The sequence below is a fragment of the Panulirus ornatus genome, chromosome 24 (genome assembly GCF_036320965.1).
Source record: "Panulirus ornatus isolate Po-2019 chromosome 24, ASM3632096v1, whole genome shotgun sequence".
Classification (NCBI taxonomy): domain Eukaryota; kingdom Metazoa; phylum Arthropoda; class Malacostraca; order Decapoda; family Palinuridae; genus Panulirus; species Panulirus ornatus.
In genome coordinates, this window is record NC_092247.1 from 8,952,159 (window position 1) to 9,024,247 (window position 72,089).

A 72,089-nucleotide genomic window follows, 5' to 3' on the forward strand; every position below is an offset into this window, starting at 1 on the left:
GTATGTGTGTGTGTATGTGTGTGTGTGTGTGTGTGTATGTGTAATTGTGTGTGCGGTAGGAAAACAAAGGAATTATGTGACAAAGAAAAGAATATTTAGCAACAACGAGTAACCCTTACTCTTACAGTTATTACTCATGAGAAATATTAAGGGAGACAGATACAAGGAAAACACTAGCGTTCTACTCATGATAAAGAAATTTAATACGAGAATAGTTTGGATTACACGGACGTGAAAACTGAAGATATAAGGAGAAAAAAAATCATAAAACTGAAGAGAGAGAGAGAGAGAGAGAGAGAGAGAGAGAGAGAGAGAGAGAGAGAGAGAGAGAGAGAGAGCCCTCGAGGTCTGAGACATTGTGGGAGTGATTGACTGTTCAGATGATCCCCACCTGTGACTTACTCTCCCTCACTTGTTACACACCACAAGCTGCCCGCACTTACATCACGGCCGCCACGCCAGCATCGACGCAACGAAGCGCTGACGGAGTTGTGGAGTTGTGGACTGAGGGGAAGGTGGCGCAGGAAAAGAGAACTAAGCTGGCTTTATATGCAAGCCAAGGTGGTTTGCGGCCAATGATCAGAATGAGGTAGGAGTAGGATATGAGACAAAGAGATGAAATATACAACGGAAGTAAGATTTAGTTGAAGAAAGATAACGAGAAGATTGATAACTAGACAAATGATGATTTTGACGACTGAAGGAAAAGGAAATAAAGATCTAGAGCAGAGACACGCTTCGATCAGAGGAGGAACGTATGCTGGATGTTTTAAGGCAAGGAAGGAGACCTTCATAATACAGCAAAGATTCAGTAAGGAGGAGACTAGAATGAGCCGAGAGACATTAATGAGGAGTGAGTGGGAGCTTGTATGTAAAAGTATGCTTATAAATCTAACAGTTCACACGTATATAAGTCCGTCTCCATACGTCTGTATGTTGTGTCTCGCAGATCTTAACCACCAGTGTCTCCCGTAAATGACCAAAATTTCGTACTGCCTCGTCTCAGTATTATCCACGATCATTTGCTTTTGGGTAATCTCACACGAGCATTAATGAGGTAATTAGTTTCATTAATCCCAGAAAGTGATTATGCTGGGACGTAGTGCCACTGGTGGGAGAGGAGGGTGGTGGGTCTGGCGTCCCCAGGATTGTTTACATTCTGGGATGTATCATTGCCAGTAAACACAAACAAACTCTGACCTTTTTTTTTTTTATCATATTTCTTATGCAAAAGACCATAGATACCAAGGAAACTATGTTTGGTTACTTTGATATTTTGTTGCAATTTTACGTCAGAGAAGAGAGTCGTGTAGAACTTAGAGATAAGAAAGAAAAATAATCAAGTTATGCAGTTGGATGAGCGTAGTGAAGAGTTATGTAGAACAATGGATATGGGGACTGTACCAAAGACAAAGAAAGAAGGAAGAGTGAGATGAAGTGCATAGTGAGATGGTGGAGAGACTGCGAAATAGGAAGGAGCAAGGATAAAGAAGGACCTGATGTTTGGCCATAGGATATAGTATCAGCCTACATGATATGGAAAGTTATAGCGTCAGGATATTGAAAGATGTAATGCCAGATAGATATCACTATATGGAGGACGGAGAGGAATACATGGAGGAATATATATCATTAAAGGAATATATCAGAAACGGATGAGGATGCGGTAAAGAGAAATGGTAAGACAGAAAGGAGAAATATAGTGGAGAAAGTATCATAAGATGAGGAATACATGAAGCAGCTCTATGACTGAAAGAAAGAAAAGCGGAGGAGGATAGATATGGAAGGTAGATGGGTATGAAGAAAAAGGAGAGATAAGGAAGAAGGAAGCTTGAGTAGGAAGCGTACGAAGGACATAGGAGTAATGAGCAATGTTTCACAGTGGAAGAAGGGGGGCCAAGAGAGACTGGGGCGAGCAGGTGGGTGGCGTACAAAGCCGCTGTAAATGTCACGTCTAACGCGTTTAACATTTCATGTTTTGAAGCAAATTATATGATGGTTTTTGTCATGATGGTTCTGCGATTTCCGCCTCTCCTTCCCCTCGGCCTTGTGGGCGGTGGCTTCCAGTGTGTAGGTCTGATGTGTCTGGTGTAAAGGCGGTGTGGCCTCTGGTGTGGTGGCAGTGGTTTCTAGGGTGGATGGTCCCTGGTAAGGGTGTGGTAGTAGATGGATGTTCACTGGTGTGGATGAGTTAGTAGATGATCCTTATTATAGTTGTGTGGATGAATCTGTCTTTACCTTCGTTTTTTTGAAGAATAATCAATTAACAAATCAACTGTGACTAACAGATGCACCGATCGTCCAATGAGAGAGGAAAAGACGATTAGGCGTGAGGAGAAAATTGTAAGTAGTGACTGCCCGTCCTGCTCTTTGGTTTATGACCTACTTGAGAGATGGTCCAGGAACCTGTGGGAGCCAGGCAGAGGCAGACCTTCGCGTTAATGATCATTCAGGAAGAGGAGGTCCGTAAACGCCACGAAGAAGGATTAACAAGACCTGTGAGAAGTCGTGCATCATCTCACACACGTCCACACAATCACCTGCTACAGACTGACAACAAAAACTCATACATATTCATAAACAAGTGAGAAATGCAGCTTAGATATGCAAGAGCAGGCACTGCTAAAATTGTAAAAAGATATTGAAATCGTTGGTAAATGCATAATGTATAACACTTGGACGAGTGTGCAAGTCCTAGGAGGCAATAACTATATTTTCTGATGATATATATAGTATGTTAAGCAAGTATAAGTATGTCGTACGTTCCTGATTGATAGAATACCCACTGGTGCAGGTACTAAGAGAGTGTCTGAAATGAGAGAGAGAAAGTTGACTCATATGTAGGATTATTTGGTAGGAGTTTGCGATTGCCAGACATCATGTTGCAAAAATCTGAAGTAGCATATTGCCTTAATGCAACTTTCTGAGACACGTTTGCAAACTTAAAGTTTGCAGTTATAGTGCCACCGCGAAGAGAAGATGGTTTGTATAATCTAGGTAATCTTACGATAGTTAGAACAAATTGCAAATGTATGTATATTTACAGCCTTCAACACATCTAACTACATCGTCCTGAGAGGGAAACGTGTAACATAGTGGTTCAGTAGAATGAATAGGGATGGTGAAATAACAGGTTTGACTAACCGTAAGTTCCAACTTGGAAGAGATTTGAGCAAAACCTGAAGTGGGATTGACCACATCAGTACTGATAAGACAAAGTTCAGAATGACGATATGAATCATAGTTACAGAATACTCAAATAGACATAGTACCTAAGGTGAAGTGTTCCTGCAACATGGCTGGTTGTCCATCTTGGACGGGCTTTGGCCATAGAGATGTTCTCTGTCAAAAAAATACGTACGAATCTGAATTCTGTTGAAGTTCGCGAGCTCCTCCGTCCATGTGTTGTGACTGAACAAGTCGCGTCCTGACGAAGTCGTTGATGGATAGGTCTTGGCGGAGAGGAGAGGCGCCGGTCACCGGGACAAATGTTAGATTCATAGACCAGCGAACATCGTTGAAGACCGTGTTTCAGGGGGTGCTGTACTGTTAGACGAGATGAGGCGATGCATGAAATTCAATATTTCAGAATTTGCTCGTTCTAGAAGACCATCATTAGCTGTACTGCACGTATGAATGAACTTAGGGAGAGAATGACTTCTGGAACTGTGTATAGACAAACTCTTTGATGCTTGAGAACAAGAGTAGAAATCTCTGATGACTTATCAAGTATAGAAGCGAACTCAAAGTAACGAAAGAATGAATGAGCTTGGTCTCTGCTGTATCCTGCCTCTTCATCGACTGTACCTCCACTATATCCTGCACCAATCATGTACTGTTCCACTGATATATCCTACCCTTATCAGCAATTATACCTCCACTATATCCTGTACTAATCATCAATTGTGCCGTCGTTTAACTTTGAACCAGTCATCCATTGTGCAACCGCTGTATCCTGCCACCCATCATCGTCTATGTCGTCCCCTACCATCCCCCTCACCATATCCTATTAACACCGTCGGCCTCGCTCACTTACACATATCACCATTATACTTGCACCTCCTCGCTCACTATCACCAGCTGTGTCGCTTCTTATCCCCACTCCCTCTGTCCTATCACTATCATCTCTCCTTCACTTTTCCTTCCTCTCCTTCCTACCGTCATCACATTCCCCTCATCTACAACTAACGAGCATTGATCATCGTTATCTTCGTTCATACTAACGCACGCTCCATCAGCCCTACCAGGCGGACGATGATTGCACGAATCCTTCGTGTTATTTACTATGATGTATAGAGCCTAGATTCCGGCTCTAATTATCGAGATAATTACGGGAGTGTGAATACATTGTTATTATAAATACTGTTCGGCTAATGGAGCACTAAGCAGATGAGTCGAAGGTCCCTGAATCAACGTGACGTATTGGACCTGCCCACTGGGAGGACCAATTAGAGTCATCCCAGTTGAAAGGCTAATCCTGTAACATCCAGGACCGACTCACTGGTGCCACGGTTAGTACACTCGTCAAAAATAGTCTGCCCTTCAGGGAACGAACGTATGTTATGATATCTGGCTACCTGGATATATATATATATATATATATATATATATATATATATATATATATATATATATATATATATATACCATCTCACCATAAACTGGTGTAATTAGGGCCAACGACAATGAGTGCATTAGAGCTAATGAGAAGATTTCATGTTAGGAAATGGCATGATGTGTTATCCTGATGATTAAAAGTTATCGGAAAATTAGTTATCTGTTGTAATCATAATAGAGGTGATTACAACAATTCGGAATAGGGTCATAAACATTACAAGCCGACTACAAAGATGCACAGTTATCCTGTCATGAACACACTTCAAGAGTATACGTATGATAGATATAAGAGCACAAGACACTTCAAGATAACTCGTAATAGCTATATATTCATAGGTTTACATGACACACCTCAAGAGAATACATGCAGTGGATAGACGTAAAAAATGACACAAGACAATCTAAGCGAGCAAAAGTAATTGATACACTTAAGCAATGACACAAGACTCTGAAAGAGAGGACGTGTGATGGATACACCTTTAATGACAACTCAGAACACTTAATTATTACGTAGATGATTAATGAAAGGGAATGAAGAAGAACAGACAACTTTTTCTGTACCCTGGAGGTCTTCCAACACGGTCTTCAGGACTCACGTCGTCGATCCAGTACGTGCCTACACGTCAATGAACCTTAAGTACACAGTCAGTACTTCCATCAAGGTTCTATAGATGGTGTCGTTCTCTAGGGCGACGTAGATGATGAAGCTTGATATTCCATAGAACACAGAAGCTCTATCTGGGTAATCTTCAGATTTCATACTTATTTTCTTGAAACGAGAGCAAATATATCTCTCATTTTCATACACAGAGGATCTCTAACCTGGTTAATTCTAAGACTGAAGCAAAAACATCTTCCTCGGCCTCTCTTTTGTCCACAGTAATGTACGAAAATATTATTTGCCTCAATAGGATGTGTGTATAGGTAGACTCCAACTATGGCAGTGCATTGAAGTGCTACATACATCCATGACATGACAGGAATCTTCAACGTATACAGCTGCTGCTGCGCGCGACCAAGCTTAATCAATACAGACAAAAAAGTTATCAAGTATTATCGTAATACAAAGTTTTTTTTTTTTCTCCCCGCTTTTAGAGTTCGTCTTTAAATTCATTTCATAATTACTCACAGTCAAAAAAGTAACATAGTGTTGGTCGGTCCCGGTATAACAGCATAACAGTTGAATATCCGCCAGATGTAAGAATATTTACTGCGACAGTTCCTCTATGATATGAAAATTACACTTTTAATGTATCGCCTACTGACTGTATCAGGATACGTTCGCGGAAAGTTTTCCGCATACATTTGTAAACTATTCATCATTTTGACATTTCAGCTTTACTTTCACACAAGTAATTACCTGAATATATATATATATATATATATATATATATATATATATATATATATATATATATATATATATATATATATATATATATACACCTAGAGCTTCATTGCCTCTTTCGTCCCTTCCAGCATTTTTCCTCTTATGATTAATTTTTATTAATCTAATCAAACTTTTCCTTCATGTCTAAGTTTTGACTTAGGTTCGTTATAAACTTCTGCTTAAAATGTTTACGTTAGTCTCTACTTTATTCGTTCTTTATCATTGCATGTTTCTTTATCATTCTTCTTCTTTGTGTTCTTGCTATATTGGGGCTCCCAGTCTTGTGTGTGTCTATTGCCATCAATCACTTCTGTTTCCTTACAGCTACTGGGCGGCCACTGGAATGCGTAGCTATTGAAGTCAATAACAGGTAACAATTATTGAATAAAGAGAAGCACTAGGTGAGTCGAACTTTAAAAACAACATAGGTAAATGAAAACAGAATGAATGAGATAAATTACCTTCAGTGACTTTGATGTCTGATTCACCATCGACATTACTATACGATCCTTACTTTTGCATGTTTAGATATAACATACAATAATCCTATCTCAGCAACAGCAAACATTGAGCGAGAACCAATTTGTCCTTTACTGGAAGCCAAAGGTTTTGATTTAACTACTCTTGTATCCTCGACGATTATCATTTATCAAAAGCATCTAATTATCAACACTGGATGTGATATGATGCTAGAATAGACAATTACGAATCTTGGTAATAAGTTAACAGTAAAAACTCACAAATGAAAAGTTGATTAAAAAAATAATTCTTGCAGTGATGGATGTGTGACATACCAGACGTCTCGTGGCTATCGACTCGCCCCTCCAGTATTGTCAGGCAGCAGCGAAGTTCTGTGAGGTTCCCTTACCTGTAGAGAAGATGACGTAAGTAGTGGCTCTGGTGTTTCGGACTTAGGAATGAACCTCTCTGATCTGTGAGTGAAGCACGACTCAAAGCACAAAAAGTACCTTATTGATGAGTGCAGTTTCAAAGATTTCTCTTTGAAAATTTCTTACGCCTGTAAGTTTTGTGCAAGAATACTTTTACTAATCATCATATTGGCGAAATATTGCAGGAATTTAGGCTCATGATACGTAGGGGTTTAAAAGATGGTATAATGATTATTCAAGAGCACGTGGGATGAGCCACTGCTTCCTTTTTCGATACGTAGCTATGATTCAATTTAAACATTTATTAGAAAAGGTCTGTTTTGGTGAACAGGAACAGGTGAGTTGAAGGTTCTATTTCGCGTAAAAGCCGAAGCATCACAGATATGAAGCTTCAAGATTTCACATCTGTATCTAATGACAACTTCTCTTCTTTTATTTGAAATGACGGATATTCCACACATTCGGAGTGTCACTGCCTACTTTACGGATTACAATAGTGTTAGCAGCGGATATAATCCTAGAGAGTTTTTTCCTTATCAAAGTTTGGTTTGCTTTCCTCATCTCAACCCATAGGGTGTGAGGGAGACCCAGTTAGAGCTAACAGCAAAAGCTGAAGCAACTAATTAGTGAGGAAAGAAGACGAGGAGGCAGCAGGTAACCTGTGGGTACATCCCAGAACCAAATGCCACCTCCCTTGGAAATCTTTTTCCTTACGACACAATAAAGTGATCAAAAACACCAATTCCCTGGGAAACCTCTGTATTAAGACACAATAGAATGATCAGAAGCTACATCTGTATGGGAAACCTCTGCCGACACGCATTAAGACGATGGTCTTAGGGATCCAGTAGACATAGGGTCCAGAGAGCAACGGCCAACCTTGAGTTTAGATTTATCCACTGAGGTGATGCATTAAGAATGAGCTTCGAGCAAAGTTGCTAATTAATGCCATAAAGCATCGAGATTGTTTGAGGCTGGAACCTCTTAATATTCAGTCCAATCAGTAGTGATATTAACATGGACACTTTTTCCCATCCATATTTGTGTACGTAGATATATGTGTACATATATATCTACATGTATGAATGTATGTACATATACTTATCTGTAGATATATATGTACATATCATATGTCTAGTTTGGTAAAAATAAATATGTAAATTATGTGTGCAAAGTATATATCAAATAATAAACAGATCATTTACTTCTTGTAAGCGTTCGAGAGTTTACTAGTGAACAGTTTCAGAGATCATTTCCAGCTGATAGAGGTGGTGTTCAATTATTATAGGCAAGAGGTACCAGTTAATTAGATTTAAAGGAGACAAAAAGAGAAAGGTGGTACTTCACCGTGTGTTTAATAGATATTTTCAGATCTGAGTCACTTTATTGGGTTTTGTATTATTCACAAGAAAGGTAGAGACCAGTTGTTTGTGTACTGGGAGTCTATTTCTTATTGGTAGGGAATTCATGGAACTTTCATTGACTTGTTAAAAGTATGAATGAATCTGGAAAGCTAGAGAGAATAAGTTTGTCCTACAGGGCTGTGATAACCGACCACCTTGCTATATATGAATAGATTTACTTCAAGATGAACACAGGAAATATATGATATCTGGATTTGGCACGTCTGGTGAGAAGAGTCTCGTTTTGTTGAAGTAATACAAAGGTTAATTCCTTGAATGTATTTGACTCTCTCTCTCTCTCTCTCTCTCTCTCTCTCTCTCTCTCTCTCTCTCTACTTTGCTTAAAGGATTCATGACACAATCCCACTGAAATCTAGTTTCCATTATCACTCAATGAGAAAGAGTTGTTCATTCATCATATATCTTAACCTTAATCCACACATAAATATCTAGGGGGAAATGATATACATATATTTCCCCCTGCAAATACATTGCAAGTAGACGATAACTATTTGAAGCAGCTCTTCCTTTTTCCACTTACACTGCTGTCTTCCCTCGGCCACTTTAGATTCTCGACCCAGGCCAACCTCTCGCCCTCACACGCCCTCTTCTTCCTCCTTCAATATGGCATCATCACTGTAAGTAAAAAAAAAAAAAGATCTAAAGTCACCCATCTCTCACTGGGCTTCAATACGTCCCTTTGCCTTTTCACTTGTAATAATGGCACCTAAAGCCTTCATTGTGGAGGTGTCAGCGCCTCTAGACGGTGGGTGAGGCACAGAGAGATGGGTGGGAGATAACAACGACCCCACGAAGCCATGAGGACATCAAGGGTATAGAGAGAGAGAGAGAGAGAGAGAGAGAGAGAGAGAGAGAGAGAGAGAGAGAGCCTGGGGGTCATAAACAAAAGACAAATCACGAGATAATATCAAAGAAACAGAGAGACAAACCTTAACCATATAGTGAGGTGTAAATACAACTCAACAACCTGAGAGAAAGAAGGTAGAAAAAAGAAAGAGAGAGAGACAGAGGGTAAGTAAAGCCCAGGATCGAGTCTACATGCATTAGCCCAGCACTAGTCACCTGACCTCCACCTTCGTGATTAATTAATGCAACGATTAAAATATAATGAGTCCCCCACCCCCACCCCCCAACGTACAGAGAAGACCTAACCACTGTCTTTGTTTATCAATGGGTTACCGTAAAATTCCATCCCCACATACGTATCAAACACTAGTATAACAAGAATGACAAGGGAGGTATGAGGGAGGGAGTTGATGGCAGGAACCACATACATCAGGACAAGGCATACAGCCGGCCGGTATATTTACCAAATCGCTAAGATAAACTTATTTGGCGACCCCGTCAATGGCCGAGAGAGAATCAAGAGAAGCGAAACGGCGTGAAACTCAGTGGAAGTTGGTGGTGTTCCGTGTTTAGTTCATGTCCTTTGTTGTTTGACCGCAGGGAACAGGCTGCCCTGTAGTTACCCCGGCCGCCGCCAGGGCGCTCTGCCTCCCCGCCCCCACAGCCCAACAACTTTTCTCTTTTTTGTTTTAGTTCCCTGTTATCTTATACATCAATACCAAGTAAATGAATTTATACTGCACGCAAAACAAGAATTATCTTAAATCGGCGAAATACATCTATCTAGGAAAGAACTTGGACGAAATGTGGTATAGCAAGTAGTAACTAACATGAGTAAGTTGACGTTAGTAGGCAAGTGGGCACATAGCCAAGGCTAGCTCCATACTGGCCTGCGGGACCCAGGTATGTACAGTTCGTCTACTGCCTGGCCTTCAAAAAACTCACGCCCTTGGTAGATGTCGACTCTGTTATGCGGAGGCGTTGCCACCTCTATTCCAGCTCTAGCAGCAGCGATTCTTCGGACAGTTACTCTTATATTCTATTGCTGTTGCTTCTCTGTGTATCATTTCCTCACTTTTCTCTTTTCCCCTTTTGCTCTGCGTCTTCGTATGTACTGCTTTATTCTCTTGAGCAATCCTGTCTCTTTCTTCATGCGGTGATTATTACGCGCTTGCCCTTCTAGTGGGAAAATATCTTGTGCAGGTGTAAACACATCTCTCTCTCTTCTCTGTCTAAAATTTCATTTACTTTCTCGTCTACCATATATGATATTTACGGGCTCATTGTCTCATTTCAGGTGCAGCCAAAAGTCTGATCAATATACCCATTACAAATGCCATGCCCTTTATAAAGTTCTTCCAAAAAAAAAAAAAAGAAATAGTCTTGCAAGTGTAGGGGATGAGAGAGTGTGAAGATCACAGCTTAGTCATCTCTACAGACATTCACTGACCATCATCCTCCAAGCTTTCCTGTAATTTTCAGCATGTTTTGTGTAGTTGTTTTATTATTTTGTTTGATATATCTGCAACATATTACCATGACTCGTCCTTTGCACGTTACCTCAGCGTCCAGCTCATTCGAGACCTCACTACAATGCTCCCTTCACCCGCATCAAGCTCACTCAGCGCCATCCTCCCAAGCGCTACCCTAAACCTCTCTGACCCATCGCCAGCACCGAGCTCACACAACACCCTTCTCCCTCCATCAGCATCCACCTCACCCACCATTACCCTCCTTGCTCCTTCCACTATCATCCAGTTCACCCAGAACCACCCTAACATTCTCTCCTCCTTCCTTCAGCATCCAGTTCATCCAGCACTATCCTCCCTACTCTCTGTGTCAGTTTCTACCTCACCCAGTTCCCCTCCTCGCCCAGAATCACCCACCTCTGACCGTCGCACCACCAGTTACAACTGGCTATATATTTCTAGCACAATTTTTATCACGTCCTTCTCCAAATAGATTTCCCAGCAACGTCGAATTTCTTTCCCTTGTCTTTCCATACCCTCAGAGTTTCTATTTCAATGGACTCTTAACATTTTCCTTCCTTTTGATTTAGAATTCTGTCTTTTAACTTCAGTTTGTATCCTATACATTTTGCCTTGTTTTCATATTTTAGTTCTTTATATCCCCGCCATATCATATTTTCTATATTCGTCCTTCATTATAGACATCTTTTTATCTCTAATATTCTTGAACAACTTACGTTGCCGCTGGTATGAGACAGATATCAATCCAGAACAAATAAAGGTGATGTTGAAGCTTTTAGTTCGTGATATCTATTTGGTCATGTTCCGGAGAAAATGCAATATCTGAAAGTACTTTAGGCTACAAAATAGATAAATATTTCGCTAAAAACCTACGTATGAATGAATATACATCATAGATTGATTAATTAGTCGAAAGGGGCATATGTGTCGCAGATGGAAACCAGTCGTGTGTGTCGATCTATGAATAGATATGACGCAGTTGATAAATAAGAGCAGATAATAATTCTGATTTTGACTAAAAATTCATAAGTAATCTATATTGTATAATATTAATCCATGAGACAGTTATAGTAATACGAAGAATGCCTTACTGACCTAATACAGAATAAATCAGAGAGCAACAGACGATTGTATCCTTTACGTGTTCAGATGCGACAGCCCTCACCATCACAACAGAGGATCCGGGACTGGGGCAACAGCCAGTTGTTGTGTTATAGCTCACCTCTATTTCCCCCATTGCAACTGGCCCAGAGGTTCTCCCCTCCTGGTTCTTGATTATCCTGTGGTGTCGCCCTATGGCTGTAAGAGAGACTAATTTCAATCCAATTTGATTCCCCCATCTACTGCTAAATTGGTTGCAAAACTTCCGCCCGCTCAATATCAACCCATTTTTCACCCTTGCAGAGGAAAAGGTTAAACCCCGAAACTTGTGCTGCTGACTCGAGTGCAGTGCGGTGTGTGGCTGAAATCTTTCAGTCTTGTTGAAGAGGACAGCAGCAGGACGCTCTCCCAGCTGGTGGTCAACCAGTCGCATTGGGGTGTTGTAGAGCGATGTGCATGAGAGTGTAGATTGGTGTTCTTGGTCTTTGGTCTCAGTGTGGCTGAAGGAATGGACAATTATCCGACGCTCACAGCCGCATGCAGCAAGAATTGTTTCACCAGATTGGAGTCTCTGTCGACGCGGAATAACCCATCAAAGAATCAGCAGCTGCAGCTCCTATAAAGCATCTCCAGCTCTTGGGAAGCAGATCTGTATTATTCATCGAGCGGGATTTCTAAAAAGGAGTTGATAAGTTTATGCTCAACATTCTTAAGCTAAACTCTGATGCTCTTAATTTTGATGGAAGGAAACTTAGAAGATTTAGAAAGTGAACAGAATCAGAAACTGCTCCTCTTTTTTACAGTGTTGATCTGGACACATTCCTGCCTTTCCATTGGGAGAAGCATTACAGGTACATCCCATCAACGAACGTTCCCTTGTTTACTCTCTTTTCCTCCGGCATTACTTACCTACTTAGGTATTCTCTCCCATTTCCTGCTTCTCTAACTAGCTACCTGCTCACCTAAAGTAACTACTTTTCAACAACTCCAGGCCAAGTACCGGGTTCACCTTCAACTTTTGGCAATGTTAGAGGTTAATGGTAGACAAGCGACGCCATTATATATTCTGGTGAGTAGTTGGGGAGCTGGGAGGGGACCCGCAGCCTCAGCCAACACCTGGTCCACATGGCTGATGGCTCTCCCTCTGCTGATGGCTCTGCCTCCGATGGTGGCTCGTGGGTCAACCTCCGCCGATGGAGGAAACTTAACAATGAGTAATGTATGAAAATGTACAATGATAGTTATACATCAGTAACGGTAGCTCGTACATTTCTTACAGTGTATTTCTCCCTTGATTTTGAATGTGAATTATTTACATCCAGGGTTGGAAACCCTCCACACGTCAGACAGGGCTAACGATTCATTGATTTTAGTCTGTTAATGTTCCTAATCTATTAATAGTTCTTGCATTTCTGTCTCCACCAATCACATTTATTCCTGCATTGACCATGTTTTTGATGATTTTAGTTAGATACGTGGATGACTGATCATTACAATCTCACTGACAAGAAGCAAATTCAGAGTTCTAAAAGACTATGAGGTATAGTTAACTCATGACTCAACAGTTGACACACTAAAGGCAGAGAACAAGTACAATATGAAATTATTTGACCTTTCAGGAGTAATGCGTGTCATTAGAAGCGATAATTGTAGGACGGTCGGGCTTGTGAGTCATTCTACTTGTCTATCACACGTCGAGCGGGAGAGGCAAGTACCTTCCTCGGTCATCAGGGTCAACCTACCTCGACATTAAGTGTCTCTCGATGACCTGAACGCTCAGCTTGGTTGAGCCAGTAAGCAGACATACTTTGGAAAGAATGAAAGAAAGTGTTCTAGGACTTTGGGAGCGGTTTATTTGAGTTCGGATTTCGAAGCAGTTTCTTTGAGTCCTGAAGTGGAGTTTCGTATCATACAAGAGGGGTTCAGAGAACTTAAAGAAGTCTGTTTATTCGCGCTGAACGGTCGTGGTGAATCCTGGTTTTATGGCCAAATGTATAGAACTGACTCTGATATCGGGTTGGGGAACCAGGTTTGTAGAATGGACCCTAATTTATCCTTTAAGGACCGAGTATGCACTGCTGACTCCAGTGTTGGTGATAAAGTCCACCGCTAAATTGGTTTGGAGTCTGGTCTAATCTAACTCTAAACAGCTGGTAATATGCGAGATCTTGATGCTATCTTTCTCCATCAACTCTCTTCTTACCCGATATTTTGACCAGGTAGAAGCGCTTGGTTCTTCCGTCTTTATTACTTGGGCTCTATAGACAATAGCGAGCGCGAATACTTCTGGGAACAGTGGCTTCCCTACGCCCACTGAGGTAGATTCTTCCTTCCTGTGTTGGTTACGATTTTGCCCCTAGTCCTATTCGCCATAAAGATCAATAAACTTCAATAGATCATTTACCTTTACTGAGCAGGAAGCAAATAATGTTCATTGAACGATAAAGAATTTCAGAAAAAAGAAATATTCTCTCGCTCTCGATTGCTTCTGAAATGACTCCTTAGGATTAAGTTGTCGCCAGAACAGATTTAGCCACGAAAATGCTAGACTGAGGGCGTTGGCACTAATGGTAGGAGCGGCGCTCTCCTCTTTACTTCTTAAATCCTGCCTGTGAAAGTTTTATTGGTCATGATATATTTCTTGACTTGTATAATACTTTCATAGAGAGGAACCCGGGGATCGCTCACTGGCCGTCATGCGCCATTTTCAGATGAAAGGTTGTCCTAGTCTCAAGCCAGAATTGAAAATGGTCGAGGATGTGAGAAGACGTCACTCATGGCGACCGCAACCATCGCTGCCCTCGTCTTCAGGTGTTCGGCTGACCTTTCTCCCCTAATTCCTTGTTTATCACGACCATTATCTGGAGTGGTCTCTTGAATTACTTATCGCTTTTCGTCTGGCTGTCATGTTTAGAACACGACTGTCGTCCAAGTGTTGGGTTAACGTGCCAAGTCCACAGTTTTCTCAAGTGATGGCTCGAAGACATGCTTCTCTCATTGGGTCGTTACCTTTATGAAATTGCCCTTAAAGGTAGTTTGCTTAAAAGCCTTTACGCTAGAAGGAGGTTATCCTTCTGAAATTTCCTCAAGATTAGAATGTATATACAGCATAAAAAATACATGATAGATACCAGATATCGTTAAGACTAATGCATATACATCGTAAGAGATACATGGCAAATACTGGAATATCTAGTCTTAAATCTACATTAAAAGATAAGTCTCTTGCAAGATTAGCAGACTGGAATGAACAATGAATTGATGAAATCAAATCTACCATTTGGTCGAAACGACTCGTTAGCACTGCTCCTATTACCATGGAAGCACGCATTAGTTATTTCACAATTGACCTGAACCTGATGAACAAAATGCCTGGTAAACCACAGTCCTCACCAGGGGACCTGGGCTGGAGACTGACCCACAGGGTTAACAGAAAACTCATGAAGCCAACCAATGTAAACTATAAACAAGGAAACTTTTACTTTTTATCAGTTTACCTCAGTTTACCTCAGTGTGATTAAAGATTACCTTATGCAGGATATGTTGGCTGAACAACCATTACGAGGCAATTCACTACTCGTTACCCTTTTTTTGAGTCAAGCTGACTGTATTACTGCCAATGAGCTAGTTAAAGATATGATTGGATGCTTTCTTCACAATTACATATATATGTACATATATATATATATATATATATATATATATATATATATATATATATATATATATATATATATATATATATATATATATATATATTATCACTCTCATATATCATTATACATGATGTTCCTTACTTATTCTAGAATTTAATTCAAACCCTCAAGTCCACCTTTCATTTGTCGTCGTTTCCTCGTCCTACCGTCCAATCATCTCTTGCAGCAACTCCCTCCTCTTATATACCATTTCTTTCCACTTGTATTACGACCTCTCTCGCTTGTAGCCAGTCTTCCTACCATTCTCCATGCTACATCCATCATGGTACACTCTTCACTTCCTCCCGTGGTTTGAGCCAAAGACCTCCCTCAATTGCCCCCTTCGTCCCTCTCTCACCTGTGCACCCCATCCATCGCACGCCGCCGCCTTCATATCAAACCCTGCCGACGGACGCCATCACCTGCCCGTAGGTGGAGGAAGGAGGAAGTGCAGCTCTGTCACCAGTCCCTCACACGGCTGCCTTTCGGCGCCTCCTGCTCGTGTCCGGTGACCATCCACAGCTGCAAGATTGCACATAATTGATTAACTGACCAGACCGATGCACACTCAACAACCTTCTTGCTAAAGGAAAAAAAAGCCCCCATTTTTTTTTTAATTTGAATGATTCTCTCGATAATTACAAAGCGGCGAAGCAGGAGCGCGTCCGGTGTATTGTTCACCATCATGGAGCGGCGTAGAGGGAGAGAGAGAGACCACGACCAATAGGGGGTGATAAGGGACGAATGGATGGCTTGGGCGGTGATGTGGGATGATTGGGTAGATCTGAGAGGGTGGGGATGTGGGATGTGAGGTGTGGCTTAGAGGGGGGCTCATGGGGGGACAAATGGGTGGCTCCATCAGTAAGGCAGGAGGAGTGAGGATGGCAATAAGAGGATGTGGAACGAGGTGCATTTCCTGGGAGTGAGGTGAGAGAGGAATGGCTGACTCCGCCATCAGTAGTGTTATACAGTGAAGTGGTTCGAGCGGGGTAACGCCTTTGGTAATGTTCACCCTCCACTTGACGCCTGCGGCTACCTCCTGTTACTTAGCCTTACATCCACAGTCCCATAGTAAAGCCTTGCCTACAGCTGTTGTCGGGGTGATATGAGGGTGACTGGTGGAAAGCGAGCAGGAGAGTCTAGGGCTGACGTGTGGGCGAGTAGGGAAGCTCTCCATGGGTAATGAGAGATAACAGGTGAGTAGCTATATGTGACGCAGGGCGAGTGGAAGCTCTCAATGAGAAATGTGAGTTGAATAAGAGACTGCGAGAAGGACCGCTGTTCATAGAAGTTCTGCGCATCAGTAGCCTATAGTTATTGGTTGGCTGAGTTAAATGGCGGCCTTGTATATGACTCAAGACAAGTAGCAGCTCTTGTGGGGTGTTGGTGGTGAGAGTTTGTGATCACGAAGATACATTTTTGCAGCGGGGGTGGCGGGAAAGGGGAGGGAGGGCTGAGTCACCAGATTCACGGGAGAACGGTGAGGTAGGTTTGCTAGGAAAATGCTCAGTCTTTAAAACCCATTTGTGTGGTAGAGACGAAAGCAAAGATATACAGAAGCCAGGAAGGGATAGAGTGTGGATGCAGTTCAGTTATTTTAATCTTGAAAAAAAGATATGAAATTACTTGGATGAAAAATCATCCATGACAGAAAACTGACGAATCTGGCGATAAAAACATTATAGAACCTGGAAAAAATGAGCTTTACAAAATTCGTTAAACAACTCTATCAAATGTATATTTTTTCATTCTTTCCGTCTGCATGATTTTAGTACATTATTTATTTTTTTAGCATTCAAATATCCATCACGAGAAAATGAAAATGTTAATAGATAAACAATATACAGTATTGAAAAATATATGTAAGTGTCATCCAGTTCGAGTAAACTTTCCTCTTTTCATCGACTTCAGAAATTTCTCAAAACTTTCAAAATTCTGTGGTCTAAGAAGGACCTGGTTTAATCTGGTCATGCATACCTGGGATAGTCTAATCTTATAGTTTTAAGAAAGTTTTTCAGTGATAACTCAGAGGGTTTAGGAATTTCTGATCTGATACACAAACGGGTGAGTATATATATATATATATATATATATATATATATATATATATATATATATATATATATATATATATATATAATGCTGACAGAAGAATGAAACGAAAAATCTTGGTGTTTTCTATTCCTTGTGGCTTTCAGTATATTCGTGACTCCTGTGTTCTTTTGTGATTTATCTGTATATGTCGTTATCTTTTTCTCTCCATAATCGTCCTGGTGTTTTGTATTCACTACCTACAGAATCATTTCGTAAGGAAGACCTATTGATTGTAGGAAGGCTGGTAAAACGCGACTCAGGATCCTAGGTGTCTGTTGTTTTGTTCAACATAGCAGTGAGTCTTTGGGGTTCTGTATCATCATCGCATCTAACACTCTTATTTTCTCTTTTTTCTAACTGCTTATTTTACATCTAAAGTCTCTCTCACACAGTTGTTTACAATCGTTTAAAAGCCTTGTTTAAAAATGAATGAATCTTCTTTCCTGCACTTGCTCTATGTGTATATATAAATTTCCCCTTTTCCCCCTGCTTCCTCCCCTCACACTGAATAATGAATGTACATTGTTAGATCCATCAGTTTTATCGAACTAGTGTCAGAGTTTGAGGCTGTACCCTTCTTTTCCCTCTAGTGTACCGAGGGAGGAGTGGGAGGGAGCGCAGTAATGATGTTGTCTTCTGTATGGAGAGAGAGAGAGAGAGAGAGAGAGAGAGAGAGAGAGAGAGAGAGAGAGAGAGAGAGAGAGAGAGAGAGTTGGGTCAGTAAGAAAATGCAGGAATCGCTCCTGAAAGGGGCATTACTTAAGAATAAAAAGTTCTGATTCCAAAAAGATTCTTCGATATGAAAAAAAGGGGAGCAGGAGAGAGTAGATTCCCTATGATGAAATGGAAAGGGCGTTTTGAAAGAGGCGATCAATGTGATACAGGAGATAAATCTGACGAATTAAAACGATGTGATTTAAAGATAAAGGGTTCATTGTGATTTGAAAACGGTGATCGATTTGGAGTCGATTTGAAAAAAAAAATCGGGTAAGGGGATCGGGGTCGGTCTGTGGACAGGAGGAGGGGGTCTGTCTGTGGACAGGAGGAGGGGGTCGGTCTGTGGACAGGAGGAGGGGGTCGGTCTGTGGACAGGAGGAGGGGGCCGGTGTGTGGACAGGAGGAGGGGGTCGGTCTGTGGACAGGAGGAGGGGGTCGGTCTGTGGACAGGAGGAGGGGGTCGGTCTGTGGACAGGAGGAGGGGGCCGGTGTGTGGACAGGAGGAGGGGGTCGGTCTGTGGACAGGAGGAGGGGGTCGGTCTGTGGACAGGAGGAGGGGGTCGGTCTGTGGACAGGAGGAGGGGGTCGGTCTGTGGACAGGAGGAGGGGGTCGGTCTGTGGACAGGAGGAAGGGGTCGGTCTGTGGACAGGAGGAGGGGGTCGGTCTGTGGACAGGAGGAGGGGAGCTGTGACCCAAGGATGACCTTCATTCCTACTGTCTGCTCGCCCACCTCCCCCCTCCTCCTCCTCCACAACTTCCTTCCTCCTCCCCATGACTTCCGCTTCTCTCTATCTCTCCTTTATCTGATTATCTGATTATCGTTATCCAAGTTTCATTTTTTCACTCGTTTCTGAGCTGATAAGTACCTTGAAAATTCTCTTATTTTTTCTGTAAGACTAGTGATATTTTCTTCAAGTTATCAGTCATTTTTGTGGCTGGCATCTCTGCTGTGTGTGTGTGTGTGTGTGTCTGCATGTGTGTGTGTTCAAGTACTGTTAGTATTCGTTTTCAGCCATTTTTTACATCACCTTCACATCTATGTACATGCGTGGGCATTGTTCTCTGCCTACGTGTCACCACATAGTCGGTATAGCGTATATAAAGATGGCCAAGACACTCCTGGATGCTGCATATATATTCATAAAACACTTCGGCGTAGACAAAGATTTGCATTATATCTGGTACTTGTCATTTATGGTCTCTCTCTCTCTCTCTCTCTCTCTCTCTCTCTCTCTCTCTCTCTCTCTCTCTCTCTCTCTCTCTCTCTCTCTCTCTCTCTCTCCACCACTCTCCAGTCTTCCACCAACTGATCATCATCATCGTCTTCGCTCCCACACTGACCCTGGCATGAGTCAGGTGTACCGTAATCCACAACGATATGTCCTTATTTCCCTCTCGTTTAGCTCGTTTTTCCTACCCTCTCCTGTCGTCACACCTCTGACCATCTTGAGTTTTCTGCTCCTCTTGCTCCTTATCTAGTTACATCCTCTTATTCTTCTCTTTTTCTCCTGCCTCTCCCTTGTGCTTCCAGTCTCCGTCCTGCTTCTATTCTTATTCTTTTTGTTTAGCTTGTTTTCCTATTTCTACTTTCCTCTACCTTCCTTTGTCATCTTCCTCATCTCCCGTTGTTCCTCCTCTGCTATCTTCCTCTCCAGTGTTTCATCTGCTGCTGCTGCTGCTGCCTCGCCAACCCTCGTGTCAGCCACGGCGCAGGCTGGGGTGTCAGCTGTCAGGACGGGTGACGTGGGTGGTTATCCCAGGGGAAGACGAGCCTGACCCTGCTGACCTGGGCCTCTATTACAAGCAAGGCGGAGATTCAATTGCAATGATTAGGACCCGCCTCACCCCCCAGGATGACGGTGATCTGGGGGTCGCCGCTTGTGAGATGTCTGTCATTATGGCGTGGTTGGTTGGTCCCTGGGACGCGACGCCGACGGGTTGCTGATACCCAGGCTCGAGCGAGCACGGATGAGCCAGCCAGCGGGGGCCGGGAGGGAGCTGGTGGAGGTGGGGGTGGGAGTTGGTAGGGGTGCTTATTGGGGGAGAGGAGGACGTTTGGCGACCTGATGGGATGACGGGAAATGTGGGAGAAAGGGGTGGGGAGTACCGGTGAATGAGGAGAGACGACGAGATTGGGGAGGGTGTGGTTGTAGGTAATATGGAGTGGGGAGAATTGTGCACAGGTTTCCATTGATTTTACATCATGAAGCTTTCCACACCAGCATTCGTCTTTATCATTCTCATTCTTTACCTTGTTCTTAAAAAAGCATCGCAAACTGACATCAAACGAGAAAGCATTTCAGTCTTTCGCCATTATACCATAACGCTAAGGGTCTTTCTATGGGCTTCTGGCGGTTTGGAGACTATGCTGCTCGTGGGAGCAGGGTAAGGTGGGTTCCTTTGGAGGTGTACACTCTCAACTGTGTGCTGGCGATGATAGAGCCTTACCGCTGGTGAGTTCTCGCTCGGGATGTTGCCAATTGCAGAAGGTGTCGTTAACACGTAGTTACACATACACACACGCACACCCATACGTATATTCCAGTATTATTTACATAAGTAATGATCATCAGACTGGTAACTCCAAGTGACTCGTAACGTTAGTGTCACAGAGTCGCCTAACGTCGTAAGATTAATTATTTTGATTGAACCAAAGGATGTTATTGCATAACTTCACTGGCAAGCAGCGTTGTGCTTGACCTCTGTACCTTGCAGTGCAATCAGTGCTCAGTTAGTTCAGTGCCGATTATGACCCAGCCAGTGAATGAAAATGAATATGACCAGAAAAGAAGGAAAATCTTCAGTGTAATTTCACCAAACTTTGATTTACTTCCGCAAGGGAACGACACGTGTTTTCTTTAATCTTTTTTTTTTTTTTTTGGTCCGAGATAAAATGGAATCAGGGCACGAAACAATGAGGTTATTTGCAGGTGAACCAATGAAATTGTATCCGACGAAAAATTAAGTCTAGATTAATTCTCCGACCAACAGCAAAATATTTAAAACGAAGCTAAAGATTAATACGAACTCCTTTGTCGGTGGTATTTCACAGACGATGAATTAATGGTTGACTTTGTCGGAAAAAACGTATACGCTACATCACTGAATTATGGATACGTCTCCTTAAGCTTCGAAAAGTTACGAGAAAATTACTATAGATAATCCAGAAAAGATAGTATCGTTGTACGATATTTGTCGCTGCTTTCAAGACGACGGGGAAAAAAAAAATAAATTACAAATTGTAAAATGTCAACCTCTTCCAGAAAACTTTTATATGTAAATAAGCAAAAGGGTTAGAGTATTTTGTCAATTGTCATTGAACTTTTGGAGTTGTATAATTAAGGAGACTGCCGCTCACGTTGTCATCAGGCAGCCGGAGTTAAGAATTCCAGTGACCTTCAGCCGCCAGCCACGGCCCTCTGCTTCAGATTAATAATTCTTTGATCTTCAGGGAGGCGTTGGCGGCTTAATGATCGCTGAGCAGCTCGACGCCCTCCCACATACTTTCCAAATTCTACCCTTCTGCCACAGGGTGGCCATCCGTATCTCCGTTCGTGTCCGTCGGAGCTGGCGTCGTGATCGCTAGTGGTATTGATCACAGAAAGTGGTTACCACCACTGTTGACGTGGGTCTGTTGTACACTACTCACTTCTTGGCCACGGATCATGGTTGAAGTGATGTTGGTCTTATTGTTTCCTCTTTGATTTTCCTGTTATCTTTCATTATTATCGTTATCATTATTATTATCATTATCATTAGTAGTAGTAGCAGCAGTAGTAATAGTAGTAGTAGTAGTAGTAGTAATATAAGTAGTAGTAGCTGAAGTAGTAGTAGTAGTCCTGGTGTTAGCAACAGTAGTAATAGTACCTCTTTCATTTTACTTTCGAAGGCAGTTTCTATATGCAACGTGATCACCTTTCCTGTGTTTGTTTTCGTTACTTTTCCTCCCTCTATCAAACCGTCACCTACTGTTAAATGGCTGTAATGCCTCTTCCTCCCGCAGGTTTCATACAAAGTCTAACACCACTTGATTATACATCATTACTTTATTTCTTTATAATGACTACCTCGAGCTTTGTCAGCCCAGCACTGTATTAGTTTGCTAATACCGAAATTATTCTTGGATACATGTGAGGTCTTTACTGCTCCACCAGGCAATTAGCGTCAGAAAAACCTACAGGAAACGAGTATTTCGCCTCGTAGTCCAGCAGCCTCGGGTGGGTCTCGCCCCACACCTGTGCTAGTGGTATTTCCGGCCTCTCATTGGTACTTACCAGTGTGATACTGTGGAGCGCGTGAAGTGATATAGCTTAAAAGTGTTACCTTTGAGGATTGCTGCTACCTGGCTGAGTAGGATTCAATGCCGATGCTTATCTATTTGTAAGACCCAAAGAAGGCCATTTCTTGGGTGTGAGATGCTTGATTTAAAGATGCTGGTTATATGGGGTAATAGACAGTTACGAGACATAAATGTGGCATAGGAGTTGGTGTCTGGTGGAGTATGGGAAGGTGTGGTGGTGTCTGGTGGAGTATGGGAAGGTGTGGTGGTGTCTGGTGGAGTATGGGAAGGTGTGGTGGTGGTGGTGGCGGAGCTGTGGTTGAGGTGATGGTGTTGTGTTGGTGTGTAGATTTCTGATGTAGATCACGTTCGTGGAGAAATCTGGTTAAGAAAGAGATTCAAGAGTGAGCGTGAAGAAGTGAACCGATGGCAATGAGGGATTAAAGGATGAGATGTTGATGTTGGAGGAGTTCATGTTGATTAAGGAGATCAATATGGGGTTGAAAGGATGTTGATAACAAATGTTGTAGATCCACACACTACTGTAAGTGTTGATGGTAGAACTACTGGTTGGTTAGTTAATGGAGTTGTAGGCTTGTCAACTGCTGGGGTCATTAAGGCCGTCGACGTGAAGTTATAGCTAGCAACCACCTGAACAAATCATTAACACCCTCACTAAGTGTTCGGATGATTCTAAGTGTACACACACACACACACACACACACACACACTCTCTCGCTATGTCTGTGGTATATATAGAAATTAAGATTGATAACGAAGTGGATGTTCATGAACGCTGAGATCCTGGGCTACAGTAGTTGCAGTTGGCGTAGTGTAGATACACATGGGGGAACGTGGGTATCGCCTGTGCATCGCTATGTGTTGAGACAGACATGTGATCACACATATTTACCGCGCCTCGTGACGTCATCCTCAGCTGGCCATGCCCCTCGCCCGACGTGCACTTCATCTAACGTGTATATATATATATATATATATATATATATATATATATATATATATATATATATATATATATATATATATATCCCCCACAGTGACTTACCACCATCTTAAACCATCTTCAACAGAAGTTACTTATAGTTGCTGTATTGGAAAATAATCGTATAATTTCAAACTGTGACTTTCAGAACAGCTGAGACGGAACCCGGGCAAGCCACGTTAGCCCCTACTGCCTAGTGATGTTACATTATTCAAGTTAATTTTATCTTAATTAGCGGCATCTGGAGACGTGCACGATAAAGCTGTGCAGCCAACCAACTGGAGCAGTAGTAAATACCATGTATTTATTGCTTCATCTAACAGCGACCTCGGATGTAATTAAAGGGAACTACTGTGTGTTCGCCAATTACCCGTCAGGGCTTGGGAGAGAGGGGTGAAATGTTGGGTTTGGGGTGGAAAGTGGGTGGGGCAGAGAGAGGTTTAGGTGGGAAGGGAGGCCTGATATAGAGCTAGGTGGAAAGAGAGGTCGAACTCAAGGCTATACTGGGAGAGGAGGTCTAACTTAAGGCTATAGGTGGGAGGGAAGGTCTAAAAGCTATAGGTGGGAAGGGAAGGTTTCACTCAAGGCTATAGATGGAGGGAAGGTCTCACTCAAGGCTATAGATGGAGGGAAGGTTTCACTCAAGGCTATAGATGGGAGGGGAGGTCTAACTCAAGGCTATAGGTTGAAGGAGACGTCTGACTCAAGGCTAAGCAGGATGGGAAATCTGACACAAGAGCTATGGCCAGATAGGAGAGACGGAAGGTCAGTGTACTGACGGGTCTAGGTAATTCCCAGAAAGGCCAGTTTATCGCTACTGAATCCCAGAATTTCCAATAAGCCATTTTATCAGTGGTGCTGTAAACCCGAGCATTCCACAAAAGGAACTGTATTTCATATACAAGCCCAATTGGTTCTCAACAGAACCAGTAATAATACTAGACCCAAACAGTTCCTAAAAGAACCCGTCAAGTCAATTCTAAACACGTATGATTCTCAGTAATGGTATTAAATTCCGTTTGTGAAGTATTCAGCCCCAGCTTCGTACAGAGTCTGCATTTAATTATTCATACAGTCTGGGTTTGCCTGAATCACACCGAAATGTCGTCAGTCAGGTTACTTTTAAGAGTTGGAAACAAACAAAAGTCTCGCGACCAAGTTGTCTGTATGTATTTCTGTATGTGACTTGCGTTCGTCTTAATATTTACTGTTGTGCGTTTGAGTGTGTATGTGGAATTACCTATGTAGAAAATATTCGTACGGCGCAAGAAGGGAATTCTACATAATCGCGATCCCACCTTTTCAACTCTCTATCATACAGTTATCTAAACGTAATGATAATGATATTAAGTGTCTCTTGATATAATCTAAAACGTAAAGATAAAATACAAGGGGTTTAAACATACAGTCTTTATGCGAATATAGTTATGGGGGTTGATGTATAGTCAACTGGTAATTGATGCTGACCATGGTTGGGATGGGTTGTTCTTGCAGTGGTCTGTAGGGGTTCGATAAGACTATGATGAAACTGCAACTTGGGTACGAGGGATCTCAGGTAGGAGGAGATGACGGTGGCCATATGATGGACTGTTTCATCCCAAACTGTCGGATGGAGTGTGTGCAGTTAGAGGAAGTAGTTTAACACATTTGGGAGCCTCACATGTGCGTCTGCAAACATAAGCTACTCCATACAATCCTATTATACCCATTAACATATTTTCCAAACCAGGAACGCGTGTATATCCGTCGCAAGTTGAGCTGTGTCTCACGGGTGTTTCCCATCCACGGTATGCTGGTGGCGGAGTACTCACCCCGCCACATCTGCTTTACATATACAAGCGACACTTCCTCCTTCCCCTTGACACCTCGTGGCACACTCCTGACGCCACTGTTTGCCTCTGCATCGTTTCGTCCTCCTGGGTTGTGTGGTCTTGCCTGACGTCATTAGGGATGACTATCAATTCTTCGGTGACACAAGACTTTCACCGTTCAGATACGAATTCGTAGATGGCCAGTACCTTTACACGGATGATGACAGATCATGCGGGTAATACGTAATGAGTAGTCGTTATAAATATGGCAGTAGATAATCATTGGTCTGGTAGACTGTTCGCTGAGGCATATGGACAGACCCCCAAGCCTAAAGGTTTAAATATCCTGTGGAGGTCGAAGGTAAGGGTTAGGTGTTGACCAGGAATGCCAGGCATCTTTTAATGTGATGTTGGTGAGGAACTTAACTGTCCTGTGTTGGGAGGGGGTCAAACCAGAGAGGGTGGCAGATGCTGTGGAGCTCCTGGTGGAGGAAGGATGAAAGATCATACGAGGAGAACTAAGATATTTGTGAGCGTACAAAAGCGAGTTTAAAACACACACACACACACACACACACACACACACACACACACACACACACACACACACACACACACACACACACATTAATTGAAGTTTGCTGGAAATATTGTCAATTTCGAAAAATAAGAAACTGAAATAAGAAAGAAAATAGTAGATTATCAAAGTAAGATAACGGGAGGAAAATGATGACTTATTACTTTACAGTTGTGTTACATTAAACCTTGATATCACTATACAATAATTATAAGAAAAACTCTACTCCTGCAATTTTAGACGAGCAATTTACAACCTGTATTTCGGAAAAGAAAAAAAAAAAAGATTGTGGCTTGAAATTCTTTCTTTGCGGCCCAGATTTTCTGAATATAGAAAAACTCTTAAAAAAAGGAATCGCGTGTTAAGTGCCGCCCTCACTGACCCCTTTTTCATTACATAAACTTGGCTTAAGCTGGTAATGGCCATAAAATGATAATGCAATATAATAATTATGTGGTGATGAGAAGGGTAGCAATAATGATAGGTATAATCATAGTCATGTGTCATAGTAATATGGTCATGAGAATAAAATACTGAACCTGGGAAAAAGAGCAAAATTATTTCTCTAACTTTGAAAAACTTTTCGTTTAGTTTCTAAAACTTCTTATCTGTCAGTAGAGTTATCTTTAAGGTTAACAGTAGAGTTATCTTTAAGGTTCACAGTAGAGTTATCTTTTTGGTTAACAGTAGAGTTATCTTTAAGGGTAACAGTAGAGTTATCTTTAAGGTTAACAGCAGAGTTATCTTAAAGACTGAATGTTTAAAGGAGTCAATGTTGTGGCTTTTTTTCTCACATGACTTCATAGTATCTACATAGTGCTCATTCTACGTCCTGGTGACTGGCTCAATAATTTCTATGCGATAACCTTATGAAGGTGGAGGAGGTAGATAGATATATCTTAATCTGTTGAGAGAAGACACAAAACTGTAGGTCTAACCTTCTCTAGCTGCATCAGTAGTAAAGGCTGGAGGCTGCATTACAGACTTACCAGTACAGATTCCACATAGATAAGTTTCTTGCTCAGTTTTCATTCAAGTTTCTTTCCAGTTTTAGGATTCAAGTGAAACGAATATTGCCTTTTGGAGTACATTAAGGCAAAGGGTTGAGTTAAGCAAGGCTTTCATTATTTTTCTTCTGCGAAATGGCTCATAGATGAATAGAAGAACATATAAGCAAGCCAAAGAATGAACAGATAAATAGATAAACGAATTGTTTGAAAAAATTTGTGTGTTTGATTGTCAGTCTGTCAAGGTTCATTACAATCTTGATGAATTTCAGAATATTGTTTAGTTTAGTTTAGACTTAAATGGTCTGAAATACCCACATGTATTTCCATTTGCAATGTATCAATTTTTTCTTCATCAGTGTCTAACTTGCTAATGCCCCATAATCATATTAAGGTTTCCTATGGTAATTACGAGAGGGATAATAAAGAAAGGTTCCCCTGATCCTGTTTCACAATGGTAGGGTAAAAGAAAGATTAAAATTACTTATCCACAATCTGTGCTCCATTTTCCACACCCACCCAACATTGTGGGCTGGGTATAATGTTCCATGTATATCGGCCAGCAGCAACCGCGTCCACCCAGGCAGCGGCTTCCAGTTTATGAAGGACTAACACCAACACTTGACACTTTTACACAAGATTGTGCTGCCTCGATGCAGCTGGTGTATAGACAGATGCCATGTGTGTGTATGCTTTACAGAAATTATTTCCATAAGTACAATCAATCTCATTTCTATTAAGGTATAGAAATGTGTTAATTAGAAATTATAAGAAATACAGATAGTTGTAAAAAGACTGTGTCTGGTTTGAATGGAAAAAACACTTTTATGTAAAGCTTCTGAAAATGGTTATGTATGGTGTGTGAATAGATATCTAAATAGCTGAAGAAAAATAACACATATGGATAAAAGATTATCATAAAAGAATATAGGATTAGATTATGATTATTAGAGGGTTAGATTAGTCCGTAAAATGTGAGCGTGTGAGGAGGAGGTATACTGTTGCAACAAACATTAGAAAGGAATACGAATTCATGTAGAAATGATCTACAATTACTTAAAGAGGACGGGAAGAATGTGATTCAACAGAGATTCATTCAACCAGTAATGATCAGGCTTTATGAAAAACAACAGCAGAATAAACACTCCATTCATAAACACTGCTCACCACGGAGTTAAATGATCTGCAATATGTCATCCTTGTTGCCACATAGATACCTCATGCTCTTGCAGTCGGTCACAAAAGACATACCTTGTAACTGGACGTCTTCATCGACAAGATGACAATGAACGCCGTCTTAGGGGCACTAATATCAGCAAATCCAAAAAAGCATTGGTAAGTACAGATGACGAATGAAAAACATAAGTTAGCTGGTGCAAAAACGTGAGTGAGAGGTGCTATAAGCTGGGCTGATGGGTGTAAGGTGTGGGTGTAGAGCTGTCACCAGCACTCACCTCCTGCCTGGACTCCCTCCCCTGCCCCAGCAGGAGCCCACACCACCTTCAACAAGGTGCAGATCCGTCAACCAGAGACGAAGGCGCGGCCTTTATCACCCCTACAATGGTGTAGAAGCACGAGTGAGGAGGAAAATGTTGTTGAGAATGTGGTACAAGATAAAATGAGGAGCAATATTCTAAAGAAGATATGGAAGTGAAGGAAGAGGAGGAGGAGAGGAAGAGGAGAAGGAAGAGAGGAGGGGGACGAGAAGTCAAAGGCCAAGCATCTAAGAGCTCTTAGCTCATAACAAAAGGACTCACAAAGGAATTCGCCCCATCACGTGGTCTACCCATTCTTCATTCCCTCAAACACTTGACCCTACAACCCAGCCTTCCTGCTCTGAATGTACCTCTCCTTCTATGAACCTTTTCCTATATTTTCGTTGTTTTTATTTCTTTTTCGTTTCAGTATAAGACTGTCATGCTAAGAGATACTATACGCAGAGCTAAGATGAAAAGGAAAAAAATAAGCTATAGCAAAAAAATCACTGATAAAGACCAAAAATAAGTAAAAGTCGAGAAACTGCTGATAAACAAACTAGAAATAAGTAAGAATCAAGAACCAAGTAAGAATCCAGAGACCGATGATAAGAAAGACTGAAAATAAGTAAGAGCCAAGGAAGAGCCGATAAATCGTCCTGCACCTCAGTAAAGTCAAAGACGCTACTGACTAATGGTGATGAGGAAAGTGAAAGTTATGAAGATGAGGATGAATAGATATGGACGAATTAAAGGCAACGACAAGGTAAGCATGATGTAAACAGAAGCCAAAGAAAAAACAACTGAGGATTGTTGAAATAGAAATGAGTAAAAGCGACAAAATCGTCATCAGAAAAAGCTAAAGCTAATTACACACCAAAATGTTGCTGGTAAATAAAGCTAAAGCTTAGTAGACGCCAGAAAAGCGTATGTAAATGAGGCTAAATCTAAGCAAACGCTAAAAAGTGTGGGTAGCCAACGCTAAAGCTTATTCAGTATCCAAAATATGCTGGTAAATTAAGCTGGAGCTCAGCAAACGTCAAAAATTGCTAGTAAATGAAGTTAAGGCTAACTAGGCTGCATGAAATTGCTTCTGAATAATGCGGAGGATAAGTCTGGAGCCAAAAACCTGCCTTGTAAAACAGTTGGGAAATAAGTGATGGCCACGGAAATTCCTGTGATAATTCTGGCCAACACGCATGAATTTTGGATCAGTGGAGGACACGCAACCTATACTGACGGAATATTTGATAACGAAGAGATGCAGGAACTGCACCTCCTTTTTGGGGTGAGGTGTGGCCTTCACCGTTCTTCGCGCAGTTATGAATGTTCTTGATGAACTTATCTAATCACTAGTACCAAGTTTGGCAGTTGTCAGAGAAATCAAAGGTGACCTTAAGGTGTGTGTTATTGCGAATGGATGTGATACAATGCTCTGAAAATATGCGTCTTACTTGCCACTTCTTCAATGCTCCAGTAAAGATATTCCTCGCTACAGCTAGGCATTGGAAAATTACCAACATTCTTGTCATTATATCAATAGATTTCAAAACCATGTATGTCCAAATGTCATTGGATTTCAATAGCAATCAGGAGGTAAAGGTCAGTAAGCCAGAATCCATGATGTACGTGACAAAACAGACGAATTATGAAACCCAGCGATGGTATAGTTGCACACTGACTACACCCTCCACCCTGCACCATTAAGAGGAAGTTGTTGCTACAGGTATCCACAGCTTCAGTATAGCATTAATGGTGTTGACACTGTTATCAAACCGGGACCGTAGTGGTGCTGGGAAAGCCCGATGGCCATCATACTTTCCCAACCCTAACGCCTTCTGTAAGATAACTAAAACAACTTTTTCCTTTGGCAGGCCAAGAGGAGATACCGAAGGGTCTACTTTTTTACCCTGTCATTTATCAAGTGTCCGTTCTGTGCCTAATTTATCACTCTCACTCACTCACTCTCTCTCTCTCTCTTTCTCCCAACGTCTCCCTCTCTCTGTCTCTCTCTCTCTCCCTCTCTTCAGTCGGTCTGTACGTCATTTTTCAACGTAACCCAAAAACCAGAGGGGGTCGAACGGTACCGCAAACCGCACATGTGTCCGCCCCCTGTGACTCACACAGTGCTACCAACCACAGCAAAACCTGCATACTCAAATTCTAACATTTTCTTTATAGTACACCATTTCTTTTATTTCTCTTATGCGTATGTTGTTGATTCAACCCCATAAGATTTCTTTTGATATGATATTAGTCTTATCATACACAATACATTATACTGATATAACTCGTTTCTCCTTGCAGATCTGAATTCGACATGAGAACGCTGGCAATACTGCCCCTTACTGAGGCCCTCACCGGTAATGGAGGAAGGATGTGAACAACACGTCGACTTTAATTACGTTTTTTCCAATCTTAATATCTATTTTTCTCTCATGAAGTCTTGACCCGGGATGTCTGCTTCTGATACAACTAGCAATACTATATAATTTCAACGTAACATTCTGTAAACATTTTGATATACGATACAAATTAATTTTTTATCTTTAATATCAAGTTTCTTCGCTCTAATGTTGTTGTAGTTGTGGCAGAAGTGCTTACATTCCACTCGTGGGCTGAGGATCTGCTCACGTGAAGTCCTGTTGTCTCCAGGTGCAGTAAGTGAGTAGTGTATAGGTCGGTTGTCTTCCACAGTTCGCTCAAACGAGTCGAACATCCCGTTGTGTTGTGAAACTAACGCAATAGATGCTAAAGTTGTTATGATAATTGAGATTTAGTATATTGTGTATCCAATTCTTTATACGTGTATGCATTAATATCAATAATCCATATATATATATATATATATATATATATATATATATATATATATATATATATATATATATATATATATATATACAAAGGGGAGAAGGAAAATGGCGACCGTGTCATTACCTGTACGTCCACCATTGTTTCCACCTTCCTGTCCTGTGGCCAGAGAGAGAGAGAGAGAGAGAGAGAGAGAGAGAGAGAGAGAGAGAGAGAGAGAGAGAGAGAGAAAAGGTTCTCCATCGCGTCTGAAGCTAAGTAGATTTTTGAGCATAAACTACACTGGAGTCTCACGTCTTTCTTGCTCTTTTCTATCGTCATTAGCGTTATTTTCATCACCGTTTTTGATGTACCACAGATGATTAAAAAATGTATTATCAGAAGTACAGACGAACTAGCAACAATCATGGGGGACTGACGTGACACCAAACAGAAAATGGTGGACGGTATTTCATTCATCATTCTCTCCCAACCCCAGTCACCCTCCCCCCCGATATCCAGGTGACCCGTATCACCTTTTCCTCTCCCCTCCCACTCCCAACTCATGCTCCCTCACCAAGCCGCCTCCTCCCCCTCCCACACCGCCTTCCTCCCCCGGAGTAGCAAGGGCAGGAAGTCAATAATTAGACTCAGACTGAAGGTTTCAGCATCTGCTGGCTGGATTAATGACGCGAGATTTTCCTCTGGCCAACTGTCCACTGGAGGACGAAATTGAAAGCAGGAACGCAGGCAGAGGGAGGAGACGAAGGCGCTTCACTGACCTTACAGAAATGGAGACTCTCTCTCAAGGTTACTTCCTTGTTAATACTCGTGATGCATAATGACATTAAGTTCTGGGTGTAATTAACTTTAATAATGTAGTAATTACACAGGGCTCTTTGGAAGGGCTGTCGCAAGATTTGTGTTTGGCTGGCGGATGTGTGTGTGTGTGTGTGTGTGTGTGAGAGAGAGAGAGAGAGAGAGAGAGAGAGAGAGAGAGAGAACGTCGCGGGAGTTGTATGCCACCATGAACTACCATTGCTCCTCTGCCATCGATCCTCGCCCCCCCCCCCCGCCCCCCTTCCCCCGCCCTTGCTACCCATAAAAAAAGGATTACGGCCTCCATGACCTTATAGAGGTGACAGTTTACCAGATAATCCATGGCTGCTTTTCCCTCTCTGACGCGTCCGGCCTCCCACACGAGGCAGACTACCATAACGAACATTAGTACCTTCTTCATGGACATATATATATATATATATATATATATATATATATATATATATATATATATATATATATATATATAGAGAGAGAGAGAGAGAGAGAGAGAGAGAGAGAGAGAGAGAAATCTAATGATGTATGTCCAACATTTCTTCGCTGAAGAGAATTCGTGGCACAGTGAGTGTGGCTCGCTCATGGCCACATCTCCGCCCGGATCAGCAGTGTGTGTACATCCTGGAACAACCAAGGGGCCGCCAATCATCCTTACTAGCCATTGAGTAACCTGTCACCGGGACGCCAGGCAGAACCCCACTGCTGGGGACGTAGTCTGGCGAACCCATGAACGCCTGTCTTTCATGAGTGCACGCGATTAACAGCGACACAACTAAAAGACGCAGTTATTCCCTGCTGACAATGATTAGAGCCAAAACAAGATACAGTTACCGGGAATGACTGTAGACGTTATAAGGGGGATAACTGTAAACCTAACAAGGTATCCATAACAATTTTCAATGGAAAGTTCAAACTGCAAAAAGGGAAAAACTTGAGAAAAAAGATATTTTCTGAAATATATTGATAAACTGAATCTATTTCTTCTGATCCAACTAAGTGAACCTTGATAGAGGAAGCCATGCCTCTCCTCCAGTGAGGCTTCATTACTTCTAGTGTCAGGCGGGAGTCCGGCCTGACAGAGCATGTTAATCCCGTAACTTGGCCCGTTTGCCTCTAATGACCAGACACAGACTCACGTTAAACCGAGTATGTCGAGTGTGGTCATGGTGCGTGGAGGTCATATGGAGGGTCACGGTGAGAGCAGTGCCATGTGGAGGGTCACAGTGGAGGTCAAAGTGAGAGAAGTGATATGGATAAGGTCATAGTGAGAGTAGCGCTATGCTATGGGGAGAGTGGTGACTGGGAGGTGACATGCTTAGGTGTCAAGGTATGTGAGGGTTCATAGCACCAGACAGATGAAGCTGAGGGCCATCTAATGTCATGGTGGCTGGAAGGTCTTTGGTTGGAGGAAGGTTATGTGAAGGGTCATGTGTGTGTGTGTGTGTGTGTGTGTGTGTGTGTGTGTGTGTGTGTGTGTGTGTGTGTGATGGTAGGTGGGGGGAGATCCTGTTGTGTGAGGAACAGTAGCGTGTGAAGGCTTCTGGCGTGTGATCATGGTCTGTGGATGGTCATGGAATGTGGGGGTTCGTAGTGTGTGTTACTCTCCCGGGTAACGACAGCTTGTTAAGGGTAATTAAACCACAGCTCTGCCTGCTGACACGCCCTTAACAAGGTAGAGCGTTTGACTTGCACTTTCGTACCTCCATCTCGCTTAACAAAACAATAGCAAAGCTCTCAAATGAACATTGGGAGGCGTCTGGTACAAAAAATTGCCTACGAACGAAAAAATGAACGGTAAGAAATATATGATATTAGGAATGAGATATGATAACAATAATTGACTAAGAGAATGAACTATGATAGTAATTGAGTTCTCTCTGAGCATTGGTGAACACTGTGTGAAGGAGGTCAAGATACTTGAAAACTGATGGTGTGTGAAGGGTCGTTATATGGGATGTGTCTTGAGCCATGAATAACCATTGTGTGTGTGAGGGTTTGTTTTGTGTGGTAGTGATAGTGTGAGGAGGGACGTGGTGAAGGGTTGTGATGTGTAGAAGACATGATCTGTGAAGACTAGTCAGGTGCAAATAGTTATAGTATGGAGCTTGAAGGACGGTAGTATGTGGGGGCTCATGGCATGTGAGCTGGTGTGGGTGTGGAGGGTCATATGGGTGTGGGAATGTGCTATGTGGAGGTCACGGTCTGTGGAAACAATAGTATGTGAAGAGTTTTATTGTGTGTGAGTTATGGGATCGGAGGATCATGGTGTGTGAAGTATTTGGCCGAGTTGGATCATGGTGTATTTGCTATATTGAGGTCCATCTTTGAGGTTACTTTAGCCTCGTGCATGTTGCCACCTTCGTCTCGAACACCACAACTGTTAACTTGACATCTAGATACTTCAACTTAATACATACCTCACGACAGACGTACTTTACCCCACACTGAAAGGCAGTGGCGTCCTTTTGCCACCACAATCTTACTCTCTGTGACCTTCCTCCGGCAGGCGTCTTTCTGTGTCGATATCTGAAGATGTACCAAGAATACAGTAGTTTCAAGAAGTGCAATGCAACAGTCAAGGCTGACATATAATCCCAGCGCTGCGCTGCTCTGTGATATATTGGCCATACGTCTTCTAAGAATGGTATTGCAGGCAGTTTCTTCCTTGTGATTACATCTTTCCAACGTAACAATGATTTACTTCTTTATATCTAGACATTTTTCGTTTCCTGATCCACTTTATTTCTCAAGAATTCTCTTGGCATTTGACCTTTACAGTAGTGGTCGTATGTGCGTTTGTGACGTAGTTGTGTATATGGATGTGTGTGTTATGTATGTATATAAGTGCCGATGGCTTTCGTGCGAAGGAGCGCAATAGCGTATTCGTGTGGAGAGTTTCTGTGGTGCAAATATAATACTTCAATGATAACTATGATAATTATTACTAATATCATAATGATAATGATAATGATAATAATGATAATAATAATAATAATAATAATAATAATAATAATAATAATAATAATAATAATAATAATAATGATGATGATTATAATAATGATAATAATAATAAAAGTAATAATGATGATAATAACGATAATAATGATAATAGGGGATAGGGGATTAAGAGTACTTCCCACGTATTCCCTGCGTGTCGTAGAAGGCGACTAAAAGGGGAGGGAGCGGGGGGCTGGAAATCCTCCCCTCTCGGTTTTTTTTAATTTTCCAAAAGAAGGAACAGAGAATTGGGCCAGGTGAGGGTATTCCCTCAAAGGCCCAGTCCTCTGTTCTTAACGCTACCTCGCTAATGCGGGAAATGGCGAATAGTTTGAAAGAAAGAAGAAAGAAAGTAATAATAATGATAATAATAATAATAATAATGATAATGATAATAATAATAATAATAATAATAATAATAATAATAATAATAATAATAATGATATAATAATGATGATAATGATACTTGTGAGTAACAGGTTACTTGAGGTGCGTGTGTATGTGGTATTCGAGTGAAGGGATGTGTGTTACTACAAGTATAGATCTGTGGTGCATTCGTAAGAGAATCATGCGTATGAATGGGTTTATGTGTATCTTTCCAGGCGGTGTAATAGAGATGATTTTACCTACATCGGGAAAATGCTGGTGAGCCCATTTTGTTCCAGCTTCATCATCTCCCCAACACTGTTCTTTCGGTGTCGTCTGGCACCATTCCCTGGGCTATGCCCGCTGTGTGGCGCTGTCTCACAGTACAAAAACTGTGTCCTTCGTAATGTTCTACAGACCGTAAGCAAAGTCCACCATGCCTAGAATTCTGATTTACAACTCTTTACCTCTAGTCTGATCACGGCATTACGTTTCTTTTTTTTAATGATGTCACACATGACTATCTGCGTAAAATGGTACCCTTGTGTTAAATACAGCGCAGTGTCTTCTAAAGAAGGTCGTTCATACCATTGAATAGTAATCGTCCGAGGAACCATATGTCACTTTTAATACACACACACACACACACACACACACACACACACACACACACACACACACACACACACACACGCATACGCACACACACCACTCAGTAATCTTGACAACACCTCTTAACATTCCCCCACTAAGGAGGAGGAGAAGAAAAGAGAGAGAGAGAGAAAAAAAAAAGAACCTCAAGAATGGCTCTCCCTTCTCAATAGGTCTTTGAATCGTGGAGGTGTGTGGGTATTCTGCGGCCACAATGGCCGGTGATGTAGCATTCGGTTCGTTTCCACGATGATGTGTTAATTTCTTTGGTTGTGAAGACGCCGCTTTTGCCTAGCCACTCACATGACTCGACAAGGTGCTCAAGGAGGATGTGGAGGAGGAGGAGGGGGGAGGAGGAGGAGGTGTTGGAGGATATGGGGAAGAGAAGATGAGGGAGGAAGTGAAAGAGGAGGTTGAGGGTGTAGAGAAGGACCAAGGAAAGAGGTCTGTGGAGAGGGAAGTGTCTTGAGTGCTGAGTATGGGAACAAGATGAAGCGACTCCCGCAGGAGAGAGAGAGAGAGAGAGAGAGAGAGAGAGAGAGAGAGAGAGAGAGAGAGAGAGAGAGAGAGAGAGAGAGAGAGAGAGAGAGAGAGAGAGAGAGAGAGAAAACAATCAACTGGAAGAATCCTGTTTCCCCATTAACAGCAATACACCTGTGTATGTTCAGCCCATGGCAGTCTGGTGATGTTGCTAAGATGTTTCATACCAGTAAATGAGCTTCATGTCTGTCGAGACTCCTCCAGAATCTATGTTGTGTGTGTTTCCTTTTTTTACAGTTATTTGTTTATATTGGATAGTTCTGTCACATTGGAACACGCTTCATCTACTATACATACGTTTTTGTAACACTTTCACTAACGTATTATATTGCATTACATAAAACTATATATATTGCTTTTTTCGTATACTGCTATTTTTTTCTCTTATAGTGCATAATTTTGCCTTTGTTGAATATTAAAAGTTTGAAATATATGATGTTGTTTAATTGTTGATTAAGTACCCTTTGTCTTCATTCTTTAATGGGCCATTGTTCGTTTGTTCCTGACGCTACCTCGCGAAGATGCGAGAAGCAATTAGATATACGAAAAAAATTAGTATTCTGAAAATAGTTTTTTTTTTACTAATTGATGTAATTTTTCATTAATGGTGGACCACTCTAATTTCATTGATGCCTTATTATTATCACTGTAATTCATTTGTATCATTATTTCCTATTGATTCCTTCATCGATTCATTTCTGAATTAGCTCTCTAGTCTGCTCTCTCAATAAGTATGTATTCATCATTATAATGAGACAAAATTTGGAAAAAGAAAATGCTGTAATCTGATAGACAGACAATCTATGCATGATGTAAAACCTTGATTCCTTTCAGTCGGCCGGGATTCGAACCCGTCACAGCTTTTCCCATCCACGACCCGGGTCTCAAACCCGCCAGACCCCTCCAGTCCCCCCTCCTACATATTCCTGATATGGTGGGACATTTTCCTTTTATGATTAAGTTTGAAAAAATACGACTGAATCTTTTCCAATAAGATAAGCATTTTATGTGGGAGATCCATGTGAAGACTCCAGTCATCAAAATTCTACGTCTTTTTATATCCCTCGGGATCTTAAAGAAGCAGATGAATGAGGGTAAAAATTGGACTCGAATTTAATTCTTAGTTCTGCAAACACGACGGATTACACAACAGCAAGACGGTACGATATACGACGATGCGTCCCTTGGGGACGATGACCTTGCACTTTGACCTGACCTTTAAGGGTCAAGTCAAAGGTTACGTCAAACTGCGATACCCTAAAACCGTTCCATATTGCACAATGATCGTACATTTGTGCCCGGGGATCGTACTGTCGTGCTCAGGGATCGTACTGTCGTGCTCAGGGATCGTACTGTCGTGCACAGGGATCGTATCATCGAACTCAAGGATCGTACCACCTAAATTAGAGGGTCAATAATCATTTCCCCTACATTTCGTATATTAGTGCTAATGACACTTCTTAATATCATGGTAACTTCGCCTATTCTTGGTCTGGGAGTGTTGTAGTTGTTAAACAGAAAGCGATACTTGGTGTGAAGGTTGTGAGGTGCAACACAACATATATAAATTTTGGAATTATTAATGATGCCTCCATCTTCCCACGCCCATCTGGCGAGAGTACAGAGCTTAGCGAAAGTAGTAATTTGGCTTGAAAGTTTAAAAAAGCTCTGGACATTTATGATGAAAAAGGTGCCCCTTACAGCGAACAAAGGAGTAGTTCCTTGAAAAAGGAATTGGAAAAGTGGAAAAGTAGTCTTTCATATTCTGAGAGAGAGAGAGAGAGAGAGAGAGAGAGAGAGAGAGAGAGAGAGAGAGAGAGAGAGAGAGAGAGAGAGAGAGAGAGAGAGAGAGAGAGAGAGAGAGAGAGCTTATGTAGATTATGAGTTCTATCATTATTGTTGTTATTATTATTATTATCATCATTATTATTATTATTATTATCATTATTATTATTATTATTATTATTATTATTATCATTATTATTATTATTATTATTACTATTATCATTATCACTATTATTATTATTATCATTATCATCATCATTATTATTATTATTACCATTACTATAATTATCAATACTATGGCAGCACGAGACATAAGAAACGACCACAATGAATGGTTGACTTGAAGGACAAGAGGTGGGGTCCAGACCCGCCGGTAGGTAGATGGACTCCACCCATTGGTGGCGCCCCAGAGTGATATGAAACATAAGATTCTGACCAAGACCCGACACTTACCTCACGTACACCATGACCTATTAAGGTTTCCTCACCAGATTATCTTTCTAGAATAGTGGGTTCATGTATTAACATCTTGCCTAACCTGACAGCTTCCTTGTAGGCAAGATATTCAAGAATTACAAGATCGTAATCCTACCTCATCGAGAGACCGGAGGTTTCTTGCCTCTCAGAGAAGCCGATGTCGTCTGCTGCTTCACCGCCCTCTTACAATCGGTTCAGACTCCTCGAACACATGTTGTGTCCCCGCAGAGTCCTCCTGACACTAACTGATGGTGGCATGATTCGCTGCCAGGCACCCTAGCCACGCCTCCTGGGACGCCAGCCGGCCCTTCTTTGATACAGGAGAAGGATGGATGACGTTTGGTAATGAGCGATGATGCTTCGTGATGCTGGTGCAGTGTGGGAGTCGGAGTGCAGCTAATGTTACAGTAGGGTGGATGTTGTCTGTCATTGGTGGGCGTAGCTGGTGGCGATGCTTCGTTATTAAACTCCTGCCTTCTGCCTCCTTCTGTACGATGACATACAACGAAGGAGAGGATCTCATGACCCAGCCTAAAGCGGAAGGATCAAACAAACACAATGAGACCCATGGCAACACATGAGATTTCCAGGAATATAAACAAACACATGCGCACACATGCACACTGACAAACACACGCAATTGTGGATATATAAGAGTATTAATAATGATGGTCATGGCAATGATGATATCAACAAAAACAACAATAACGACAACAATAATGAAAGTGATAATAATAATAATAACAATAATGATAACAATAATAATGACAATAATAATAATAATGATGATAATAATAATAATAATAATGATAATAATAATAATAGAAATAATGATAATAATAATAATAATGGTAATAATAATAATGATAATAATAATGATAATAATGATAATAATAATAATGATAATAATAATAATAATAATAATGATAATAATAATAATAGAAATAATGATAATAATAATAATAATGGTAATAATAATAATGATAATAATAATGATAATAATGATAATAATAATAGTGATAATAATAATAATAATAATAATAATAATAATAATAATAATAATAATAATAATAATAATAATAATAATAATAATAATGATGATAATAATAATAATGATAATGATAAATAATAAGGATGATAATGATAATCATAATAATGATAATAACAACAATAATTAAGATAATGATAATTATGACATCTATTCTGTTTCTTCTATTCTTTCATTTCATTTATCATCTTGTTCCTCCCTTCAACTATTTCCTCTTTTCCTTAATACATTTCCTCACTCATCTCCCACTTGTCCATCCCCCTAGTGCAGCAGACCCCTTCCATCCCTACTCAGGCGAGCAAGGGAGGGGGTTTGGGAAGGGGTTCTACCGGGTGGATGGGTTGGTAGTGGGAGAGGAGGGATGAACAAGTCGTGCTGTCATGTTGGTGGTTGTGGTAGCCAGAGACACCCACCCACCTCCACTCTCCTCCTCCTCCTCCTGCTGTCACACCAGCATCCCGCCGCCATGCTAACATCCGGACACCATGAATAAATGCCACTGATGTGTCGCCGGCCGACTCCTCCAGCCTACACGGCTCTTCTTTTCTCCGTCACCTCGAGAGTTCCTCATTCCCAGTCTACACTCTCCCCTTCACCCTCTCCCTCTACAGTTCGTACACCATCTCCACACTCCATCAAGTTACCCTTCTACTTTTCTCCTCTGTAGTCTCCTCCACTACCCAACTCCCTCTTCCCATACTCCCTCCAGACACCTCCCTTCTTACACCGTAAGACCAGTTGTGGTAAAGTTATTTCATGATTCATTAATGTCATTTCTTTCCCTGCTAAGATCCTTGACATATCCTGTATGTATATCTTGCATGTATCATTCAAGTAGCGTAAGTGTAACTTTGCGTAATGGATGCCTGCACAAGACCTCACGGGGTCAAGATCATCTCTTCTCTTCCCCTTCATCATCTTATGAATGATCAGATGCGTGTGTGAACGCAACTTTTCATCAGCGATGTACTGGCGTGAAATAAACGTCAAAGGTTCAAGTGGGGAAAAGTACAGGAAGTCCGTCCTCACTCACCCCTCCCTACTGTCAGGCTACAAGTTATGCCAGGTGAAGGTGTGGCTGAGGGTGTGGTTAAAGGTGCGGGTGTGGCTGAGGGTGTGAGTGTAGTTGAGGGTGTGGGCGAAGCTATGGACAAGGCAGAGAGCCCTAATGGGTCAGTATACATGGCGTAGCACAGAGAGTTGGGAAAGAAAAATTGTAAAGAGATGTAAGCAATCTCCTGACACATGAGCTAGGTCGAGTGTGTGTGTGTGTGTGTGTGTTTGCAGAGACAGACGTCTTTGAGGAAATAGATAATTGATGTTGGTGCAGAGATAGATGGGTAGATGGAGTAGCTAAAGGAATCCATGACATGAAAATACTCACTTCACTCATCCCACGCCCAGAAATCTCCTAACCACGAAGGATTTGCATATGCATAAAGAACAATATTGTCAGCAACCTTTCTATGGCATTGTGGCTGAATCAGTGATTGGTATGTATCTGTACGTAGGAAGACTCCCTGATTCCACAGATGATCAATGCTGGCAGAAGCACCGCAGAGCTAAGTATTGCCTGGGATGGAATTATCCAAAAAATAAAACCTCTCGAACTCGAGGCACTAAATCAGAAAGACCAACTGACACTGATTTTCAGAAGAAGTTGCCTCCGTCGCTCTTTCAGACCAGAGACCTTTCCATCACCTAAGAGAAGTGAAGTAAGACCAAATGTAAGAAAAGTGAGGCCAACTACTGAAAGAAGAAGGAAGTTCAAACTACAAGCGAAAGAAGAATGAATCTCTAAGGACTGTGTCTGGTACAGAGGCCGTTTCTACTTAATGCCAACTCATGACACTGTTTTCAGCGTCTCCCCGACTGAAAGTACAAGCACACGACACTGTCCTTTTGAAAGTTTATATATATATATATATATATATATATATATATATATATATATATATATATATATATATATATATATATATATATATATATATATATATATATATATATATATATATGACCATAATACTAGACAAGGCAATGGGAGCCGTTCAGGATGACCTCGAAGCTGTCGCGTCCATGCGTTGCGACAGCCACCAGCGGGCCTCCTGATACAACCACCTCATCTTCCTCACGTAGCCGACCTCCATTACCTAACAACACATCCGCGACAAGTATTAATTTTGTGATTATTATTCATCACCAACTTTATCGGGGATTATCTAAACTGGTGGAGAGAGAAGCGAGGAGTGTAAAGAAAAAAAAGGAAAATCATGGAACCATCACTATTAGTTACCATCAAAATAAATACATGAAACGTCGACGTGGTGATACTGAAAAATGGCGGGCGTTGGAATAGCCCTCAAAGTCGGCGAAGGTAAAAAATGACGGGTCCCATGGCGCTGCTTTCGTCCCGGCGTTGCTCAAAAGCCTCTACGTGACAGCTATGGATGGAAGAAGCGAAGGGATACCAGTAATGAACGGGGTAATGAAGAGAAATGTACAGCGTGGCAAGCAGGTCGCTCTGTCAGACACTTGTGAAAGATACGCCTCCCGAGGTGACATTTGAAAGATGGCTGCCCTCCCTCCAGCGGGACGCTGATGCCGACGAGCGTAATGTGAGCAACGCGCTATTTCTGGAGTTATGATTGGCTGCTGGCGAGGCTGCAGTCCTGATGAGGATGCACCTGATAACATTCATGTTAAAATCAACTACAAGAAAAATGGTAATGATAAGCAAGCAAAAATCATTACCAGATGATGGTCACAAAAGATATGAAATCATTTTATGTGCAGTCTTTTTGACGATTTAAAATTTCCTGTGAAATATTTCTAAGACGTCTTGTAAATTTTTTTATAAAGTATATTTAATGGGCAACGCCTGACATACCGTTTCAGAGAAGTCTAGCGGTTGTGGAATTTTCAATTTTCGTGAACTAATGAAATAACAACCCAAAGAGAAAACATTACCATCACAACACCTGTAGCTTCACTCATCGCTCATTATCAGTTGTGTCTGACATTTGAGACCTTCTAGTGTGGATCTTTGGGAACTCTGGGTGAAGCACTTCAAAATCCCATAAAGTTAAACATTTCCCAGCAAGGTTGCCTACGTAAATCTTCAGACTACAAGTCTCGTCAAAGACATTCTGGTATTTAAGGAGTGCATCTGCTACCCTGTGTAAAACAGTCTTGGAGCTGTCGGAGCCCCTGGATGCAGAGCCTTCGGTTATAACCCCTACAGGTCCTGGAGTTGTATGATAATGGAAACCGACATTTGATCTCCAGGTTTGGAGCTTTACCCATGAGTGGTTCCACGGTACTACACACACACACACACACACACACACACACACACACACACACACACACACACACCATAGACTACAAACATACTAGACGCAACAGTTCACTTCACAGAACCAAGTGTCCGGCGACACATAGGCTTCGGGGAACTAACTCTAAGAGTAACAAGTGTTCATAACGCACATACTTCCTTCATGAACTACGTCTACTGTGAAATTTTCTGACTCCTCGTCTGAAATAAATCATTGGTGTTTGTGTCTTTAAAAATCTGATATCAAGAGCCGAACTGAAAGTGACTATCAAGCCTGTTACGTTCGCACGTTCCATATTGCGACAGTAACTGGATTGGGAACTTCGTCCAGATACACCAAGGCGACAGTTGTAAGGTGTCTCAAAAGTCCAGACTCAAAAGTGAAATTCACTATTTACTTTTATTTCAACGGATGTACATGTCCCATGCCATAAATTTACATGCGCATAACCATGAATATTCCATAATCATATATATATATATATATATATATATATATATATATATATATATATATATAAAACTCAGCTACGTAAGAATGCAAATGTCCACCTGCTCAGAACAGCAAAAACAGGGGGATAGAGAGAGAGAGAGAGAGGGAGAGAGGCAAGGTGGTATGGTATTTGGTATATCGGCGTCTCGTCCTCCTCCTGGGTTCTCTCGCTCTCGGTTAACGAGACAACGGGTGGGGTCGGGCCTTATTAATAAGGAAGGTGAGCGCGGGGCAGGTACACCAGCACGGATGTGTCGGCTACCCTAAACAAGCGGTTATGAGGCAGTTAGTTTCAGCGGCGGGCGTCACCGAGCGCGCTCTGTAACACTAACGATAATGACGGCTACTAGAAGTCAGCCGGCGGACGCAAACTGCAACTTCAAAATGAAAAAAGCGGCAATTGGCGGCAAAAAACACCAGACCTTCTGAATCTCAGGAATCTGCTCCTATGTTAATCTGTACAAAGAGGCCACACAACTGGCCGCCGCCCTGCAACCAATACCCACAGAAGGCGGGATAAAAGACGAAAAAAAAGAGAAGTGAAATTCTGAATAAGTTTGCCGACATTTGCCAAGAAGGAGGAGGTGGAGGAGTTTCCCTCCCTGATATACGTCTGGGTCAAGAGTTAGGACGATTTAGAACCTGATCCTTCACGGTCAAGCGGGTCACAGTTTGCTGTATTGTCCACATCCCTGTGGCCTTGTATTTGACCTCTCTTCTCATAAGGTCAAAAGAGTTTCAGGATACCTGATACAGAATCTAACTAGAGAGTTTAGATACTGGGGGGTTTAAAGTCCACACAAACAGACACAAACTTATATAATGTACAGATACTTGTACTTATCCGAATACTGAGGATTTTATTGGATTGACCAAACTCTTTGACTCAAATCAATATGTTTTGTAAATGATATCGAACAGGATTAAAACGTACGCTTACAAGTATACTGTAAAACATACAAGTATATTCTTATTACCTTTTAGATTACCATCAACTGAATCAAGTCTTACAATCAGCTACCACTAGAAGTGTGAATCACTATACGGAATGAACGTATTAGTCCATAAGCCACAGTAGCTTGAGCACCTGATCCAGGGTTCTACCATTTCCAAAGAAGAGGCAAACACACGAACACAACCCCGTTTACACCAGGTCCAAATGTCTAGATACAAATGAAATTCACAGATTTTTTTTTCATTACTGTGCTTTAAACTATGCAGGAACAGTCCATAATCTTTGTTACCAGTATCATGGTTTTAGAATCAAGAACATGACTTTTTGGACATCCAAAGAAATGCCACATCATTTGTCCACGAGCACGCACGAGCTTTGACGGTGTGTTTTTGTTTTTCTTTCTGCCACATCCACATACTGTCCTCAGTCTTCCTCACTAGCCACCCCTGTGTCCTGGTGATCTTTTCATTCTTTCCTTAGATCCGATCAGAACATCTGGATGCCCAGAGAACCCCTCGATGCATAAAGAACATCTGGGTACAAAAAGATCAAAAAATATAAAAAGAGAAAAAAAGATTATCAACGCTCCATCCTGCATGAAAAATATAAGCATAACGAGGCCACGATTTTTTTCTTGTTTAACAAATTTGTTGCTTTAATCGATACGGTAATTCTGGTGTTGGTGGTAGAAGCTGCCCTTATTTTTCCCTCCAACTTTGAAAATATTAAACTTAAAGATAATAAGCTGTTATTTCCAATTTTTTCTCTTCTCCACTTTTACTCACATATTTCTAAAGTTCTAGTTGTTTTTAGGATATCTTTTTTTATTCTATTGTTAGACCTGAGTCTATATATATTCTTCATTATTAGCCATGAGTAGTTAGTCCTTCTCAAAGACCATGCCAACAGCAGTGGCTGAAGAGAACGTCACATCAGACCCGTGAGGAACGGACCGACATACTGAGGCTGCTGGTGAGGAAGACCCACAGAGAGTCATCGCCTCACTGTTGCTTCAGCGTGTGATACTATGTGTATGTGTGAGTCATGTCCTTCAGTCGTAACCAAGACAGTATCGTTCTTCGTATGGAAACCAAAGCGTTGTTGACACGGCAGACATAATGTGTCAAGACGCACCATCTCTCCTCCATTGCCATATCGTGAGCAAGAACACCAAACACGTTGCCGTCCTTCAGATAATGACAACTGTGGTGCTTATATTTGTCAGCCAGGCTATAATTAAGGATCACTGATTGTCCAATTACTGTCAGGGGCCCAGATGTCTATCTTTAAGAATGTGGCCCTCAACCTGTACTAGGGGGAAAGAAAATGTAATTTATCGTGAGGTGTTTTGCAGATTTCCTCGGAAACTCATTAGCATCAGGACTGTGTGTGTTATCATGGTGGCTTCTTTCTACGTGGTAAGGCAGGAATGATTTGAGTTAGTACTGCAGGTGTATTACACACTCGTCCCTACTAGTGATGGTTGGAAGTTTGATGCAGGCCCGAGTCTATGAGAATTCTTTTGTTTTTGTGATTCTCTCTCTCTCTCTCTCTCTCTCTCTCTCTCTCTCTCTCTCTCTCTCTCTCTCTCTCTCTCTCTCTCTCTCTCTCTCTCTCTCTCTCTCTCTGGCGCAAACACACACACACACACACACACACACACACACACACACACACACACACATAGAAACAAACTCTTTGTACCGAAGCATTGTAGAGGGACCTTACACTTTATACATGCTGTTGATAATGATTTCACACCACGTTTGATGAGGTTATCATGCCGTTTATGGAGAGCGTTATGAGGTCATAACGAATCTGGGAAGAACAGAGCACCAGAAAACGTAAAAGGTAAACAAACATACTGGGAACTTTAGGTATGAATGTGAATGAAAAGATAGAACAGAAGAAAAGGAGTATATACCGCAAAGAAGAGATGACATTCCTGGAAAATGAACTATTCATATAAAGAACAGTGAGAGAAAGTTTCACATCAGAACAAGAAAATGTTTCTTACACACAATGATTCCAGGGATAGTAACAGAACAGTAACAGAGAAGAGGGTGTAGTTAGAAATCCTAACACAATAAGACCAATACCAGACACACTAACACAACAACAACCACAACAACAACAACAACAACGACAACAACAACAACAACAACAACGACAACGACATATCCAGAAACACTAACACAAGAACAACAATTTGCCTGGCCTGGCCCGTCGCTGCAGATGCTCGACTCCCAGATAAAGACGTGGGTAACGCACCGAGGAAGAAAAGTTTAGCATGATTTGTACACGTCCGAGTTTTTCAAGTGCAATTAATCTCTGGGGTGTTATTGTCACCACGGCTCGCATGGGGAAGGCAGCCAGACTGGTTTGGGACGAGGGTTTATGATGCCTCTATTTTCTGAACCTTCTCTACTCTCTCTCTCTCTCTCTCTCTCTCTCTCTCTCTCTCTCTCTCTCTCTCTCTCTCTCTCTCTCTCTCTCTCTCTCTCTCTCTCTCTCTCTCTCTCTCTCTCTCTCTCTCTCTCTCTCTCTCTAACCAAACTCTTATGCTGTACCTTATAGCTCAGACTGAACTTAATCTGCTCCCCTCCTAAAGTTCCAATGCTCTCTCCTACTGAACCCATGCTCTCTTTTTGAACCTCCTATACTGTTTTTTGAGACACATCTGCTCTGTTTCTGAGACTCCTCTTCTCTCTGTCTCTTACTTAAACTTCTCTGTCCTCCGTGAGTGAATGTTCTCTGCATACTCTCAACAAATCTTCTCTCCTGTCTCTCATAGACACCCTACGCTGCATGTTCTCTCATAGTGAACATTTTCTGATTTTTTACTGAACTTCAGTTGCTCCTCTTTAGTAAAATTTCTTTGTTCCATCTTTTAAGTCTTTTAAACTTTCTTAACTTCCCAAGTTTTGTCCTAAACTTTGTCCGTCTTTAATCAATCTCTTGCTTCATATGTTTTTAAACCTTCCATGACATCTTTCTGATCCTTATTTTCTTTCCGTCTATTAAACAGTGTTTGCTGTCAAATATCTCCGCGTCAACTCTCCTGTCCATAACCCGGTTTTATCTCCTGTCTATCACGAATCTGGTAACAGGAGGCGACAAGACGATGCAGTCATTCCTCCGTCTTCGTCTCTCCTCCCTTGGCCGCAGTTCAAGAGGGTGTTGGTGGGGCTACTTCAGACCTGTCAACGTTAAGTAAGCTCAGCTGAAGACTGACACATGAGGGCTGCGCGTGAGTGGAGTGAGTGGAGTTAAGACGTTGACAGAAGAGGTTATTTACATCATGGTAATGTCCGGTTGGCTCTGTGGGCTTACGGCTCAAGGCTCCTTATTTGTTTGGAGAATACAACAGGAAAAAGTCTGAATGTTCTTAACTTCATTTCTTTGATTTCAGACACCAAACAAAAGCATCAAATCTTACGTACTGTTGTGGTTATTTCATTTTCAATCTATTACATTTCCTTCTTGCTAGAAGTGGTGTTTACCTCTCCATCTATTTCTTATTTCTTCTGCTTTCCTTACTCTATTCCTCCCTCTCCTCATTTCTTCCTTCCTACTCCTTCATACGTAATGCCATGGATTCTATGTCTCAATGTTCTCTTCATTAATCATTCTTTCTCTCTTGGCTCTTCCCTTCACGTCCCTCGCTCCTTTCCCTCTGTTCCAATATCTATCTTATTCCTCTTTGCCCCAATCTTCATGTCTCTTCTTTCTTTCCTTTTCCTCTATCCCTACCAATTGTTCTGTTCACCTTTGCACTCTTCTTCACTTCCCGAGCTCTATTTTCCTGTTCCTTATCTCCTCATTCCTTACCACAATTCGTTCCATTCCTCCTCCACCGCCTCTCCCATTCCTGTCGACTATCGTCCTCACTCTTCAGTCTCATCGTTCACGATTTTCTTGAATCTAGAGTGTGTCCGTCACGTGTCGTCTGGGCAACACCCTCCTAATGACATTTGTACTCGTCTCGTGTCTCATTCCTCGTCATTAGCATTTGATGCGCCATTTGTGGGATTACCTTGCAATTAATTCACTCCCTCCAACTGTCATTTGGATTTGGTCAGTCATTTCGCAATTTTCACTCGATTTTTTTAGACTTTCTTAATTAGCTTTGACGTGATTTGAAAATGCCATGTCTTAGCTTACTCATTACCTGTCAACACAGCCTTCAGTTGTTATTTTCTACTTTCTCAAGAATACGACCGATCGAACGAACACTGATTTCACAATCCTACCACCAAGTATATGCAGTAAATAAGAGTTTATGCTAATAAGATGACTTTTATAGCATCAAATACACCTGAAGAGTTTCTGGTTCGACTGAAACAGGACTGAGAGCAACACACTATGATCTTAAGTGGCAGGAAGTGAGAGTGTATCCGAATAACTATCATCATGTAAATTACTAACGGATGGATTCGTAACCAAGGAATAGTAATTTACATACACAATTTTAAGATAGCAATAAAAAAGTGTGAAATTATGTGCGTGTAATTACCTATTCATAATGACCTATTCATATTGTGTGGGGAGGGAGTTTTATATTCGTGTGTGTTAAAAACATTACAACGCATCTTTTTTCGAGATATTTAGAAACAATCTTTTTCAGTAGGATATAAATGAAGCAGTAATTTAGTGGATCAAAAAGATAAAACATGTATATTATACAGTTATACAAATATACGTCTTTAGTACTGTGGCCTACGTATATCAAACACTTCTTGCATTCACTACAGAGTCTATACACACTGGTATTATCCTCTGCCCTGGACTCTCTTGATGTGGTTGATATGGTGGAAAAATGGTGGCCACGGTTATCATAAGTGTCCTCCAAGATATTCTATTCGATGATAGTCTCAGCTGTGAAAAAGACTAATATTAGACAAATGCGGACCAAGTGTGTGCACGTCTATAAGCAACACCTGCGGGTCACGGATGTCCGAGGGAGGAAGGGGAAATCATTCTGTTTTGCATAATACCAATATGCAGATTATCTGGTAAGGCCATATCACAGTTGGCTCTTTGCTGCTCAAGACTGTCATGTTGGTGATGGTGGTGATGGTGATGGTGGTGATGGTGGTGATGGTGGTGATGGTAGTGATGATGTTGGTGATGGTAGTGATGATGTTGGTGATGGTGGTGATGTTGTTAATAATAAGATTGGTTATGGTGATTCTTTTTTTTTGGTGGCGGTAGTGGTGGTGAAGCCATAATGGTAGTGTTGGTTTAGCCACGGTGGTAGTGTTGGAGTTGGTGTTTAAGATGATGGTGGTGTTGGCAATGGTGTCACAGGTTGTGAATACTGTGAACGCTATTGGTAGCGGTGTCATGATTATCTCTGGTCATACTTGTAATTATGGTTTCCGTCAACACTGCATGGAAAGGGTAAATGACATGGATACTATGATTGGACATGGGGATAATGATAGTGATGATGATCCATCTATTTTCTTAGTTTTGATGATTGTAAGGAAGACTCTGGTGACGAAGATGGTAATATCGATATAATGACATTAGCAGATATGGGTAACATGACTGACATGGTTGAAAATGACAGTGATGATGATGGTGATAACACAGACGGAATACATACACAAGATGATAGTAATGACAGTAGTGAAGATAATGGCTGCTGAGGAGGAGAGGAAGCGTTGGTGGAGCCACGGAGATGATGGTAAGTTGACGCTGAATTTGTGGATGGTGTAAAGAAAGTCTGGTAAGTCATTCATGGGGTAAGAAGAGAAGGGATGAGAAAGGAAAACAGAAAGATAGAGGATAAAGAAGAGAGGGGGAGGAAGAAAGGGGAGGAGAATTGAAATTCGGTTGAAAATGAGGCAGATTAAAAGGAGATTGGAGGACAGCCTGGAAGTGTGGCAAGGAATGAGAAACATTGTAAGGAGAGAGAGAGAGAGAGAGAGAGAGAGAGAGAGAGAGAGAGAGAGAGAGAGAGAGAGAGAGAGAGAGAGAGAGAGAGAGAGAGAGAGAGAGAGAGAGAGAGAGAGAGAGAGAGAGAGAGAGAGAGAGAGAGAGAGGTATGGAGCGTTGGAGGGAAAGAATTCACTATGTTGACGGAGTGGAGTGGAGAACTCAGATGGTGAGGGAGTGTTGGATAAAGCGCAAGAGAAGGAGGAGGAGGAGGAGGGAAGGAGGCTGGCTGGGAGTGAGGGAGAGATGGTGGCAGCAGCAACAGCAGCGGCAACAGCGGTGGCAGTAGCGCGGGAGCAGGTGTTCAGCTACCCACCTGCTCACCATCACCTCCACACACAACAACATCCTACAAACAACAATAATGATTACGAAGCTGTTATTGTTTATTGATCCAACGTTGTTATCTGTGTTGGTGTCACTACAGCTGCGTTCGGTGCCACAACCGCTGCAGTTGTTTCTACTTGTACTGCTATTCGACGGCTGTGTGCTGCTGTTTGCTGCAGCTGGTTTTTGCCTTACTGCTGTGCTTGTTAGTAGGTGACGTTCTTATCATTAAAATGCTGGGTTGTTTGAACTTCTGCTGCTACTGCTATTATCATGCTAACTACATTGCTATTACTATGCAAATGATGATGCCTCTATCACTCTGGCTGCTACCACTGCTACAGGTGCTAGTATTCCTGCTACTAATATGATGCATGTGCTACTAATGCTACCATTGATGCCACTCTCGCTCTCAGAACGGATTCTGTTGCTGCTTCAACTGTTGCAAGAGACGACCCATGAAAGGAAAATCAGATACACTTAGAGGACCAGCGAGATCAACGGTAATAAATTCATTAGCAACAATATGACAATCAGTACGAGTAATAAAACTACAGAGGTCGGTTTCAGAAAGGAGGATGTCTCGAAGCGATATGTCACTCACGGCAACAGATCCATTACAACTCGAAAACGACTATCTCGAAGAACATGAAACTGCAGTCTCATATGGATGCGTTAGGTAGCAACTACATGTTAAATCCAAAGGGTTTTTCCGTCCTTAAGAGTTCGTGATATATTAATGAAACACTAACGATTCAAAGATTCAGAACACCGCCACGATCGACTCTGACCTTGAAGTGTCACAAAAGAAAGGATTTGAATCGTGATCGGACGACGCTTCGATCCTTATCTTCATGTTTGTTATTGTTGGTTAGATATCTGCATAAACTTAAGAACATGATATTCACGTCACTGTCACTGAATTTGGCGATGATGCTGAGGATATATGAAATATAACGCAAGTAAATCAGGGCGGTCCTTCATGTATGTGGAATCGTTTTATATTATAATCTAAGTAATTTCTTAAGACATCTGTCCACTCCGTGAGGGCTGACTGTGCTCATGCACATAGATCACAAGAAAAAAAATCGTGTGTGTGTGTGTGTGTGTGTGTGTGTGTGTGTGTGTTTAGAGCATTATACAACCATTCATTTCATTATATAAGGCTGATTATCATATTTCAGTGGCAATAACTTACTCGCATTCATGTAAAACCACTTGTTCCTCTGAAAATCCGTATTCACGTTTTATCTTCACTCTTCCTACTGTCTGTGATGAAGTAAATCGGTTCATCCTTGAAGCGCTTCTGAAGTTAATATCTCCCGTTACTCTATGAAATATGCGACGTCTAGTGCAGTCTGTTAGGAGGAGAAGTAAAGTTTCTAATCTCCATAAAACTATGTGTTCTTTATTTGATTTTTGGCGCAGCGCTTCTGTAACCTTTACGTAAATGATGGCTGAAAAAAAAGATGATATTTGAACGTATGGTTTGGTTTAGAAGGAATTACAGCCTCCCGTCGACCCATCCCTGACTGGTGACCTAAAACCTCTCAGATCCCTACGACCATAATTCATGATAGATATTAGAAAATAGATAATGTACTTTTACCCACCATATGAACTGAAGGAAAGTACATGGTCTGTTACTGTACGTTCCTATGACCTGTTTTCTCCACAAAAAAAAATCATCGTAATACCAAAGAGACATAAAGTATGTACTTATCCTACAATTACTTTCATATATAACCCGGCCATTCTTAATCTATTAAGATGAATCAAAGGACAGCGAAAGGCGGTCTTAACCGGATTCCAGCCAGCTTTTATTTGAGTACAGGCCAGCCTCATAATTTCTTTGCACAGTGTGCGTATAATGGCCTCATAACTTGGTCGTAATGAGTCTTGAGGACGACGTGTGAGCTGGGTTGCAATGTGTTGTCCAATATCATTACTCGAGGAAAGATTCAATATTGCATTCTCTCCATTTGTGCACGTCGAGGGATATTACAATTGAAAATGATAGTCGATGGCGTATTATGCTGGTGGTGAGGGACGGGCTCAGGCACAGAACGGACAACGTCGACCAGCAGGACGCTTGGGAGGGGAGTCTTCTGCGGGTATTTACGGTCTAGAGAACTGGTGCGTTTGAAAGACCCCTCCTGAGGAAGGTTCTTCTCGTGTGAGTTTAGTGGAGGATTCCGGATTTCTCTTTCCCTCTTTCTTTGAAAGAGCCTCAGCACTTCAGCAAGGCAAAATGAATAACTACGCAAGAAAGAGATTATTCCTTTCTCTAATAGACCTCAAGTTTATAGAACCGAAAGACACTTCACATGTTTACATATCCTCGATTTAGACCTCACATTTTGCTGCGCATGTGTTTCATACTCTACCCTAAGTTCGGAATCTGTATCGGACTTATTCACTTAATTTTCCATAGTTTCTTCATTGCTGGCAACGGCTCTCCTCGCCATGATGCCTCTGATCTTTGGTGGGACTTCCGTAGCTTGAGTCACTGTGTTATGATCACGCTCAGTTACCTCTAAGCATAGCACAACATGGTCTGAGAGAAGCATCAACTCCAGATCTCGTTTTCTCGTGAGTCTTTATAAATGGTTAACTCTACTGATATCACCAACTCTTCATCCTCTCGCTCATCTCTCCTTATGATCATAAAGTAATCTATATTCTAAAGTTCGACCCTTAAGCACAGACGTGTTTTGCTCACTGTGTTTTGACGTAACCTAATACAAACTCATATTGGTACTACCGTACATGTTCTTCGGTACAAGAGTAAGATGGTGTTGTACGTTGATTCTCTTCCTTCGTGGCGATCGATGTGTAAACCATGACACAAAAGGTCATTCGAGAGTCTCAGAGTAGGCCAGAATCGGAGTCATCCATCAGACGCATCAAGAAGTATGGTGTGGGGAGTACTCATGTTGTCGATGGAAGTCGTGCAGGAGAAAGAAGCCTCCTAACAATGAAGGTGACTCGAGTGAACTAGGTTTCGAAGTGAGCTTCGGAATTCTGTTTTGAAAAGGCTTCTGTGAGAGGAAGGCTTTCGACCCAAGCCTCGTACTGCAGTCTTGAGAAGACCGTTATGATAGGAGAGAGGCCTTCAAACTGAGCATCGTCTTACAGTCTTCAAAAAACGCCTGTGAAGGGAGGCGCTCACATGGCAGGAGGTGATGAAGGCATAGACGGTGCAGTAGTCTCACCTCGAACTGTCAGATGAAGTTCCGATGATTGCTAGAGGTGAGTCGGGAGGGTTAGTGTGTTGAGCGCCTCTTTATAGATAGGGTAAAGAGGAACCTAGAGTGGTCTTGCATACTCTGATCTACGTACTCTTTAGCAATCCTGTGCTGGTGTGTGTGTGTGTGTGTGTGTGTGTGTGTGTGTGTGTGTAGCATGTTTACATGTCCATGTTCGTGTGATGAGATATCTCTTTTTTTTTTAGGTAGAAAAAGCGCCTCTACCATCTCTCACATGTAATTATATACAGTGGTATTTACAGATTTTCTCTAGTAACTAAATGGAACACACAAATGCCGGAGTAAGTTAGACAAGTGAATGACGTAACCTTTTGTTTGGTAGGAACGCTTGTAAAGTTGTGTGGACGGCGCTGGTCCAGGGGTCGAGATTGTGGCCCAAGATCGACACCAAACTTTACCTTTGTCTAAGTTCAAGATTTTATCATTTTTCTCCGTATGAATCTCGCATCATGTGGATATGATAGATTATCACATCCTTCATTATTTCACTGTCATCCATCTGGGTTTTCTCTTACAACTATTGCGAATATGTTTAAAGTACTATCATTCACCGTTATACGCATGTATGAATAAATTAGTGGACACTTTACAAAGTAAGAAAGAGAAACATAAGAACAAACGAAAAATAAAGATAATGAATCAATAGACCATAACATAAGACTCAATATGATCATTTATCATATCCTGTGTAAAGTTAGAGGAACTGCAGATATCACACTGAGCCTGTGTAGATCACATGTACACACGGAAGGTGTCACGGGTTGTTAACAACTTGCCACAGAAGACGGAGGGAAATCCCAGCGCTGCCACCCCTCACACTCACCACTGGTGACTGTTGAAGTAAGCGGAACTTTCTTCAGCATCATCTGTCACGAGAGGCTCACTTGCTGAAGATCTTGGTAGCACACGACACTTTAGATTCATTCGGAATACTTCGATCTTCTTTTTCTATTGGTTTATAACTTTAGTAGGAGACAACAGGAGTCACTACTCAACTTGTCAACGTCCGAAGCAGCGCCTTGGTGAGACGTGATCAGCCGGCCAACCCACGCGCCTCATCACGACATGAAGTCTGGACTCCGTAGAACAGCTGTGTGCAGAACAGCCTAAGTTCGATATACACACTTATCATAAGACGACCAGCACCATCCTATGACGTGTTTCAATGCCACCACTCGCTAGCCCAGCCCACGTCACTCCACCACGATATTGTAGCATATCTCATACCACCAAGATACCAACAAACTTATGCTTCCTCCAGCGTTCGAATTTACACAAATCACCAACAAATCATTTCCTACACTAATGCTATTCCTGTCTGATTAGTACAGACTCAAACTCTTCTCTCCGCCTTTAAGCTTCACTGGCATGTTTTCGTCTGTCACGTTGACCAGACTGAACCTCAGGAACCATCCTGGACACACGCCACCATCTGTTTACTTTCCTCACTTTACCAGATTCCAATGGAAGAATTGCTGTCAGTTTCACGTACCGTGACAGGTACGAATCGCGCTGTCGTGTACTTGTCACTGTGGACTGTGGACAAGTGGTTGTATACAAAGAATAAAAAAAAGAAAGAGAGAGAGAGAGAGATCCTCTCTGCATTGAACCAACATCTGAGTACGAAGGAAGTTAACAGTGGTCTCTAAAAATAACTGTATCTCAGATATTCCTCAGCATTAACAGTCTTATTGAGGTGCCCTTAATGGCTGCTTGCTATGGCAAGAGTTGTTTGTTCGTTGACATGGTCTTCCATGCTCCAGTACATGTCAACGTTGTATTACCCGCTTCCATAATGTGCTGTATCTGACGCTAACGAGGGAAATGGCGAACAAGATAGAGGAAAAGAGTAAAGAAAACAGAGAGAGAGAGAGAGAGAGAGAGAGAGAGAGAGAGAGAGAGAGAGAGAGAGAGAGAGAGAGAGAGAGAGAGAGAGAGAGAGAGAGAGGATGGACGAGTAACAGCTGTGCTTTTATGCATGGCACTTCCACACAGGTGTTCCTACAAGCTTTCCCTACATGCGTTTTGCCTCACACTTAGGAAATGGCTCGAAACTTACTCACCGTCTATCACAACGAGTTCATTTTCCTTTCTACTCACACACACACACACACACACACACACACACACACACGCAAACGCATATATATATATATATATATATATATATATATATATATATATATATATATATATATATATATATATATATATATATATATATATATATCACTACGCTGGCAAACCACACCGTTTGTCTGACATTCTAAAGGAAGACAAATAATGTATAAGAAGCGAATTAGGCATGGAGAGTATCGTAAGGTATTGATGAACGGAACATGTGTGACGGATGAGAGCACGCTGATCCCTTCAATATTCATCAGACATCACGTGAACTCAGTAGTAATTACCTGGGATCAGATACCATTGACTTGTGAGATGTTGAGCTTGTCCTTGAGGACGAGGATCCGATATTTGCCCTCATTACTATTACTGCAGTTCTAGGACTCCTTGTACGGGTCTCCCGTAGCTCGAAGACAATGCCCCAATCTGTAGGAGGGAAATGATGGACTCCTTTCTAATGCAAGGATCGCCTACGAGACCTGTCCTCCTTTTAACCCTCTAACAATAATGATACAACCACGCGGTGACACCACATGCGGGTGGAGTCTAGTAATGCCTACATACACACATATACTGAGAGAGAGAGAGAGAGAGAGAGAGAGAGAGAGAGAGAGAGAGAGAGAGAGAGAGAGAGAGAGAGAGAGAGAGAGAGAGAGAGAGAGAGAGAGAGAGAGAGAGAGAGAGAGAGTGGGTATTCAGTGGAGGAAGGAAGAACCGCTCATCTGGTACCCTTGATGAAGTGAGTGGATAAGTGTAACATCTCAGCTTGTAGAGTATGTGTTAAGATATGGTAAGTGCTGGTGAGTGTGATGTTTGCTCTATACCACAAGTGCCAGCCATCGAGTGGTATTTCCCTGTACGCCACTTGACTACCAGTGAGCTGCGGATGTCTTTCGTACCCCTGAGTGCTTGTAAGACAAGTGCAAGTTATATGTTTCACACTCCTATATTCTGGTAGGGCAAGTTCCTACACCACAAACCTCATTCTCTTGTGCAATGATTACTTAGTACATAGCTTCTTTATGATGTATTGTGAAATGGGAGTAGCTGTTCATCAATAGAGCCACTGTTATAGGGCAAAAATAGTATGTGCTCTAGAACTTTGAGAGTCACACGCCATGCAGCCCATGTTAGATACATCTATCCTTGACTAGCATGATCCTGTGTATGTAATCTGTAAAGTTAGCAATAGCCAAATAACATCTCAAGTTTTCGTCAGTTCCTCCTCTCCTATTTCTACTCTTTCTTGTGCTCTTCTCCCTCCTCTTCTCTTCCTTCTTCCCGGACTCTCACTTCCAATTTGTCAAAACTGAGGGTATAAAAACTTGGTGCCCAACAGCGAGTAATGTGGTCCTCTAAAAGCCTTATTTCATTTTTCATTTCCGCGCACATGTACGATTCATTTTTCACATCGCGCGTCTGGGAGGCTTGACCTTCCATGGTAAAGCTCTCTGACCACATCCTCATGATACCAACAGTCATATCTGGATATTTGGTGTCTTCTTGTTATCGAAGCGACCCTTGAAAACGCCATCTCGAGAGCGATTGTAAAAGATGCTGGTATTGGTGAAAACATCTCAGTTGTTGTATGGTCAACGAAGAACGTAGAACAAAGTCGTGTTGAGGATGTGGCACAAGCCTTCGTCAGAACACCCAGCGTCCACCATCGTCTGTGATCCTGGAGAAGGTGGGGAGAGGAGGGCCTCCACCTGCTTACGGTAGTGACAGTCATTCTTCGTCCATCATAGTGACCTTTGAGAGTATTTGTTGCGAAAACATTACGTGTCTCTCGGAGGTTCATGATAGATGTCAGCAGGTCTTTGTGCTGCCAGTGATCATGAGAGAGGCTAAAGAATCGTGTTTCCCCTCATGAAAACACACCAGCCTCTGGACGGGTCACTTTCTCATTTTTTTATTCCTTGATGAAAATGACGCTGGTTTAACTTTCAATGGTGGACCATGTCATTTCTCCAGCTGTTGTTTCTTTATCAGTGTGTGTGAGTGTGTGTGTGTTTATATACATGCTCAACGTATGCACTCCTTTGAGTGTTCATTCGTTCTATCATTTCCGCTATATTGCCTTCTCTTTAACCATCCCTCGCTCCCTCTCTCGTCTCTTCTCCTACATACTATGGCACTTGGCAAGTATTCACAAACAGCTGACTTCCGGATTAACTCTGAATGAACAGTGAATAATTTGGGCTGCTCCTCCCGGCAGATTCGCTGGTCTTGTTTGAAATTAATTATCCACAAAATGAGACATTAATGAGAGAGAGGTAGTGAGACTTAATGGGATTTGGAATTAGCCTCAGAGATTTGCTGACCTTGTAATAAAGAAAGTACGATCGTGGATGTACTGAGAGTGCAGTAATAGCTCGTCAAATTTCCTCTATCATGAGTTATGAGCCTGTGTCTGTGCTGTTCAACTATTCCTGTTCTGTGGCACATTGAATATCTGTTTCTCCTATACGGCACAGTCACTGCTCGAGGAGATTTGCCCTGGCACACTGGTACGTTGTGGCCACGCCCGTTGACATGTTGTACATGTAGTCCACTCAGAATCTTGCATACCATCATCACTGTTTGACAGAGAGACTGACGAGACAACGAGGATTTCACTTAAAAATTCACCCTCAATGTCTAGACAGGACTCATCCAGGTGATTGGTAAAATATTCAATTTGTGGGAAGAACATGATCTAAAACACACGAGACGTTGGAAGTTACGAAGGGACGGAGAACATACTGCGTCCACTTAGAAAGTGTCTGAAGTTAGGGTTTTCTTGTATGTTATTCAGTTTATCATTTACATATTCAAACCAGATTAACCAACAGGTTTATGACAGCTCTCGGCATGTGACAGTTTCGTAAAATCCTGGAGTTGGTCCAGCCCAGGATTACCCAGACGAGGAGGAAGAAACTGTCGAGGGTACAGATCTTTTGCTGTATAAGCGTTCCTCCACGCACGACGGCGGGGAGCACTCGGTCGCCGAGGGAAATGTGTTCTTTAACGACAACAAATGTAGCCCTTAACCTACACGACAACCTGACTGAAAAATACACTGATGTCTGCAATCTATCACAACCTTAATATGATTTGGTGCAGCGCTCTCCTCCCGAGTGTCGTGCTGGAGGCGGCGGGCCTGTCTTAAATCATCGCTGCCTCCCATTTTTCTGCCGTGGACCACGACGCGCTGCGGCGGCCCAAACATTCCGACGCGGCAATAGCGACCAGAACACTTGAAATATAGCGTCCGTTCCCCGAGCACCGATTTGATAGCCGAGCCCAATTAATAGCACGTCAAGGCTGGTCGGGCGCCCTCCCCTACCGCCCTCCCGCACTCCCGCCTCCGACACTTCTGCTGCCGAGGCTGGAAACGGTGGCCGAGGGGCGGCCCACTTGAGGGACGTCTCTGGTGATGATGATGATGATGATGGTAGTGATGACGACGGAGGCCGGTGTATAGGATTGCAGGAGGTAAGTAAACAGTCTTGGGAAGGAGTTTGAAGAAGAGGGTCACGATAGGAACCTATCTACTACTTAACAGCTTGATAACCAAATCTTTTTTTTTTATCTAGACCGTCACTATAGGCGACCTTGCTCAGGTTCTGGGTGTTGTGAAGTAGATGTTCCTGCGATTAATGGGAGAAAAATGAGCATATATGAAGCCAGTGTGCTGCTATCTGTCCTGAATAGTGATCGTCTATGTTCCCATACTTCATAAGACATAAAAGAGGTGAAAGTGAGGTGATCTAAGTAAGTTCAGATGTTCAGTATATATACATATATATATGATATAAAAGAGATCAAATCAAGGTTATATACTCGAAAAAGTGAGTTGTTTGAAATGTTTTAGATCAAAACAAAATGACTGGGGACAAAGGGTTGCGTTGGTCAATAAGGTGTTGGTGGCGGCGGCGACGGTGGCTGTGGTGAGGAAGACCCGACACCGGGGAAGACATCTGTCTCGCTACCTGATTGGGAAATTGGCGGGAAATAATTGGCGGGAAAATTGCTTGGGTGCCAAACAAATGAGAAGCAACTAGCGAGCGGCCACGACGCACCTCCCAGCGCCATTACCGCTGTCGGAAGTCACTTCACATTAGTTTAATATTAGGAATTTGGTCTCTAGTTCTAATTTTATCCTGCCATAACATCGGAGAACCACAACAAGTTAGGACTCTGATAATTTTAGCGATGATGAGGTCTAAGGTATATGCGCGAACTCCACTCTCTCCGCGGCGACTGACACTCTTAATTAGGAACGAGAATACAGCAATTAAGGTCTGTCAACGAGTTCTTCCTGCCAGCTCTCCCTATCAGGCGGTATCGATGTGTTATCAGGACGCTACCATACACCGCCCTACGCACAGTAAATCAACAACACACTGGCTCAGATTCTCCTTTGGTCTCAGTTATACAAGATATGTCCTATCCTTACTCTTGATATATATATATATATATATATATATATATATATATATATATATATATATATATATATATATATATATATATATATATATATATATATATATATATATATATATATATATATATATATATATATATATATATATATATATATATATATATGTAGGTGTGTGTGGTAGTGAGTGTGTATTCTAACTGACCAACAGCTTGTGTTTACGGCGCGAGTGAAAGATCACTACCAGCAAGGTTGTATCATCTGATGAGGAGAGGGAACTTTCAATAAAGAGAAGATGGTGCTCACTAGTAAGACTGACGTTAAGCTGAAAAATAAAGTGAGGGGAAAAAAAGACTAAGATGTGCGGTGCAGTTCTGTGTGGAACAGAAAAATGAACCCTGAAAGCAAAGGATTCGAAACTATTGGAAAGGTTTGAAATGTGGATCTGGTGAAAAATACTGAGGGGAAAAATCCACGAGGATGAGAGAGAGAGAGAGAGAGAGAGAGAGAGAGAGAGAGAGAGAGAGAGAGAGAGAGAGAGAGAGAGAGAGAGAAGAGAGAGAGAGAGAGAGAGAGAGAGAGAGGAAATCTATGCTTGATGAATGAAGGAAGGGAAAAGTTCTCACGACTTGAAGAGGAAAGCTGCTGATAGAGCAGGACCAACGATGGGATGAAAAGATATATTCACATAAAAGTATTCCAAGAAATACGTAATATTTTCATCTTCAGGTCTAGAGTTATTGCTAACAAGGTACTTGATATTAATTGCCATTATTCCGGTTAATGTATTTATGAGCGCACCTCAACCTTTCATATGACCATCTCGTGACGTATCCCAGTAGACAGCAGTGGTTTTAACATCCTGCACTCTCACTGGTGAGGCAATATCTCCTTACATATCTATTGCAAAGCTTATCAAGCCAGAGATCTCTGGGATGCAGTCGAGTGAGATGTTTCGTCCAGACACACTGGTTTCACTGACCTGCTGTGCGTGTATTGTTAACTGGTCTGGATTGATTAGTCTCCTTACCGGAATTCATTTACTCATCTTTTTCTCCGTTCTAAGAACAGGTCTTAGATGTCTAAGAATATTCCTCTGCTAGACTGAGTGTAGCTTAGATCAAGCATGGGTCATTTGATATTGATGCTCTGCTTTCATTTACTTTCAAAAAAGAATTTATCAGTTTACATCGCTCAAGTCTGCTTTTCTTTGAATTCTCCCGTCATCATGGAAATATATGATATGATGTTCATTTCCCGACACAGTGGAGGCAAACGCAAGACCTACCGAAGGGGCTTCGTGTAGAGGATTTTTGATAGTACTGCTTCCTAGAGAACCAAGATAGTGTTAAATGCTCTGACCACGACCTGCGCTCTATGGTGATATCATGTTGAAAAAAAATCCTGCCGTACCAATATTGTGTCAATGCAAAGTCACCTTCCTCCCCAGGCCACACGACGCTGCTGGAGGGCGTGTTTCTGCCGGCCAAGCTTAACTAGCGTCCTGTTCTATATTTCTGTTCTGAGACTGATCGGGAGTGATAGGGAGATCTAACACCCAAACAGTGATTGTTCAAATATACACAAATTCTGGATGTTTACTAAGAGAAAATCTGGGCATGATTGAAAAAATATTAAGTTCTCACGAAATACGTCAGAAATGCGCAGTGAAGTAGCGGAGCGCGACCGTGGAGTCACTCGACCAGCTCTGGCGGGTGAGGGCTGCTGCCAGGGTCGCTCCCACAACAAACCTGACTCAGTATACCCTACCAGTATACCCTACCAGTATACCCTACCAGTATACACCTACCAGTATACCCTACCAGTATTCCCTACCATGAGCGAGATTCCCTGAGGCATCGTGTCACAAAAAGATTATTCGCCAACGGTGGGTTGATACGATTACTAGGATGGAATATACACGAATTTACCACGATGGCAAATTTCCTTCGTTCTATCTGCCGTCGTTTATACAGTAACTTACAGTCTCCAACCCTTACGTGGTGTTTGCCCACGCGTCTTCTGAAGGTAACATGGCTCTTTACTATATCCAGTTTCTTAGTATTTCATCATATGCTTTTCCTTCCTCTGAATCCATTTTACTATTGTCTGCCTCACTTCCCCAGCCCTTGTTGGGAAAGTCTTACACTTTCATTACATTTTTATGAACAGAAGTCGAGCCTAGCGTGTGTGTGTGTGTGTGTGTGTGTGTGTGTGTGTGTGCACAAAACTTCAGGAAATGTTACCAGCGTCACTGTAGGATCCCTGACAAGAGAAAGTGTAATGCTCACTGACCGAGTTATACTGCAGATGTTTCGGAGAGAGAGAGAGAGAGAGAGAGAGAGAGAGAGAGAGAGAGAGAGAGAGAGAGAGAGAGAGAGAGAGAGAGAGAGAGAGAGAGAGAGAGAGAGAGAGCGTTGACACGGGACGAAGGGTTAATCCACAGGGGTGTCCATTTTCAGGGACATGGCCCTCACTGACAGGCCGATGAGCCTGCCAAGGGTTGGTCCTGTACTTTTCCTCTGCTGTTATTGTGGGAGATGTTCATGTGTCTCTGCCTCCAAGGTTTAGGGCTCCTGGCACGCATGTGGCTGCTGCTTCCCATAGTTTATGTGTAGAGACCGTTAGGATACTTCCTCAGTGCTCCGAACAGTGAAGCTGTGGAAGTCAGTTCCCTTTTTCGATCTTTCCTGTTCCAACAACCATTCCACCATCAAGGACTAGGTCTATAAACTACAGAGAAGTTTTCTTTAAACTCTTCATCCTTTTCTTCCCCTATTTTTTCTTCCCCATGAGATGGCCTTCATTAGGACATCTTTTCCCTGTGTCATGCTGTTCACTATATACATATATAGATATATAAACAGGAAGTTATACGTGCTAACTACTTTCTGCACATAGTTGTATATTCCGATACACACAATGAGGATTCAGCTGGAGAACATTGTGTTTGCTGCAGTTTACACTCGAGGCCCGTTAGTTATGTAACCCCAGGACCCATTTTATGGGGATCCAGCATCTCTGTGGCTGCGCTCAACGCAGGAGCAGGGTAAGGCTGGCTCCGGTTGGCCGAGAACGTCTTCAACGACTTTGTACGTTTTTCTTCCTACGGGAGACGAAGATGACCTCTACCTCGTAGTGTTCTCACTGGCAGGCGGGGTCTGGGAACACCCACACGGCCAGCTGTCAAAGTTAACCTGCTGACGTGTCATTTCTAAGCTAATCTTGAAGTAAATTGCATATTTAGTAGGTTGAAGCTGCTGATCATGATATCATTAATTCAGTGATTCAGTCAAACGAACGCTCTGCTTGTTCACGTGACCTAGATGATCATTTGAACGACTCAGTTCGCTATCTCGGAGCTTTTCGTGAAACATTCAGAACTTTCAGGAGTTGCCCCAAGCTAGCAATAGACACGCCTCCGCCGCAAACACAACTAAGGCCAAGCATGAACAACGGGGAACATATCTTTCTGACTGCACGCTGAACTAAGAGACCTCAGTATGTCCATCGAGCGGAATATGGTTAAGACAGTCTAAGATAAATTCCAGTTTAAAATCAGCACATCTACCCGATGCTGCTGTTCCTTTTCTCGCTCATGTTGTTCATCAACCATAAACCCTTATACTGCCATGGGAACTTCTGGGGCATAGCTATCGTAAAGACGTTCCAAATAAGTATAGATAAATTCTAATTTACACAAGAGCATCTTACTGCGCGTTGTATCTATTTATTCATAAATGGAAAAGTCTTTCTTACAGTAATTCTCTCAGGAATATTCCAACGTCGTCTGTCAGGAGAAAACGAACAGTCGTTTAGTGTAATGTAATGTAACAATCCATCATGACATTTAGTAGATACTAACAGGATTACATCATTCCACCATGACCTCGCAAGAGAACCTCTTATTGTGTGTGTGTGTGTGTGTGTGTGTGTGTGTGTGTGTGTATAAGGCTATGACGTGGGGAGGTGTTGATAAAGCTAATTGTATCAGCCATATCTCGACATACATAATTTTTTGCAAGATGTTGCTCCTCGGAGCTGCATTAGTCTCATTTGGAAGCAATGATCGCTGCTTAATGGTTCTGTTCATCCCCAGTTCTCTGCCTTACCTGAATGAGCGCACATCTAAGAAGCATAATTAACACGTAGTCTGTCCTCAAAAGGCAGCCTTGATGAACGTCCTTACGTTTATGACTTTGAGAAAACCTCTCAAAAACTTATACGACCTTTGAGTGTATGGTTCCCATGTGACTAACTTCTTAATCTACGCCCACACGATTTTCTCTTACGAAACAGTGTCGCAAGATTAGTTCCACGTCAAACTGATGGCAACTTTCGTTCTGAACGTTGTACGAAAGACAAGCTCTTCCTTCCCTCCCTCAGCCCAACGCCACGTCAACAGCTCTGCCGGGAATTAATCCTTTCCATGTCCTTTTGATTTGCATCCTTGTGGTTTATTGATGCACCCTGACAATTATCCCCACAATTTTCTAATCAATATTGCCTCTATTACTGATATATAACGTGAACTTCTAGAGCAAAAAATAGTCCAGGAAAAGATACAGCGTTAAAAGTTTTTTCTCGAAGCGAGGTAAAATCCCGGAATCATTCTTGTCTTGGTCAGACCTCGTTGACGCTTGCGAATAATACATGTCTGACATTCTGGTCTGGATAAATGGTTCTTTGCTAGCGCGACACATTTCACCACATGTCCACTGTCATGAGCATGTCTCAGATCTCTGGTGTGCATTTTGGTATTCTCATACGTTAACAACTAATGAAAGTGCAGTTGGAAGGGTATTTATCAATGCATTTAAATCAGGGATCGTCGCAACAACCTGGATCTTATTTTAGAGTCATATGACCTTTTTCGAAGAAGACAAGAGTACACAACGCCGCTCTGGTGTCTCTGTGTTCTGGCTCACCTGTGTTAGTGTATGTAAACTATGTATTAACTTATGTAATCCTATGTAAACTATGTGTTAACTTGTGTAACTCTATGTAAACTATGTGTTAACTTGTGTAACTCTATGTAAACTATGCGTTAACTTGTGTAACTCTATGTAAACTATGCGTTAACTTGTGTAACTCTATGTAAACTATGTGTTAACATATAGAACATGTCTTCGAATGGATAAGTCTTTGTGGATGTAATAATGATAATGATAATTATGGATAAATCCTTGTAAATGTAATAATGATAATGATAATGATAATTGTGGATAAATCTTTGTAGATGTAATAATGATAATCATGATAATATTGATAATGATTATGATAATGATGATAATGATAGTGATAATAAACGTGTTATCAAATCAGCTGTAAGTACGTAAAATAAATGAACAAAGGAGTAACTGCAGTGAGGAGGAATTCATTAAACATTCCTTGCACAAATTCAAAAGCGGAAGTTAACATGTAACCAGGTAATTGTTGATGATGTTCACAACAGCTGAGGTCTGTGTTAGCTCAGGTCGATGCGAAAGAAGTACCGACATGTAATCTCCCTCGAGTCTTATAGCTACTCCCACCCCAACTCTCCAAGATATGTCTTCATAGTCACTCAAGCCTTCACGCTTGTCATGGATTTACATGATTTTCACAAGCTTGGGATACATCTTATTTGCACCAGAAGCGAAGCGAATATATTCAGCTTTAGCTGGTATATTTCCCATAGATTCATGTGCCTTTCCCAATATAACGAGGTAGCGTCAGGAACAATTGAACAATGGCCTTATTTGTTTATAAAGAAGAATCTGGTTGGCCGCCGGTGCACATGAGGAAGTAATCGCTCAGTCTATTTCTTTTTGACACATTCACGCTCCAGTCCAACCTGCTGGTCTTCCACATACTCCACCCCACCCGCTAATCTTCCACCTTATCCACCTCCTCCTGCTGATTTCCCTTACAAACTACAAGTTCCATCCCATCTACCGATTATCCACTTCACTTACTCATCTTATCCACGTTCTGTCCCACCTGCTGCTGATTTTCACACACGTTGTCCTTTCCACCACCTGATCTGTTGTGAATTCCACCCCCTCACCGCTGAACTACCACAAGTTACAAGTTCCACTCGAGTTGACTTCGTGTTTGCGTTGCCAGTTGGACGTGTGTGATCCACGCACCGATGATGACCTGAAATGACCTCTTCTGATCTAGGGTGCTACAGTAACCATACAGACAACTGCAGGGGGTACGAGACGAAAGGTGGTGGATGTCCTTTGATAGTGGATATAGAATGTGTGTGTGTGTGTGTGTGTGTGTGTGTGTGTGTGTGTGTGTGTGTGTGTGTGTGTGTAAAACCATCGCTGAGCTTTTGCGTTTAGGGAGTTAGCGTAACGGTGAGATAACGTGTGACGCAGCAGGTGTGACAGACGTAAACCTTATCATCCTTGAGGAGGTGGTGGTCGTCATTACGAGGGGGTAACGCTACAGCACTGAGGGAAAACGTGTAACGAAAAGCAGATTTTCTACCGTATAGGAAACTTGTGTTACACACCCGTTCAGCTCAGAATATATGTACGAGGGATGATAGGGAAATTCAAAACATGTTCAATATCTATATCAGCAGATGAATAATGGTCACTATAGTGGAGAAATGAGTTGGGGCCAGTAAGATATCGCTGAAGAGGAAGATAATGTTATACACAGGAAAATGATAGTAATATATGATGCTGATGTGTGCATCTTATGTAGCTCTTTATTTGATACAAGAAATTACATGAATATAGTCGTTTACAAAATACGTAGAATTATATATTTAGACACTTGCTACAGATAACAGTCATGGGCATTAGTCATGAGACAGGTATGCACGCATATGCATGATAAGTAGATAGATAAAAGTAGTTATTGCAGTTATACAGATACACTAGTATACATATGTATATGAATAATGAAGTACGTGTTACAGTGAAATGCATATTGATACAAACTTTAGACAAGGGTCTGAAAGAAAAAGACGTACATGTATGATTAAGTAAATAATAATATCACACTACACACACACACACACACACACACACACACACACACACACACACACACTCACTGGGTTCTGCGTTGTAGTGACGTGTCATGCATCACACCCACAGTGATGAAGGCTTATGCAACAGCTTAACTGAGCCTGCTATGGAAAAGAAAATCATGCTTCTATCAGGTCTAATGTAAGAGAATCATTCTCGAAAATAAGCTTTGTGACGAAGTCTTATTACTGTACCAAGCTGCCACACTCGAGACAAGAGACAACATCAGCTATGACCAGGGAGGGATTTTATCAATCCTGAAGAACTCAAGGACCTATTCCTTTAAGATATTCCTTGAATCCTGACGGACGGACATACAGGAGCACAGTAATGAAGGCACGGACTATATTAGGACAAAGCGATTGAAGGCAGGAACGAGGAGGAGCACAAATACTAAAAGCACGGACGGGGAGGAAGACATAATGAAGGCAAGGACTGGTGAGGACAATTGAATGAAGTCACGGACGAGGAGGAGCACAAATACTGAAGGTCCGGACCAGAAGGAGCACAACAGACAGACCAGGAGGATCATGTAGTGTTGGTACCGATAGATAGATTACGACCGAGGCTAAAACGAGGATCGAAGCAGGTGTTAAGGGCACTGATAGGATGGAATCCAGTGAAGAAGTTCAGGAATCAGTGCACTGCGAGGGTGCATAAGGGAGGTATAAGCGACGCAAAGTGCAGAAAGGGAGCGTGAGATGCGAAGGGCACAGCAGGAGGCAGGGGGAAGCGAGGGAGAGGATAGGGGGCAAGGAAGGGGTTAGGGAGGCTAAATAGGGCAGAGTACAGGGAAGGGAAATGAGGAGGGGATAGGAATGGACAGCGGGACAGAGAAGGGAGAGGTGCGGGAAAGGGAGCAAGAAAGAGTGGAAGAGAAGGGAATGGGGGGATGGTGAGGAAGGGGCTGGGAAGTGGCGGAGGGTCAGGGAGGAAGGGGGACAGCGGGGTATGAGGGGTGGCGGGGAAGGGTGGCAAGGGGTGGGTTGGTCACTGGTCAGGCCGTGGCCCCGCTGATCTATCACCGTGAGTGACGTGGAATGCCGCCAGCCTGGCAGACAGCGGCGACCACGCTCACCCCCGCCTGCCTCCACCCCCGCCTGCCTCCACCTCCGCCTGCCTCCACCCCCGCTTGCCTCCACCCCCGCCTGCCTCCTCCACCCTCACACTCGCCTGCCTCCTCCACCCCCTCCTCCATCCATATCCTCGTTCCCACCTGCAACTGATGCTGCTTCCTCCACTTCCTCCACTGACTCGATCACTTCGTCATATCTCGTGGTCACGAGCCTCACTACCCTCCTCCACCAGTGCCTCCACACAACCCCATTTCTCTGCCCAACTTCCCATTTTCTCCCACGCTATCCTTGCTCCCTCCTCCGACTTAAAAACTAACTTGCATTGAGTCAAGTCCGTTCACCATATCATGTCGAGTGAGTGGCTGACTGGCCAGTTAGATGTCGAATTATCCTGGTTGGTTAGGACGATGTCGACTGAGATCCTGACCACGACGAAGTTGATGGAAAGCTGAGCACAGTATATGTCGACCTAGCGCCTGACTGGCCAAGATGATGTCGAGTGACTGTTTGACTGGTCAATCGAAATTCGACTGGGCGTCTGACTGGACAAGAAGGTGTCAACTCAGCTTGGCTGGTCAAGTAGACGTTGATTTCTCCTGTCTGGTTGAAAGCGTGTGATAAACTGTTTAATACATCTTCCATAATAATAGGGTTATTTCATCCGAATTTCATTATATATATATATATATATATATATATATATATATATATATATATATATATATATATATATATATATATATATATATATATATATATATATATATATATATATATATATATATATATATATATATATATATATATATATATATATATATACGTATATATATATATATGTATTCCTTTTCCACTGACACGGGTAGATGGAAAATTGTTACAAGGTTGGGTCGTTGTTATTCAGGTCTGGGTATTCAATCTGGTGCTGACATTGTGTCCGCATTGTTCTTCTTTCTGACGGTATCTGGATGGTGAGCCAGCAACATTTCTCCTGTCGTCAGGGCCTGACTCGCCTGACAGAATGGGTACAAATCGTCTTGTTCGAAGTGAAATGCTGATATGAAATGCTAGAGTTCCGAAGGGTGTAGGTATAGCAGTCATCCAGATCATCTTGAATGTGATGATAGCAAGGGCATGTATCAGAGTTAAAGAGGTCAGAAGTCAGTATGCCTGCCTCTCTCTCTCTCTCTCTCTCTCTCTCTCTCTCTCTCTCTCTCTCTCTCTCTCTCTCTCTCTCTCTCTCTCTCTCTCTCTCTCTCTCTCTCTCTGAGGCGAGAGAGAGTGTGCAAGCATTATCAACATACTGTTTTAAAAGTTCCTCAGCAGAGCCTTCATCACTCAACAACAACCTCCTGTTCTGACATCTCATGTCACAATGACTCTCACCGATCTCTACTGACTTCTTCAGAACCCTAGCAGGAAGGTGGAGGAACAGCTACGTTGAAGGAGGCTTCTACGCTGACCTGCCTAAGACAAACTTCATCCTGGGGGAAGAAAAACAAACGCCAGTGATGGATGACGATAGGAAAAATAGAGTCTTCCTTATTCATAATTAACGTCTTAAGTTTTTCGTATCAGTTTTAATCCACGGTTGATTACGGGAAAGACAAAGCGTTTGACATCAGTTAATTGGCACAGTGCCATTAGCTGCAGGTTTATTGGGCGTAAGAAGAGCTGATGGTCATCATTACTTAGATATGAAGGTCTAACTGTTCATTTTCAAGATTATTTGCCCTGAACAACACAGGAGATTACCATGCACTTGCTTCATACTTTCTCAAGGAAATAACTATTTACGCAAATACTGCATTAACTGTTACTATTAGGAGCCAAGTGCTATGAAAGTTAAATAATCCGTAAACTATCATTAAACAGTTATGACCTCATCAAAAGTTTGATAAAATATTTTAACATTCATGATCAAATAATCTACAGAAGAATACATTTAGATGCAAGTTGTCTTAGTGCAATCTTGCGGCTCCAGAGATCCACATCCAACGTTAAGAGAAAATGTCAGACTTTAAGATCCGCAGTTCACATAATGTCTGAAATTACTCGAGGTTTCCGGTGACGCTCACATGTGGCCGTCTCCAGCAGGTGCCTCGATTTTCGTCTTAGTGTCTTGTTTGATGCGGGAAGTCTTCTGTAACCTTGACCAGTCTAAATGTATTCGTGACCAGAGTTGCTTTGCTGTATTCATGACAGTTTTTTGTAATATTCGTGGTTTTATTGTTTATATCCGTGACTAAACTCTGCTGATGTGTTCGTGAGAGGAAATGTAATATTCGTGATCAGTTGTACTATGTTCGTGTCAAACTTTGGTGTATTCGTGAGAAGACATATCATATACATGATTAATTTTACCACATCCAAGACAAACATTAGTGCATTCGTGAGACACTTTACTACATCCTTGATTGATTCTTCTATAGTTCTGATATACTACTGCATCGACTTTAACCGCGAGAGACCGATATATATTAGTTACAAACTCTAATGTATCTTGTATGTGTTACAAACGTTACTGCATCAGTGACAACGTTTTCTACATATGTTCCTAAGAGATCCTATAAGTGAGAGTCTTTATCATATCTTTCATTAACTTTTACTTAATCAATGACTGATTATTGTCCATCCATAACGTGTTTTCTTGTATCCCAATGGATTCCCCTGTAACTACGCCACACTGTACTATATACCCCCATTTGGCCTTGATGCAGTATATAGCAGAGACTTATAGCCAGAATCTACTCTACTAAATCCTCTCAAACTCTCTCTCTTTCATTTGTTTCCACGAACGACAATCTACAACATGCCCAAAAGCCACAAATGTGAACCCATGACGGTGTTGCAACATTGTACGAACGTACTGAAGATTATTTTCAAATAAGATTATACAAATATACACATTTATGAAACTGATTTATGATCAGTCAGTAGACATAAGATTATTCAATTAATCTTTGTAAATTGATACGTGGTAAGTCTTTCAACAGCATTCCAAGCTGAAAGTCCATTGAAAGAATGTATACTGCAGCGTTTTCCAGGGCACAAATATATCAGTATTTTTGACTGCAGACGTTGACGAATGGACCCACGAGAGCTGGCGTACAGGTCCCTTCCTACGCCGTGCCGTCAGACAGGAAGAAAAACCCAGCAGACGGGACTTTGCTGAGAAGCAACATGGCGGCGAC

At 42.0% G+C, this 72,089-nt stretch overlaps 1 long non-coding RNA gene across 1 annotated transcript; it reads right to left on the bottom strand.

Moving 5' to 3' along the window:
- Positions 1 to 8,572: 8,572 nt before the first annotated feature.
- Positions 8,573 to 39,125, bottom strand: LOC139756978 (uncharacterized). Its single transcript, XR_011714473.1, has 3 exons — positions 38,979 to 39,125; positions 15,812 to 15,975; positions 8,573 to 8,936 (listed from the first exon to the last, which is right to left on the bottom strand). It is a non-coding gene; the product is annotated as an uncharacterized lncRNA (long non-coding RNA).
- Positions 39,126 to 72,089: the final 32,964 nt, after the last annotated feature.